This window comes from Bidens hawaiensis, unplaced genomic scaffold, assembly GCF_021521415.1.
Source record: "Bidens hawaiensis isolate Kalapana, Puna unplaced genomic scaffold, B.hawaiensis_p1.1 tig00009621_1, whole genome shotgun sequence".
NCBI classification, from domain to species: Eukaryota; Viridiplantae; Streptophyta; class Magnoliopsida; order Asterales; family Asteraceae; genus Bidens; species Bidens hawaiensis.
The window spans coordinates 239,300-311,388 of NW_027491721.1; the positions used below are offsets into that span (position 1 = coordinate 239,300).

The window sequence follows — 72,089 nt, forward strand, 5'->3', positions numbered from 1 at the left end:
TCCGTAGGGTTATGTGGACCTTTTTCAAAAGGTCTAATAAGATTGTGATCGATAATCTTGAGAGTTCCAAAATCTCCACTTAAACTCATCAAAATCACAGTCCCATTTCATCAACTTTGGAGGCTTAGAGGTGGTTTCGGCCTCGTAATCAAACATCACATATTGAACAGCTTCAGCACTAGCAACGGTGGAAATTGGGTTTGCCATTTCTTAAAATCAGCTCAAAAACTAAGTCTGATGTAATCTAATGAAAATTGTAAGCTAATCAAGGTTGATTAGATTACAATTTACTTAGAAAATTTTTGAACACAATCAGAAATTGTAAGCGAGTTTGGTGTAAGCGAGTTTGATGTAAGCGAGTTGGGATGTAAGCGAGTTTGGGTTGTAAGCGAGTTAGGATGTAAGCGAGTTTAATGTAAGCGAGTTGGGTGTAAGCGAGTTTGATGTAAGCGAGTTTGGTTGTAAGCGACTTTGATTGTAAGCGACTTAGATTGTAAGCGAATTTTATGACCCAAAAAGGTAAGTCACCAACTTACTTTCCCACACCTTTATCAAACACACCTATTTGCATGATTAACACAACTTTTGAAGTATTCTTTCACATACACCCATACAAACACCAATCTTGAGAATCACAACACCAAAACCAACAACTTTAACACATCTTGAACATGAACACACTTAAATATCTTAAGAACATCAAGAACAAAAGAACCCGAAAATCACTTATTTTCTCGAAAAATCCGTCTTTTCGCACACAAGACCAAATTCCAAGGTTGTGACCCAAGATCTACAACTAGTCGAGCCCGAACACTCTGATACCAATTGTAGGTCCCGAAACCAGATCAAACAACAAAACAAACTAAGATACTAGTTGTTCTTGGATCAACCTCACAACTAGTTGGACCGAGATCTCGGATCTTGTGTGAGGGTGAGGGAAGGCCGAAAGTTGAAGGTGGGGTGAAGGGTTAGGGAGAGTCTTGGAGTTAGAGAGAAAACTTAGATGAAATAAAAATGCAAGAGGTTTTGTGGTGTATTCCATACACACACATTATATAGTGTGGGTATGTTATACACCATTCCATTAATAACAAGCCCAATAGGCAACAAGTACAAGAGGCCTCGGGCCCATTACATATAAACGTAAACGAACATAAACGAAAATTAAAATAATACAAATACGAAAGACATAATTAAACAAAACCGGGCCATACATATTGTTTAAAGGACTATTTTTCAGTCCCCAAAATTAAACATTAGGGATTGAAATATATAGTATCCGAGACTGATTTGCAGTCACTAAATAAATGTTTCAGGGACTAAAAGACATGGTACCAAGGGACACATTGAGGCCTGGATTTTTACGTATCGGTGACCGGCTATTACTCTCCATTGGTGCTATACGATAGGGATTGATTTTTAGTTACTAAAAGCACTATTTAGGACTAGATATCTGTTACTGGCTAGGGACCAGCAAATCAGTCCTGGATAACCAAAAAGTACTGATTACGGAGTATCCGAGACTATCTTTTCAGTCCTTGATACCAATATTTTTTGTATATAGTACGGTCTAATAATACCGTAATATACGGGAGATTTGTAGAATTGCTCGATATATCCTCGATCGGTGTAGAAACTAATCACACCCCCAAATATTGCACGATAAGAGAATTTCTTGTGCTTGATGAATCTCAGGTTGTGCTTGTTGATCCAATGGTACACTAGCCTGCTCTTGTGTAGCCATTTCTGTAAAAACGAGCATGTTTGGACATTAAGAAATATATGTATAATGACCTAAATGCCCTCATTCGTTAAAAACAGAAAGTTTTAACGAATGGATTAAACTCATTCACTAAAGTTAATTAACGAATGTTAGTACAAACCTGCCAAACAACCACCACTACCACTTATTACTAACCACCACCCACCGTTGCCGTCACCCGCCTCCATTAACTCAGCAAAACCTAAAAACTTGCAAACCCTACAAAACTTGAGGTGGCCGACCACTCCATTTCCGGCGGCCTCGTCTCCATCGGTTCCTCCGGCGAAGCAGCCTTGTTTCCTCCACCTACTACATGCCATCACCCACCCCCACCCCAACCACCTGTCACAGTCAAATCAATCACCATCAATTTCATATGGTGAACTCTTGAATACTTCCAAACTTTCATCGAATTAGAGTAATACCTTGATGCTAAGGAACTTAAGAACCTAGTAACAACTTGGTAGCACGTTTAATAATTCTGGGAAGATTTGAACAGGGCCTCCTCACACTTTCTTGGTCGCTAAATTGATCTTCAACCACCAAGAACTTTAAATTGTTAGGAACAAAGGGGTATGTGGGAGTGTTTGAAGAAGTTGAGAATGATTTTGAATGTTTGTATGCATGGATAACCTAGAAGTCGTAGATAACCATCAAAGTGCATCTGACACATTATGGCGTGTGCTGTCAAATTCTTTGTTAAATTAGCTTTGTGACAGATAGGGCTATTCTTCAGGTTAGTTTTATGCGTTTCGGGTTTTTTGGGTCGTGTTCTTCGGGTTTCAACTATTTAAATCCAGACTCGATACATAACCCAAATCTCTCACGGTTTATTTGGGTTTGGGTTTTTCGGGTTGGGTTAATCGGATTTCGAGTATCAAAGGGAAAAAAACCACATTGCTAAATATAAATTTAACATATTCTTCTTTACTCGTAATGTAAAGAAACCAATAAAAAAACAAAAATTAACCGATAAACATCCTATAATGAGCCAAATTTAACAAAGTTCAGCCATAATAAACAAGACTAACATAATCATCTTCAGTATGCTATGATTAGTTATAGTTGTTTTTAGTCATAAATTGAAACACTAATAAACAATAAATAATCGGTTCATAATAGGTGGAATGAGAAGAGTCGATATATACTAATTTATAATAACGTCAGTGGCTAAGGCTTAGCCTATAATACCTAAATTAAATATGGTTTTAAAACTAAGATATTATCTGGGTTGACCCAAAACCTAGAATTCGAACCCAAGAGCCAACCTGAATTACTTCAGTTCGGGTTCGGGTTCGAGTTAGCCTTTTCTCGGGTTCTGGTTTTCTCGGGTTGGGTTTCGGGTTGCGGTTAATAGTAACAGCCCTAGTGACAGACTATCAAAGGATTACACGGCACGTCTCATCCTTTCTTCATGGATAAGACACACTTGAGACGGGGTGTCTCAATTTGTATGCGGGTTTGACGGCACGTCTTAATAAATATATTAAAAGAATAAGGCCTGCTTGATACAAACTGTCTAATGGATGAGACGATCCGTCTCATGCTAAGTTTGGTTAAAATACAGTTTAGTCCATGTACTTAAACTTTGTCAAAATTATCAAGTGGTCCCTCAACTTCTACAGTTGAAAAAAAAAGACGGAAATTTCAGGATATTACACGTTAATTCATTTTCCATTACTTTTCTTTTGTCATATCTAAATATCCTCTTATGCCATGATATATTAAATACATTGTTCTTTAATGTGTTATAAAGTTTTATAATTGTTAGAATTTGAGCCATTTTGGTTTGTGTTTCCGGATCATTAAAATGTTATATTTTACAAGGGATGCTCCAGTGCGTCGTAACACCCTCTTGATTCAAGAACATTAAATGTTAATGATGTTATTACTCTCCATTGTCGTGTACACGTTGAATTCTCCAGTAAGTCGCAACATTCATTTTAATTTGTTAAACTCTATAATCAAATCAAACTTTAACATTAAATTACAACCTTGAAACTTGATTTCATTGGTCTTTCTCGTCTTTATATCTCTCATTTACAAAGGGTTCTGCGTTGGATCCAAGATACATTTACTATCCAGCGGATTCAATGTGCTTTACCAAAATAGTATTTGACCACTTAAATTATACGCCCTAATTCATACTGTCAATTAACGACATGACAAGAGGGCAATAAAAGATTAGAGAAGACGGAAATATAGATTAGGAATATTCGCGCATGTTAAGTTAATAAATGCAACATTCATATAGTATTCTGGCATTCAATATTCTATTCAAGTAAATTATAATTTCAATACCGTTATAAATTATAATATAAGAAGCTGAATCAGTTTTGATATCTGATATTCTAAAACAATCCCAAAGCAGAGTAAGCCTAAATTGTAGAATTTTTTTCTATGATTGTTTTATAAATTCCGTTCCGGTTGCATCTCTTAAAATAAGTGCAGTATCAATTTTTATTTCATTATCTCATAGATTCCAGTTAAAGATTCGTAGAATCGAAATTCCATCGCTGCTAGATCTATAGGATTTTATTTAATATATGATGGGTAACGGGCCAGCCAAAATGATCTTTTTTTATTTGATATGAATGAATATAAATAACTGACAATTTCAAAATAATCTGGGGTAGACGCAATGTCCAAAATACCTGGATTTAATCAGATGCAATTGAAGGATGTTGTAGGTTCATTGATCAGGGTTTGGCAGATGAGCTTTCTAAGTTTTCAAAAATTGAACATACAAATCAATAAATTGACTTTGAATTATTTTTGAAAAGATATCAACTGTTAGAACCCGTGATAAAGGAAAGAGATGTTGTGTATGAATCATTCACATATTCTTCTGAGTTATATGTATCCACGAGACTCATTTGGAAGAACGATAGTCGTAAGTATATCCAAGAACAAACAATTTTGATAGGAAAGATCTTTCTAATGACTTCTTTGGGAGCTTTTGTACTAATCGAATCTATAGAATTGTGATCAATCATATATTGCAAAGTCTCGGTATTTATTACAAGTCAGAATTAAACGATAACGGAATTTTGGTCTATACCGGCACCATAATATCAAATTATGCCATGTATGAATTATACTTTGTAATTTATAGGGGATCTTGGTACTTTATTTATAGTTCTTGCATTAACCGGTCTGGAATTAGGTGTAGCTATATTAAAAGTTTATGTTTTTACGATCTTAACCTGTTTTTACTTGAATGATGTTATAAATCTCCATTAAATTGGTTATTTATTTATAATTGAACAAAAGCGAGGAGGCGAAGCCGCTTTACTAAATTATAGAGGTGAAGGAACGATTCGACTGATCAAGTCAGATAACGAGTTGCTTTTTTTAACACTATAACATGTTTAGTTGTTATTTGTATTATAAGAGCACATAAATGAATTCATGAACTTTTATTGATAACTTGCTGGAAATTTGTTACAAGTTTGGCGAATTTCGCATCCTAATTTAAATATGTTGGGAAAAAAAGAGTAAAAGTCCAGGGATATCTCATCCCGTTCTGAACATAATTTGAAAATGTTCATAGCATTTCTCATGTGTAATTTGTTTAAATACATTTAGTGAAACTAGAAAGCTTTAGGGTTTGCCCTCTGTTAAACTTTATATTTCTCTATAAATGCGTCCGTTTTTATTTTATTTGTGATCTTTGGATATGACTTCGTTACTCTGCTCGTTCGTATTCAAGCACTTGTACTAGTTGACAAGGATTTAAATATACTTATATTTCGCCTTGATTCGTTTATGTTTAGTTTGATTCTATAGATTAGTGTTTCATTCATTTTCTCTTCATCTCGGTTACATATTGATGCAGTGGTGAACGATAACGAAGATCGATTCACGTTGATTCTAAGAATACCCGTGAAGAACTCCCCAAAACTCCCAAATCCCACTCAAAGGTCAAGGGGAAAATGAAGTGAAAAATCTTTATTATCAAAATTGAAGTCTGATATTTCACATTACATGTACTGAATATAAATAGAGTTTCTAATACGAAATGGCCCAAAAAGGGTCATGGGCCAAACACAAACCCAAAAAGAAAAATGCAAAAACCGACAAAAAAAACATAAAAAGGTACATAACTTTATTTAGGAGGCGTTTTTGGGCTTCGGACTTGGGCCAAACCGCCGTGTGCTGTTTGTCACAATGTGCTCCTCGTTTCAAGCTTCGATTTGACTGGTAATGGGCTTGAAACGGAGCTTCGCGGGCCAAGTTATGCCCATTTTCACGGGCCACCTTTGAAAGCACGATTATGGGCCTCCAAATACAACATTACACGTTCTTCAATACTTGGGCCTCCATCACATATCGAGGGTTTCAAACAACATATCTGACTGTTGTTTGAACTCTAAGTTGTGTAAACTTTAGATATCACTGATATCGATTGTTTGGAACCTATATTGATAAGTTTGTTCCATCTCAAGTGTTGGTCTTCTAAACTCTCATAAGTCTATAATAAAAGAAAACGAAGATCAAAGCTATAGATGTCTAGGAAAAAACTTCCTAGAATCTATATATGTCTTTTGTGTTTGTGTTTAATAATTTATGACTACTTAGGTGTTTTCTATCTATATCACCCCTTTGTAATTTAGTATAAACATTTAAAAATGGGTGAGCTTAGTCGGGTTAAAACATGTTTTTAATAAATGTGTCTTGAAAAAACACGTTGTATGAAAGAAATTTATATAATAATATTAATATTTATGATGTACAATCAATATGAAATGCATATAGTGGATACGTTTATCACTCTTTTATTATACTCATTCAAATATTATAAGTTTAGAAAGTGAAATTAAACATTTTATTACATGACTTCATATGGTTTCATCCATCAATAAGTAACAACACTCATGAACTCTTCATCCGATTCAAAAGCCTTCATATTTTTCGAAAGCATGCAGATTTCCAAATCCATGCTCCCCCCACTCTCCCGTCCAGGATAAACCGTCACCTTCCCATCAAACTTATTAGCATACCCACTTAGAACCGCCAATCCATTACCCAAGTTGAATTTGTTTCCATACATATCAAATCTCGGTGAGCTCCCGATATGTACACAACTGGCATCAAAATATCTCGACATTGTATAAACTAAGGGTTTTTCTAGCCAAGAATTCACAAATTCTTGTACAACTTTATCATCATGGTTCACCACCGATTGGTGCAATCGCCATGCGGCCCACGCATTACTATGATGTAGTAACTTTCCCGCCGTTGTTGTTGCTTTCACCGAATGAAGAGAAGTACCTGATTCATATCATATAAAGTTATAGTAATATTTAAAGTTAAAACAATCTCAAACCTTATAACAGCATTCTCATACAATCTATCATCACTAAATCTAAAAAAACTATATTTTCTCTCTCTTTCTCAGTTAAATAATATTTTTATACTTTTATTATTATCATTTCTATCTGTTTCACTCACAATCACTTTTTAAAAATATTAAAAAATTATATGAGATGAACAGTAGTTTTTTTAATATACAAAAAAATTATTGCATTTTCTCTATTATCTACTCCCGAGTCCCGACACCCAAACTACTCCCTAAATTATAAAAACCCCACTCACTAAATTTGATCGTATAAATGTGAATGCTCTGAAATTATAACGTATTAAAATATTATGTTTTTGACTAAACCACATCCTAAGAAAACGCATGCTCGTCTAGTCATCTGGAACCTCATTGTTACCCATATATCTCATTTGGAGGAAATCATAAAAAAAAATCATGTAATTACAATTCTACATCAGGAACCCATCTCAATTACAATTCTAATATTGTGTTCCTGAGTTTCATTATAGGAATGAAAGGAAAAGAAACAAGGAAATGTGTGTTTCCGAGTTTCATTAACACCTTGTTCTTGAGTTTTTTAACTAAGGAAAGAAAAGAAAAGGAGAGGGAAGGATAAGAAAGAGAAGGGAAGGGAAGGGAAGGAAAAAAATTTTAATTAGGTGTGTTCTTGAGTTGGAAGGAAATTAGAGGAAATGAAATGATAACTATGTTAAAAAATAGTTATCCTTAGTAATTATCCCATTTTTGGGAGGATAACTTATTGAAAAAATACATTAATTTAATCCTTCCTAACTCCTCATATTCTTTTCCTTTCCATCCTAAAAAAAAACTCAAAAACACCCATTTTTTTACTATCCTTAGTTTTCCTTTTATTTCCCTCATTTAAAAAAACTCAAAAACAAAGTGTAAAGGAAAGAAAAGGAAAGAAAAAAACAAGGCAAATGAAAAGCAAATTGAATAGATTTATTTTCTTTTCAAATTGGAAAGAATTGAACGAAAATAAAAGAAAAGGAAAAGAGGAAAGAAAGTGAAAATGAAAAAAATATGAAAGGAATCAATTCATTTTCTTTCTCTCCTTAAATCAACTCAGAAACACAACACAGTAGAGCATTTGTATTCTACTTTTTAGTTTTAAATTTAAACTTACATTAATAATTATTTCATTTTTTTTTCTTTTTAAATTTAAATATATTTATCATTAAATTTTCTTTTTCATTTAATCACAACTAATTTTAAAAATTGTTAAAAAAAATTATAGAGGTGAAATTTAACTTTTCAAATATATTAATCTGACAACGTCTTATAATATAATATAGGAGATATGATTTGAATGGTTTGTATATTTTTGAGTGGGGTTTGCATAAGAGAAAAAATGATATTATATAATTGAAAACAAAGAGGGAAAAGAAAAGGATAAAATGGATAGAGAATTTAAAAGTATATTTATTTTACATATTATTATAATATACGTATATGTATAATTATGTTTTATTTTTCACGTGGTCGTTGTTGAAGGCCAAATTAGTGGCGTGCATTACCGAAGTAAGTTTCGGGTAAAGGCGGGGATAGTCTCTTCCTGTTGTCCGCAGCCATTCCGCAAGTGGTTTCTTGCTCCGGCAGTAACCGGCGGGCGCGCGTCATGCATCTCCACACAAGGGCTGCCAGCGCCTGTAACGTAGAAATCTTCGAGGTGTTGCATTCCGAATTCACTTTCGCTTTGAGCTTCGCAAGCGAATCCGACGAAAAATGGAAGATTCGCACCCGTAAGCCTAAAGGATAATTCGGTCTCTCAATGACCTCATCTCCACTAGCAAACGGGAGTGTAATGATCGGGTCGGGTCCTGGCGGTACCCATCTTTTAGTCACCGGAGGACGTGTAATGGTACCGGACCGGAACACTTCCGACCACGAGTTAAAGAAATGCCAAAAGGACGATCCGTCAGCCACCATATGGTTAACTGAACAGCCGATAAAGATTCCATCAATAAGCTCGGTCACCTGAACCGACAACAATGAGAGCTTTGTTCCGTCGTGGCTGATAGCTTTATGATGATCAAAAAACGACTGAACAGTGATTGGGACATCAGTGGGAGTAAGAATACCGGCAATTGTCAAGTTAACGGACGAATGTATGAACCGTGCTCCGGGGCTGTTGTTCGGGTCGATAAACATGGTGAAAGAAGGTGGATTTTGTTGTTTCACGGTGGATAAACGGGCGGCGAGTGGGTAGAAATGGGTAAGGGTGTCGGAAAGGGAGTGTTTGAGGTCATCCAAGAAGGCGGTTATGGAGAAATCTTGAGTTTTTGGTAACGCGTAAAGGAGACCCTTTTGGATGTAATGTGTAGACATCATAGCAAGATCCCATGGCGAAAGATAAACTGGTTTATTAGCTTCTTCTGATATAAATTTTGGTTTGATAAAGGAACTAGATATGATTTCAACACTTGGAGGAGACTCCATTGTAGAAGAAGAGGATGATGGCGAATCGTAGTAGATGGATCTCAATTTAATGTTGGATTTGATCAATTTTTTTAGTTATTGTAATCATTACCTTTATATATATAACCACTAGTATGCATACAGGTTGTTTGTTTACATCTGAATGAAATCAATAGAGGTTGTTTGTTTACATCTGAATAAAACCATTTAGATGGAAACATCTTTATTCATTCAGACTTCAAACTGCTTAGTTCCAGATAGAAAAACATCTGAATAATTAAAATTGGGTCTGAATCATTCAAACAAAGACATGTTGCTGTAACCATAACACTGTAACAAAAACATAATACCAAAATTAAACAGAAACAAATAAACCATAATATAAAATACATTCAAAATTAAACACTGTAACCATAATAGTGTAACCAAAACTAAACAGGAAACAAATAAGCCATAATATAAAATACACTCAAAATAAAGTAATGAATACGAAAACATACAAAGTATCTAAAAATTTATCAAAATGTTTAAAACAAAATTAATTTATGCTAAGAAAATCGACATTCATTTAATATTCGCTCGTCATATTTCCATTTTTCCTTTTCATTTTCTATGTTTATTGTTTCCTCAATTTTATAGAAAAATAAGAGAGAAAGTTAATACATGTTATTTAATGATATACATAATTACAAACATATATGAAATAAAAATATATGTACACACAATATATGAATATACACATATAGATCGAGAAATAACTTATTTAACTAATATATATTATTAGGTTTTGAAGATACCACTTGAAAGTTAAGTCATGAGTATTGAAAAACTAATAAAAGTCCCTATATATTCTAAACAGATATCAGTACCTGAAATACTGTACTTGTAATCTAAATTACCCATATCTATAATAAATTAAAGTACATATACCCATACCATACCCAATAAAAACGTACAGATATTTAGGAAAAAAAATCCCATCATAGTACAGAGAGGCTAACGACATTGTAAATTTTTATATATATAATAAGTTATGACATTTAACATGCCCAGAAATTGTTTATTATAATAGTACTCATGTGGGGTTTAAACTTGTACTCTCTAAAAAAATCCTAGTTTATGTAGTTTTTATTTTCTTAAATTTAATATGTGGCCTGTATATCTCACGAAACTCTTCCACCTAGGATTCATATCATTGAATTTTTATGAATAGTTTTGAAAATTTATTATTTCGTTTGAAGAAAATTAAATAACCAAACTCACAAGTTTTTTTTTTCTTCTAAATAATGCCTACTAGTATTTCAACCCCGTGTTGTGGGGGTTATGAAATCATAGTTGAAGCTCATATTTTGGTGATTGAAAATCCATCGAATCTTTTTTATTTTAATCATCATGGCTTTAAATCAATTAAGTTTTCAATGTACCAAATTAAAAGTAAAAACCGGAAACCTACACTATTTGTCTAGCACTCAAAGCTTTAAAAATGTTAACCCTACTTAAAATACAAATGAAAGAAAAACATATATAACTAAAGTATAAAAAAAATTGAGATGTAAATTAAAATTATCAAGGGTCCGCAATGATTCAAATATAAGCCGTGACCCCAAATAGCGGAGCGTCATCATAACTATAACGAAGATTTAACCATCAAAATAACAACCTAAACTAAATTGTGTAAAAACTGTGAAAGAACCGATGTTGACAAACCTAAATGGGTCGCCACGCATGGCGCCGTGTTTGTGACAAAACAAAACAAACACGTTAAAATCTTAAAATGTTAACGCTAGTGAAAATGCAAATACAACAAAGAAATATATAAGCCAAACTTTGAAAATTGAATTGCAATTTAAGAGGCTCGGATACATAGTTCGTCATTGCCATTACTAACAAAGCATGACTCATTTCTGCTACGGCTGTAACCGAAATTGCCATGCCAAGTAGCGAGCCATCATGATCGCTGGGTAAAACTGGTCGTCATAAGGTCTTACACAACCAATGATATCATCATTAGCATTGCAAAACAGAAACATTCAAATGCGCAAATGTTTATTCCCATCGCCAACAAAGCATGACCCACCCACTCTAACATTTTACAATCTATACCAAAATTTACCCTTTTTATTGTTTCGAATTTTGGGTCAATCCGTTCTTACCATTTTTAACCCATACAACATATTATCGTTTGGCCCGTTTTGAATTTTCAGTCAACCCTGGTTACTTTTTCAGCAACTTGAAGCTGCACGATTCCAAATATACATGATCTGGATGTGAATAAGGTGTTGTTTGTCCTTTCAGAGGTAAAATATCTGCAGTGTGTAGACCGCATCAGCAAACATCTGTAAAAGAAGAAGAGGTGGACTAAACGTCTACAGTCTGCAAAAAGAAAACTGTTTGTTTTTTAATGTTTGTAATCTGATAAAAATAAACTGATAGTAGTGCAGGAACTATGGTAATGGGTGGCGGTGATGTTGGATGATGGGGCTGGATGACGGCGGTGGTTACTTTTCTTTCTTTTAAGAGTTTGGGTGTTTTTGTTAAGTATTTTGTTAGGTAACAAAGCATTTAAAATCACACAAGTATGTTTGATATTTTGTTACCTAACAAATCGTTAAAAATAATAAGTCAACAAAAGTTTTACGATTTAAAATATATTTGAAAAAATATGAAGACATGCACTCATGAATGCACCTCGAACATTTAAGGAACTTTAGACCATGTTTATCAATAACCTTGCATGAGGTTATGCCACTATTGAAGAATTAAAAAATAGATAAAATCAATTTTATTCAACAACCCACTCTTCACCACAACCTAAGTCACATCCTCATTTCATTTAAATATTATTTTTTTCTTTGTTTCTTTCAAACCATTTCTTTTTTATACAATTTGATTTTTTGTTAATAATTTATATATTTTAACTTATTTTAAATTTTTAAAAACACAGTTTTGTTTAGTTTATTTTTATGAGCATTTCGATATAAAATTTATTAAAAACGGAGCATTTTTAAAAACATATATTTTTTTAATATTATTCACGGACCTGTGACTAATACACGGAGTATTAATCTTGAGACTAATACATGGAGTATTAGTCTTGAGACTAGTACATGAGGTATTAATCTTGTTAAAACCCAACAAATATTTTTTTTAAATTTTATTAGATTTATATAATAAATTAAAACATAAATAATATATATGTATTATGTATTAAAATAATTGGGTTTAGTTGGGTTGTGAATAAAAGTGAAAAATTGGGTTAGATTAGGTTGTGTATGTGGTAGAGAGAGAAATTAGTTTTTTTTATTAAAAAGTTGGGTTGTTGATAAACATAGTCTTAATAAAAGTAAAATTAATTAAAAGTTTTTATTATTTTATAAAAAAATAATTAACGTAATATTCGACTTTTAAAATAATAAATAAAAGAATTTTATTTATTTAATTATCAGTTATCATGTAATTAGGTTAATTAATAATAATAAGTTGGGTGGTGAACTTGGGAAATAAAAGATAGCTTAGAGAATGATTATAGGTCTAGGGTCCATGGGTTTGAGGGTATTTAAACACCCTAAACCTCCCTAAAACTCAAAACCCTCATTCCATAATCTCGCCTCACACTAAAAACATGCACAAATATTATGTTATCATTTCAGTCTTAGATATGTGCTTGGATCAAGGCGAGTTGTACTAGATCTTTGATAAAAAACAAGAAACATAACCCGATTCACGTGTTGGGTCCAACCTGAAGTAAAATCGGTTCCAAGGAGGTACGTTTTTTATTAAATGGTTGAGTGTTTGAGGTCGGTTTTCCATGAAGCTTGCTAGGATAGTAAATCGGACCCGAGCATGTAAGAAGAACATAAGCTTGGTGAAAACCGAGTTAACAGGTGTGATTTAGGACGAACGAGTATGTCCGTACCATGTAAAATCAAGTAGATGAGGTTGTTATAACCCAAAACCTGTTATAACAGTAAAACGGGTCATAAGGAAAGGTTAAATGACAAAAAATCGTTGAAAGAACGATGTTAAGATCATAGATCTATAATCTAAGCTACTTGAACACAATTCACTACCAATGGAAGCCAGATATTTTTACATGTCGTGTTGTTGCCAAACCCTAGCTTTTGCGATCATAATCCAATCGGCTTCTTCATGATTAGTCGCCAATCTGATTATGTTATCTGAAGCTATTGCTGAACCAAAATAAAATGGAATATGTAAGGCTATTTTCTAGTTAAACCAAATAGAACCAATGTGACATCTGCCCGATCCGACCCGACCCAGGTACCCGTTTCTCTGACCCGATCTCTTTCTTTTATGATTTAATATTTATTTATACTTATATTTTACTTTCAATAATAATAATATACTTTTCCCTCCCGCCTCTTTCTCTCTCTTTCTTTCCGCCGTTCCGTCCCTCTCCTTTTCTCTCTTTCCGCCTTCTTTTCCCTCTTGTCGCCGTCCCGCCCTTAAGCCTTGTTTCCCTCTTTTTCTTCAACTCTTTTGTTCCTTCCCGCCTAAGGTTGTCTGCGCAGACTCCTTACAAGGAATCCTGCGTGAAGACCATCTGTTTCAGCGATACGCGAGACGAACTCTTCTCGCAGCGCGCTAAGAATGCATGTTCTTCCCGCAATGCGCTAAGAATGTATGTTCTTCCCGCGATGCGCTTAGAATTCCAGGTTCTTCACGCAGCGCGCTAAGGAATTGTGATTCTTCCCGCAGCACGCTAAGGTTTGTTGTGCCAGCCTTCGCGCTCGCGCACTCAGCCTTCTCGTGCTTGACCCTTTAGTCTAGTCTTCTGTTTATTCTAGCCGTTTGCTTTTGTAATGTCTTTTCTTCTGAGCTGTTGACCTAACCTATCTAATGTCTGAAAAGTTACTTTCGGCGCAGCATGCGCACCAACCCCATTGGTTGGCAGATAAAGTGACTGACATTATCTTTTGAGATCTGCTTTTGCCATGCTTGACCAGTACCTTTATCTGACCCGCCCATGCTTTTTACTGTTCCCTGACAGCTTTTCCTTTGCCCCCTGCAGCTGCCATATCTTTCTATATCTTTTGCTTTTGTTTTCTTATGCTTTTGATATCTTTTGCTTGATCCTGTTAAAGATCTTTTCCCCTTTTTCTGATTTATGTCTCCTAGGGTTTCTCTATAAATAATAATAATATTTTCATAACACTACACACACAAAACACTTAATCTCTCCTGTTCTCTTGCTCCTTGCTCTCTCTGCCGCCTCCTCTCTGCCTCCGTCTTCCTCTCCGTTCTGCCCTGCTTTTCCGGTAATATATATATTATATATAATAATTTACTTATTAATTATGCTAACTTATAATCAAGACTTAAAACAGATCGTTAAAACAATAATCTTATTTATAGGTTAACTTGTGCTTGTTTAAAGTTGGTTCTTGCTTTATCTTACACCGCACCGTTTATCAAGTGAGTAATCTCGTACCTAATCCCTTTTTGCTTTTAATGTTTTGGGATGTTCATGTGTTCATACAAACTTAGAGTCTTAAACTTGTTTATGAGCTTTAGTCGCGCAGTATCCCATGTGTTGAGGACGTTTACTTGGCTGTTTATTTGTATGTGTGTATCATTAACCGCTTTGTTCGGCCTATTCCGCAGTTTTCATGGATCCATTAGATGAACACGGGAGACCTATCGTTTACGGTTTTCTTTGTTTACACTTGCACAGATGTTTTCTCGTTTTTGTGCTCAATTGGGAGCACGGATTGAACTATGAACTATGAGCTATGATCTATCTAGGCTTGATCACAATCTGATTGCACCCTTGTTAAACACCAGACATACACGTGTTGCGCGCAGATTTATTGTTATCTATGTATTGTATTAAACTTGATTTCTCACCAACACGCAAGTGTTTGACGTTTATTTTAACACATGTTCAGGTTTGCAGTAGCTGTTTTGGAGCTTGTGGACACGTAGGACGTTTTTACTTTTGGACCTAGAATTAAAATGTATCAAGACAAGTTAATGTTGTTTGAATGTTATAATTTATAATATATTGATTTATGTTTGATTTATGTTCTTTATTTTCCCCGCTGCGCGTGCGCGATAAAATGTGTATTAATAAATATTGACACCAATAGTGTCGCGAGTAATGAAGCAATATGTGGCGCCCCGATGTATAATCCGCCTTTGGTCGGGGTGTTACAGATTGGTATCAGAGCTCGTTGACTTTAGGATAGGTGGTTAGACGTAACGGCCTAGAATACCTAAGAGTCCCTTCTCGCGCATGAGAGAAATCTCATGTTTGCGCGCTTATTGTTAATTACTCGTTATTTATGAATATGCTCGCGCTTGCGCAGTATATGATTTTATGTTTTATTCCGCGATATTTCGATTTTTGCTGAATTTCGATTTTTATTGATTTTTCTTGCCTATTCGTTTGTTGGGATTTGAAGATCCGAAAAGTCATGGTGATACATGAATAGTTGATTTTCAATTTCCATTTACGATTATGTTCTGAGGTTGGAAACTTGAAAAGTCATGGTGATACATGAATTGTCAACCTCCAATACTCATTTTCTTGTATATTTTATATTGAGGATTGAAAAGTCATGGTGATACGTGAATCGTCAACCTCCAATGCTCGTTTGCTCGTATATTTTAAATTGGGAATTCAGAAAGTCATGGTGATACATGAATTGTCGATTCTTGATTCGAATTTGTTACCTTTATTAAGTCTGCATTTAGGATCATTTATTTTACTTTAACTTTTGATAGCATCTAACTCCGTGAAACCAAGCTTTATAAGATTAAAACTTTGCGATAAAAACCAAGATATTAACTAAAATTAAAATTTTTATAGAATGCCTCCGCTATCTCGCCGATTTCAGAGAAGAGAAGCCTCGCGTATGCGTAGACAGCAACGTTCCCAGGAAATGGCCGCCGCGATAGCCCAAGCCTTGAGCCAAAACAATACCTCGAGTTATAACATTAAGTCCTTTAACGCGGGTAACCCTCCAAAGTTCACAGGTCTTGAAGGAGCCACCGTGATGCTCCAATGGCTCGAAAAGATTGAAAACACTTTCCTCCATACCCAATGCCCCTCAGACAGACGAACCCTATATGCTTCCAGTGTCCTGGAATCCAGAGCGCTTACATGGTGGAATGGAGTAGCTCATGCGCGTGGCGCAGAGGCTGCTTCTAGCATGACATGGGAGGAATTCAAGGAAATTCTTACGCGAGAATTCTGCCCTCCCAACGAAGTTAAGCGCCTGGAGGAGGAATTTTGGAATCTTAAGCAGTACAGTGGTGAAGCGCGCGAGTACGCGACGCGCTTCCACGAGCTAAGCTTACTGGTCCCTCACCTTGTTACCCCTTCCCGCCGAGCCATAGAGAAATTCCTTGGGGGTCTCCCCATGGAAATTCAAGATTCTGTATGGGCCAGAAACCCAGTTACCCTCTCTGACGCCATTGAGTTGACCGCTGTGCTCAGCGACAACCATGTCAGAGCAGGAACCCTGTTCCTGCGGGGAACTGAGAAGACCAAACCCACCAAGACTGCCCCTGGACCAACAGAAACCAAACCTGAACCCTCAAACCGTAACAACCTCAAGCGCAGGCGCAAGGCCTATGCGCTTACCAACCCGCCCATTGCCCAGCAACCCATTTATCAACCTCCAGTTTACGCGCCTAACCCTCTGTCAACCTACCCAACACCTCCTGTAGTCCACAACTATGCCTTAACCAATCCCGCACTCCCTGCCCCGCCACCTAAGAAACCTTACACAGGAAACCATCCCTTTTGCCCAACCTGTAGATTTCACCACCCAACCCAAACCCCGTGTCGACTTTGTACCCGATGTGGCCGTACTGGTCACACTGCTGAGAACTGTAGAGTCCTTCCCGCCAATCCAATTGCGCCAACACCACCAGTCTACCCGCAGAACCCACAACCAACCTACCAAAACCCACGACCCAGATCGTGCTTTAACTGCGGTGATCCCAGTCATTTCCGGAACGCGTGCCCGAGACTACAAGTGCAAATCACACAAGCGAATCCGGTGAACCAGATTTCAAACCAAGTGACGCGTGGACGAGCTTTTAACATAACCGCGCACCAAGCGCAAGCGAATAATGACGTAGTTAATGGTACATTTTTGCTTAACGGATTTTATGCCTCTATACTTTTTGATACTGGCGCCGATCGAAGTTTTATCTCTCGCGCCTTCGAGCAGAAGCTTGCGCGACCGCGCAACAATTTAAAAGAAGATTTTTCAGTTGAATTGGCTAACGGTGAAACTGTTTTAATAAACTCAGTGATTAAAGATTGTACGCTTAACCTTAACGAAAACGATTTTCTGATTGACCTCATCCCCATGCCTCTTGGAAGCTTTGATGTTATCATTGGTATGGACTGGCTTACGCATAATCGCGCCGAAGTTATTTGCGCCAAGAAGATGATTCGCATACCTCGAGAAAATGGTGATCTTCATATCTGCGGCGAAAAACCCTCCAGTGGTCTTAAACTTATGTCTTGCGCCGAAGCCCGAAGACTCATGCGGAAGAAGTGTATTGCATTTTTAGCCCATGTGGTTAAACCTGCTGAAGAAAAGAAGCTTCGCGATATCCCTGTCGTGCGTGATTTCCCTGAAGTTTTTCCTGATGATCTTCCTGGTATCCCTCCCGCTCGTGAAGTTGAGTTCCGTATTGATCTTATCCCTGGTGCTTCCCCCGTAGCTAAATCTCCTTATCGTCTTGCACCCGCTGAGATGCAAGAATTGGCCAGCCAACTTCAGGAGTTGACCGCTAAAGGATTCATTCGCCCTAGCTCTTCGCCCTGGGGTGCTCCGGTGTTGTTCGTTAAAAAGAAAGATGGATCGTTTCGCATGTGTATTGATTACCGCGAGTTGAACAAACTCACCATTAAAAACCGGTATCCCTTACCGCGTATTGACGACCTCTTTGATCAACTCCAAGGTGCCTCCTGCTTCTCGAAGATCGATCTCCGCTCTGGCTATCACCAGTTGCGCATCCGCGATGAAGATGTTCCGAAGACTGCTTTTCGAACTCGTTATGGCCATTTTGAATTCTTGGTCATGTCCTTCGGTTTAACCAACGCACCCGCCGTTTTCATGGATCTAATGAATCGGGTGTGTAGGCCTTTCTTGGATAAATTCGTGATTGTGTTTATCGATGATGTTCTGGTGTATTCTAAGACCAAGGCCGAGCATGAGCAACATCTCCGATTGGTATTGCAAAAGCTCCGAACCGAGCAGCTCTATGCTAAGCTTTCCAAGTGTGAATTCTGGTCTGATGAAGTACAGTTTCTTGGTCACGTTGTAAACGAGATGGGTATACATGTCGACCCATCCAAGATTGAAGCAATCAAGAACTGGATTACGCCATCCTCTCCTTCTGAGATCCGTTCCTTTCTGGGCTTAGCTGGTTACTACCGGCGATTCATTTCGAACTTCTCGAAGATCGCTTTGCCTTTAACAGCTCTAACGCACAAAGGTAAACCGTATATTTGGGGCTCGAAGCAAGAAGAAGCCTTTCTAACGCTCAAGCGTTTGTTGTGTGAAGCTCCTGTTCTTGCGCTACCTGAGGGTAATGATGATTTTGTCGTGTATTGCGATGCATCCAACCAAGGTCTCGGTTGTGTTCTTATGCAACGAGGCAAGGTTATCGCTTACGCATCAAGGCAACTCAAGGTTCATGAAAAGAATTATACAACTCACGACCTCGAACTAGGTGCAGTTGTTTTTGCCTTGAAGATCTGGAGACACTACCTTTATGGTACTAAGTGTATCCTCTACACTGACCATAAAAGCCTTCAGCATATCTTTGATCAAAAGGAACTTAACATGAGGCAACGCCGATGGAACGAACTCATCAGCGATTACGATTGTGAGATCCGGTATCATCCTGGTAAGGCTAATATGGTAGCCGATGCGCTCAGCCGAAAACCCTGCCAGCTTAACTGTATCTTGCCGCGCACCCAGCTTCACTTCGCGCCGATTCAAAGCAACCTTGAATCGCGTATTCGTGACGCGCAGCGCGCATCCATCAGTAATGGTAACCTTCGCGCCGAGTTAGCGTGTGGCGCGGAAGCGCACTTTGTCCCTAATCTGAGTGGAATTCTCTGTTATCTTAATCGCATCTGGATTCCCTTTGATGAGAATCTTCGCGCTGATATCCTGAGTGAAGCGCACAAATCTCGGTATTCTATTCATCCTGGCGCTGATAAGATGTACAAGGATTTGCGCATAACTTATTGGTGGCCCGGTATGAAGAAGGATATTGCTGTGTTCGTAGCTAGATGTCTGACTTGTTCTAAAGTGAAAGCTGAACACCAACGCCCATCTGGTTTGCTCGAACAACCAGAAATTCCTACGTGGAAATGGGAATGTGTAGCGATGGACTTTATTACCAAGTTACCTTTGACAGCAAGCAAACATGATAGCATTTGGGTAATATTGGATCGTTTGACTAAGTCTGCTCACTTCCTGCCCATTCGTGAAAACTACCGTGTTGAGCAACTCGCGCAGCTTTATGTCAAGGAAATTGTCTGCCGCCATGGTACTCCTTTGAGCATCATATCCGATCGCGATGGCCGTTTTATATCTCGCTTTTGGAAATCTCTCCAATCTGCGCTAGGAACTCGCTTGGACATGAGTACGGCATATCATCCTCAGACTGACGGTCAGTCTGAGCGAACTATTCAAACTCTTGAGGATATGCTCCGATCTTGTGTTCTTGATTTTGGAGGTAATTGGGATTCGCACCTGCCTTTGATCGAGTTCTCTTATAATAACAGCTATCATTCCAGTATTGGTATGGCCCCATTTGAAGCACTTTACGGTCGTAAGTGCCGCTCCCCGATTTGTTGGAGCGAAGTGGGTGAAACTCAAATCACAGGACCCGAACTTGTTCAAGAGACAACTGATAAAATCGCCAAGATCCGTGATCATCTGCTGACTGCCAGGAGCCGACAGAAGAGTTACGCAGATCGTAGGCGAAAGCCTCTCGAATTTCAAGTTGGTGATCTTGTTCTCCTCAAAGTGTCGCCTTGGAAAGGTGTTGTCCGCTTTGGGAAGAAAGGTAAGCTTGCTCCTCGTTATGTTGGTCCATTCAAGATTCTCGCGCGTGTGGGAAAAGTTGCCTACAGACTTGACCTGCCGCCCGCGCTCAGTAATGTGCATCCAACGTTCCATGTATCCAATCTCAAGAAGTGTTTAGCTGACGAGAACCTTCACATTCCACTTGATGAAGTTCAAGTTGATGAAACTATGCATTTCGTTGAGAAGCCTGTTGAGATTATGGATCGCGAGGTTAAGCAAACCAAGCGCAGTCGTATCCCTATCGTGAAAGTTCGTTGGGAGTCCAAGCGCGGAGCCGAGTTTACATGGGAAAGGGAAGATCAAATGAAGATCAAGTACCCGCACCTGTTCTCTGCGCAACCTACTTCGAGATAAATTTCGGGACGAAATTTCTTAAAGTAGGGGAGACTGTGACATCTGCCCGATCCGACCCGACCCAGGTACCCGTTTCTCTGACCCGATCTCTTTCTTTTATGATTTAATATTTATTTATACTTATATTTTACTTTCAATAATAATAATATACTTTTCCCTCCCGCCTCTTTCTCTCTCTTTCTTTCCGCCGTTCCGTCCCTCTCCTTTTCTCTCTTTCCGCCTTCTTTTCCCTCTTGTCGCCGTCCCGCCCTTAAGCCTTGTTTCCCTCTTTTTCTTCAACTCTTTTGTTCCTTCCCGCCTAAGGTTGTCTGCGCAGACTCCTTACAAGGAATCCTGCGTGAAGACCATCTGTTTCAGCGATACGCGAGACGAACTCTTCTCGCAGCGCGCTAAGAATGCATGTTCTTCCCGCAATGCGCTAAGAATGTATGTTCTTCCCGCGATGCGCTTAGAATTCCAGGTTCTTCACGCAGCGCGCTAAGGAATTGTGATTCTTCCCGCAGCACGCTAAGGTTTGTTGTGCCAGCCTTCGCGCTCGCGCACTCAGCCTTCTCGTGCTTGACCCTTTAGTCTAGTCTTCTGTTTATTCTAGCCGTTTGCTTTTGTAATGTCTTTTCTTCTGAGCTGTTGACCTAACCTATCTAATGTCTGAAAAGTTACTTTCGGCGCAGCATGCGCACCAACCCCATTGGTTGGCAGATAAAGTGACTGACATTATCTTTTGAGATCTGCTTTTGCCATGCTTGACCAGTACCTTTATCTGACCCGCCCATGCTTTTTACTGTTCCCTGACAGCTTTTCCTTTGCCCCCTGCAGCTGCCATATCTTTCTATATCTTTTGCTTTTGTTTTCTTATGCTTTTGATATCTTTTGCTTGATCCTGTTAAAGATCTTTTCCCCTTTTTCTGGATTTATGTCTCCTAGGGTTTCTCTATAAATAATAATAATATTTTCATAACACTACACACACAAAACACTTAATCTCTCCTGTTCTCTTGCTCCTTGCTCTCTCTGCCGCCTCCTCTCTGCCTCCGTCTTCCTCTCCGTTCTGCCCTGCTTTTCCGGTAATATATATATTATATATAATAATTTACTTATTAATTATGCTAACTTATAATCAAGACTTAAAACAGATCGTTAAAACAATAATCTTATTTATAGGTTAACTTGTGCTTGTTTAAAGTTGGTTCTTGCTTTATCTTACACCGCACCGTTTATCAAGTGAGTAATCTCGTACCTAATCCCTTTTTGCTTTTAATGTTTTGGGATGTTCATGTGTTCATACAAACTTAGAGTTTTAAACTTGTTTATGAGCTTTAGTCGCGCAGTATCCCATGTGTTGAGGACGTTTACTTGGCTGTTTATTTGTATGTGTGTATCATTAACCGCTTTGTTCGGCCTATTCCGCAGTTTTCATGGATCCATTAGATGAACACGGGAGACCTATCGTTTACGGTTTTCTTTGTTTACACTTGCACAGATGTTTTCTCGTTTTTGTGCTCAATTGGGAGCACGGATTGAACTATGAACTATGAGCTATGATCTATCTAGGCTTGATCACAATCTGATTGCACCCTTGTTAAACACCAGACATACACGTGTTGCGCGCAGATTTATTGTTATCTATGTATTGTATTAAACTTGATTTCTCACCAACACGCAAGTGTTTGACGTTTATTTTAACACATGTTCAGGTTTGCAGTAGCTGTTTTGGAGCTTGTGGACACGTAGGACGTTTTTACTTTTGGACCTAGAATTAAAATGTATCAAGACAAGTTAATGTTGTTTGAATGTTATAATTTATAATATATTGATTTATGTTTGATTTATGTTCTTTATTTTCCCCGCTGCGCGTGCGCGATAAAATGTGTATTAATAAATATTGACACCAATAGTGTCGCGAGTAATGAAGCAATATGTGGCGCCCCGATGTATAATCCGCCTTTGTCGGGGTGTTACAACCAATGGGTCACGTTCTCATCAGATTTCGAAATGTAGTTCCGTTAATCTGTCAATTGATCATTCTCCTAATTACTACTCAAATATAAGCTGATGTTTTAATTCGTTTTTGTGACCTTAAAATCAACTAATTTCCTCCAGATCTGTATTTAATCCTCGGTTTTGGGTCTGCCTGCCAGGTGTTCGATAAAATGTCTCAGTGAGTTAATCGGATTATTTTGGGTTTACAGAGGGTACAAGTTGCTCTCCTTTTTTCTCTTAGTTCGGGTTTTACTCTCATGTCACACCCCGACCAAGGCGGCGGAACATGTCGGGATGCAACGTGATTTGACAAATGCATAAGACACTATTTAAAGTGACAATATTTAATCAACTCATTTTATTTCATAAATCAATAAACAACACATTTCGTTCATACAAACAAATTGAAAACAAGTAACAATTATATTGTTCGTTTTACTAATATCCTAATAGTCTTGGTAACGTTTTTCGTCAAGTCCTCGAGTCAACAAAAGTCAAACCTGTAACATTTCATAAAATAAAGTTTGTCAACACAAAGGTTGGTGAGCAATTCATAAGTTTGAGCATATAAGTAGTGACAAAAAGCCACAAAACTTGTATACGAAATGATAAATAAAAGCAATAACTTGGATAAATAGATATCGCTAATAGAATTACGTTAGCGACACCTAGCTATAAGGGGATGCCAAATAGTCTAGGATTGAATAGTTATCGTTAATTGCAATACGTTAACGACACCTGCTATAAGGGGATGCCAAATAGTCTAGGATTTTATAGTTCCACCAACCAAAAGCGATAAACACATAGGCATATAATCATAGAACACCAAATCGAGCAATTATTTAAGTAAAGTATACAATAACGTTTGTGGATTAAGATTCAAGTATAAAGCATTTAATTGAATAAGTATGAAATGTCACCCCAAAACAAAAGATGGAAAACGGGGTATGAAAGTACTCACGTTCAAGTAATAAACTTGAAAGATGATAATTTGGAGATTTGCCAGAACGACGGGTTTAACGAATAATGCCTAAAAGGAAATAAGTCTTGGATTTAAAATGGTTGTCCTGAAGATCTTTAAATAAAATAATTGTTGTGAAAAGTAAACAATTAAAGTTCAGGGTTTAAAATGTAACTATTTAAGAATTTATAATAATAACCTCTATAAAATGTAAGTTTCCTCAAAATCGGGTTAAAGAATCTAACCTTAATATTTACTTAACCTATGTTAAGTAATAAGGTGGGAAAAATGCAAAGATGCAAATTCCTTTGGGATAAAGATACTAAAACGGGTCTCTAACGAGTGTTTCGGGTTGTTGGTTCGGGTCTTGATAATTGGTCAAACCCAAAGTCAACTTTCCAAAATAATGAATGTTATGAGATAACTCAATAAAACTTATTAAGACTTAACCAAGTATGTAGTTCTATTGTTTTATAACTAACAACGCACGTTAAGCAAATGTTCAGTTTTGTCGGTCCAAACTATGTTATGAGATCAAGTTGGATCCAACATTTCCAAGTAGTTAAGAAAATAATTAAAATCAATTTGTAAACTATTTTTAAAGAAATATACAAGTCTTGATAGCTAAAAGCACACTTGTGTGTCTTAAGCGAGTAAAAAACGGATTGGTTCGGATTCCATCTCATAATACGTTCCTTGATGGTCTCCACATGCCCAAATAACAAGTACTTGTATAATAGTTTACAAATGAAAATACTTAAGTTTTACAACTAAAAAGTTAACAACAAAGTCTTTAAACAAAAGTTCGGTTTACAGTCTAGATCTATTTACGGATAAACCGAAGCATAGACTCTTAGAACTCATAACCATGGAACTTGTAAATATAACAAATAAACTAAAATGAGAAGAAGTTAAGCAAGATTAATATGGGCAAACAAGTTATATAAGTGTATATATATCAATGACCACGAAATTCCTGCATGAAGCCTTGCCTCCCACCAAAGGTAACAAGGGGTGTGTATTATGTATATGTTGTACCACCATATTCAAGTATTAATAAGATTATATAAGCTAATTAGAATGAAAGATTAAACTCGGTTAGACTTTTGGAAGTCAAACATTCAAGAACACATAAATAAACAACCTTGGATCTTTGATGTTTGAGAGAGTTTTTGGAGATGTAGCAAGTGTAAAAATGAAGGAGATGGGTGTGTATACATAGGGTAAGGGTCAAAGCTTCTTTGCAAGGTTCTCTTTTATGTTTGCATGAAAATAGATTAGTTAAACAAATAAGCAAAATACAAAAAGCAAAAAAAAAAAACGAATCTGCATGTTTGAGGCCGCCACCCGCGACCCCCTGCCTCTTGGTGGTCGGGCGGTGCGGTGCCTCCCAGGGGTGGGGTTGGTCAGCTCGTCTTGCGTGGTTCGTTTCGCGTCCCGGAAATTTGTTTTCGATGTAGTTTGAGCGTTTTAAAGGCGTTTCGAATCCGTAAAAAGGGTTATTCAAATTGAAAATGTGGGAATGATTTAGTAACATAAAATCCAATATTTTATATATTTGAAATGTTCGGGATATAAATCGGGTCGATTTACGTAATAAACGAATACATAAACGAATAAAATTAAAACCCGAAATTGACGAATGTCACAATATCACCAACTTTTTGGAAATTTCATCCCGAAATTAAAAATAAACTCGAAGAAAAGGTAATTACTAACTAAATGTCACTTTTGATAAAACAATTGCATGAAAATATTTTTTTAAGCAAAGAAAAACGTCAAATCATTGCATGATTCGAAAAACACTACAAATGAGAAACATAATAAGGACACTTATATATAGGATGTACCGGCGGCGTATCCACCATGCCCTTATCATGATTCGCATTTTTATCGTTTTTCTGCCATCATTCTCGGGTCTGAGTTATTGCATACAACCGCACTTACTATGGCTTTCATACGAGGATTTCAATAATTAAGTGTGCACCCATAATTACTTAGATCGTTGTATGGTCCACATGGTTCGTCCCATTGTGTGGATTAAAAGGCATATTTATTTTGAAATCTTAAACATTAGAAACGTGTATAAATCTGTTGAATTTTACACATATTGATAAAATAATACCTGCGGTTGGAAATTTTGGGGTTGACTTTTTAAATAAGTAGGAAAATGGAATAAATAATTGAAGCAATTAAATCTTAAAATATAAACCAAAGTGAAAATATCAATTTGGTTTAAATAAGCAAAGACGATTGAATAATATAAAATTTAGGGCAAACAATTACGAAACGAGATTTGAAGTCAAATGCCCTCAATGTGAAAGAATAAGTAAATCATTAAAATTATACGCCCTAATTCATACTGTCAATTAACGACATGACAAGAGGGCAATAAAAGATTAGAGAAGACGGAAATATAGATTAGGAATATTCGCGCATGTTAAGTTAATAAATGCAACATTCATATAGTATTCTGGCATTCAATATTCTATTCAAGTAAATTATAATTTCAATACCGTTATAAATTATAATATAAGAAGCTGAATCAGTTTTGATATCTGATATTCTAAAACAATCCCAAAGCAGAGTAAGCCTAAATTGTAGAATTTTTTTCTATGATTGTTTTATAAATTCCGTTCCGGTTGCATCTCTTAAAATAAGTGTAGTATCAATTTTTATTTCATTATCTCATAGATTCCAGTTAAAGATTCATAGAATCGAAATTCCATCGCTGCTAGATCTATAGGATTTTATTTAATATATGATGGGTAACGGGCCAGCCAAAATGATCTTTTTTTATTTAATATGAATGAATATAAATAACTGACAATTTCAAAATAATCTGGGGTAGACGCAATGTCCAAAATACCTGGATTTAATCAGATGCAATTGAAGGATGTTGTAGGTTCATTGATCAGGGTTTGGCAGATGAGCTTTCTAAGTTTTCAAAAATTGAACATACAAATCAATAAATTGACTTTGAATTATTTTTGAAAAGATATCAATTGTTAGAACCCGTGATAAAGGAAAGAGATGTTGTGTATGAATCATTCACATATTCTTCTGAGTTATATGTATCCACGAGACTCATTTGGAAGAACGATAGTCGTAAGTATATCCAAGAACAAACAATTTTGATAGGAAAGATCCTTCTAATGACTTCTTTGGGAGCTTTTGTACTAATCGAATCTATAGAATTGTGATCAATCATATATTGCAAAGTCTCGGTATTTATTACAAGTCAGAATTAAACGATAACGGAATTTTGGTCTATACCGGCACCATAATATCAAATTATGCCATGTATGAATTATACTTTGTAATTTATAGGGGATCTTGGTACTTTATTTATAGTTCTTGCATTAACCGGTCTGGAATTAGGTGTAGCTATATTAAAAGTTTATGTTTTTACGATCTTAACCTGTTTTTACTTGAATGATGTTATAAATCTCCATTAAATTGGTTATTTATTTATAATTGAACAAAAGCGAGGAGGCGAAGCCGCTTTACTAAATTATAGAGGTGAAGGAACGATTCGACTGATCAAGTCAGATAACGAGTTGCTTTTTTTAACACTATAACATGTTTAGTTGTTATTTGTATTATAAGAGCACATAAATGAATTCATGAACTTTTATTGATAACTTGCTGGAAATTTGTTACAAGTTTGGCGAATTTCGCATCCTAATTTAAATATGTTGGGAAAAAAAGAGTAAAAGTCCAGGGATATCTCATCCCGTTCTGAACATAATTTGAAAATGTTCATAGCATTTCTCATGTGTAATTTGTTTAAATACATTTAGTGAAACTAGAAAGCTTTAGGGTTTGCCCTCTGTTAAACTTTATATTTCTCTATAAATGCGTCCGTTTTTATTTTATTTGTGATCTTTGGATATGACTTCGTTACTCTGCTCGTTCGTATTCAAGCACTTGTACTAGTTGACAAGGATTTAAATATACTTATATTTCGCCTTGATTCGTTTATGTTTAGTTTGATTCTATAGATTAGTGTTTCATTCATTTTCTCTTCATCTCGGTTACATATTGATGCAGTGGTGAACGATAACGAAGATCGATTCACGTTGATTCTAAGAATACCCGTGAAGAACTCCCCAAAACTCCCAAATCCCACTCAAAGGTCAAGGGGAAAATGAAGTGAAAAATCTTTATTATCAAAATTGAAGTCTGATATTTCACATTACATGTACTGAATATAAATAGAGTTTCTAATACGAAATGGCCCAAAAAGGGTCATGGGCCAAATACAAACCCAAAAAGAAAAATGCAAAAACCGACAAAAAAAACATAAAAAGGTACATAACTTTATTTAGGAGGCGTTTTTGGGCTTCGGACTTGGGCCAAACCGTCGTGGGCTGTTTGCCACAATGTGCTCCTCGTTTCAAGCTTCGATTTGACTGGTAATGGGCTTGAAACGGAGCTTCGCGGGCCAAGTTATGCCCATTTTCACGGGCCACCTTTGAAAGCACGATTATGGGCCTCCAAATACAACATTACACGTTCTTCAATACTTGGGCCTCCATCACATATCGAGGGTTTCAAACAACATATCTGACTGTTGTTTGAACTCTAAGTTGTGTAAACTTTAGATATCACTGATATCGATTGTTTGGAACCTATATTGATAACTTTGTTCCATCTCAAGTGTTGGTCTTCTAAACTCTCATAAGTCTATAATAAAAGAAAACGAAGATCAAAGCTATAGATGTCTAGGAAAAAACTTCCTAGAATCTATATATGTCTTTTGTGATTGTGTTTAATAATTTATGACTACTTAGGTGTTTTCTATCTATATCACCCCTTTGTAATTTAGTATAAACATTTAAAAATGGGTGAGCTTAGTCGGGTTAAAACATGTTTTTAATAAATGTGTCTTGAAAAAACACGTTGTATGAAAGAAATTTATATAATAATATTAATATTTATGATGTACAATCAATATGAAATGCATATAGTGGATACGTTTATCACTCTTTTATTATACTCATTCAAATATTATAAGTTTAGAAAGTGAAATTAAACATTTTATTACATGACTTCATATTGGTTTCATCCATCAATAAGTAACAACACTCATGAACTCTTCATCCGATTCAAAAGCCTTCATATTTTTCGAAAGCATGCAGATTTCCAAATCCATGCTCCCCCCACTCTCCCGTCCAGGATAAACCGTCACCTTCCCATCAAACTTATTAGCATACCCACTTAGAACCGCCAATCCATTACCCAAGTTGAATTTGTTTCCATACATATCAAATCTCGGTGAGCTCCCGATATGTACACAACTGGCATCAAAATATCTCGACATTGTATAAACTAAGGGTTTTTCTAGCCAAGAATTCACAAATTCTTGTACAACTTTATCATCATGGTTCACCACCGATTGGTGCAATCGCCATGCGGCCCACGCATTACTATGATGTAGTAACTTTCCCGCCGTTGTTGTTGCTTTCACCGAATGAAGAGAAGTACCTGATTCATATCATATAAAGTTATAGTAATATTTAAAGTTAAAACAATCTCAAACCTTATAAAAGCATTCTCATACAATCTATCATCACTAAATCTAAAAAAACTATATTTTCTCTCTCTTTCTCAGTTAAATAATATTTTTATACTTTTATTATTATCATTTCTATCTGTTTCACTTACAATCACTTTTTAAAAATATTAAAAATTTATATGAGATGAACAGTAGTTTTTTTAATATACAAAAAAATTATTGCATTTTCTCTATTATCTACTCCCGAGTCCCGACACCCAAACTGCTCCCTAAATTATAAAAACCCCACTCACTAAATTTGATCGTATAAATGTGAATGCTCTGAAATTATAACGTATTAAAATATTATGTTTTTGACTAAACCACATCCTAAGAAAACGCATGCTCGTCTAGTCATCTGGAACCTCATTGTTACCCATATATCTCATTTGGAGGAAATCATAAAAAAAATCATGTAATTACAATTCTACATCAGGAACCCATCTCAATTACAATTCTAATGTTGTGTTCCTGAGTTTCATTATAGGAATGAAAGGAAAAGAAACAAGGAAATGTGTGTTTCCGAGTTTCATTAACACCTTGTTCTTAAGTTTTTTAACTAAAGAAAGAAAAGAAAAGGAGAGGGAAGGATAAGAAAGGGAAGGGAAGGGAAGGAAAAAAATTTTAATTAGGTGTGTTCTTGAGTTGGAAGGAAATTAGAGGAAATGAAATGATAACTATGTTAAAAAATAGTTATCCTTAGTAATTATCTCATTTTTGGGAGGATAACTTATTGGAAAAATACATTAATTTAATCCTTCCTAACTCCTCATATTCCTTTCCTTTCCATCCTAAAAAAAAACTCAAGAACACCCATTTTTTTACTATCCTTAGTTTTCCTTTTATTTCCCTCATTTAAAAAAACTCAAAAACTAAGTGTAAAGGAAAGAAAAGGAAAGAAGAAAAACAAGGCAAATGAAAAGCAAATTGAATGGATTTATTTTCTTTTCAAATTGGAAAGAATTGAACGAAAAGAAAAGAAAAGAAAAGGAAAAGAGGAAAGAAAGTGAAAATGAAAAAAATATGAGGAATCAATTCATTTTCTTTCTCTCCTTAAATCAACTCGGAAACACAACACAGTAAAGCATTTGTATTCTACTTTTTAGTTTTAAATTTAAACTTACATTAATAATTATTTCATTTTTTTTTTCTTTTTAAATTTAAATATATTTATCATTAAATTTTCTTTTCCATTTAATCACAACTAATTTTAAAAATTGTTAAAAAAAATTATAGTGGTGAAATGTAACTTTTCAAATATATTAATCTGACAACGTCTTATAATATAATATAGGAGATATGATTTGAATGGTTTGTATATTTTTGAGTGGTGTTTGCATAAGAAAAAAAATGATATTATATAATTGAAAACAAAGAGGGAAAAGAAAAGGATAAAATGGATAGAGAATTTAAAAGTATATTTATTTTACATATTATTATAATATACGTATATGTATAATTATGTTTTATTTTTCACGTGGTCGTTGTTGAAGGCCAAATTAGTGGCGTGCATTACCGAAGTAAGTTTCGGGTAAAGGCGGGGATAGTCTCTTCCTGTTGTCCGCAGCCATTCCGCAAGTGGTTTCTTGCTCCGGCAGTAACCGGCGGGCGCGCGTCATGCATCTCCACACAAAGGCTGCCAGCGCCTGTAACGTAGAAATCTTCGAGGTGTTGTATTCCGAATTCACTTTCGCTTTGAGCTTCGCAAGCGAATCCGACGAAAAATGGAAGATTCGCACCCGTAAGCTTAAAGGATAATTCGGTCTCTCAATGACCTCATCTCCACTAGCAAACGGGAGTGTAATGATCGGGTCGATAAACATGGTGAAAGAAGGTGGATTTTGTTGTTTCACGGTGGATAAACGGGCGGCGAGTGGGTAGAAATGGGTAAGGGTGTCGGAAAGGGAGTGTTTGAGGTCATCCAAGAAGGCGGTTATGGAGAAATCTTGAGTTTTTGGTAACGCGTAAAGGAGACCCTTTTGGATGTAATGTGTAGACATCATAGCAAGATCCCATGGCGAAAGATAAACTGGTTTATTAGCTTCTTCTGATATAAATTTTGGTTTGATAAAGGAACTAGATATGATTTCAACACTTGGAGGAGACTCCATTGTAGAAGAAGAGGATGATGGCGAATCGTAGTAGATGGATCTCAATTTAATGTTGGATTTGATCAATTTTTTTAGTTATTGTAATCATTACCTTTATATATATAACCACTAGTATGCATACAGGTTGTTTGTTTACATCTGAATGAAACCAATAGAGGTTGTTTGTTTACATCTGAATAAAACCATTTAGATGGAAACATCTTTATTCATTCAGACTTCAAACTGCTTAGTTCCAGATAGAAAAACATCTGAATAATTAAAATTGGGTCTGAATCATTCAAACAAAGACATGTTGCTGTAACCATAACACTGTAACAAAAACATAATACCAAAATTAAACAGGAAACAAATAAGCCATAATATAAAATACATTCAAAATTAAACACTGTAACCATAATAGTGTAACCAAAACTAAACAGGAAACAAATAAGCCATAATATAAAATACATTCAAAATAAAGTAATGAATACGAAAACATACAAAGTATCTAAAAATTTATCAAAATGTTTAAAATAAAATTAATTTATGCTAAGAAAATCGACATTCATTTAATATTCGCTCGTCATATTTCCATTTTTCCTTTTCATTTTCTGTGTTTATTGTTTCCTCAATTTTATAGAAAAATAAGAGAGAAAGTTAATACATGTTATTTAATGATATACATAATTACAAACATATATGAAATAAAAATATATGTACACACAATATATGAATATACACATATAGATCGAGAAATAACTTATTTAACTAATATATATTATTAGGTTTTGAAGATACCACTTGAAAGTTAAGTCATGAGTATTGAAAAACTAATAAAAGTCCCTATATATTCTAAACAGATATCAGTACCTGAAATACTGTACTTGTAATCTAAATTACCCATATCTATAATAAATTAAAGTACATATACCCATACCATACCCAATAAAAACGTACAGATATTTAGGAAAAAAAAATCCCATCATAGTACAGAGAGGCTAACGACATTGTAAATTTTTATATATATAATAAGTTATGACATTTAACATGCCCAGAAATTGTTTATTATAATAGTACTCATGTGGGGTTTAAACTTGTACCCTCTAAAAAAATCCTAGTTTATGTAGTTTTTATTTTCTTAAATTTAATATGTGGCCTGTATATCTCACGAAACTCTTCCACCTAGGATTCATATCATTGAATTTTTATGAATAGTTTTGAAAATTTATTATTTCGTTTGAAGAAAATTAAATAACCAAACTCACAAGTTTTTTTTTTCTTCTAAATAATGCCTACTAGTATTTCAACCCCGTGTTGTGGGGGTTATGAAATCATAGTTGAAGCTCATATTTTGGTGATTGAAAATCCATCGAATCTTTTTTATTTTAATCATCATGGCTTTAAATCAATTAAGTTTTCAATGTACCAAATTAAAAGTAAAAACCGGAAACCTACACTATTTGTCTAGCACTCAAAGCTTTAAAAATGTTAACCCTACTTAAAATACAAATGAAAGAAAAACATATATAACTAAAGTATAAAAAAAATTGAGATGTAAATTAAAATTATCAAGGGTCCGCAATGATTCAAATATAAGCCGTGACCCCAAATAGCGGAGCGTCATCATAACTATAACGAAGATTTAACCATCAAAATAACAACCTAAACTAAATTGTGTAAAAACTGTGAAAGAACCGATGTTGACAAACCTAAATGGGTCGCCACGCATGGCGCCGTGTTTGTGACAAAACAAAACAAACACGTTAAAATCTTAAAATGTTAACGCTAGTGAAAATGCAAATACAACAAAGAAATATATAAGCCAAACTTTGAAAATTGAATTGCAATTTAAGAGGCTCGGATACATAGTTCGTCATTGCCATTACTAACAAAGCATGACTCATTTCTGCTACGGCTGTAACCGAAATTGCCATGCCAAGTAGCGAGCCATCATGATCGCTGGGTAAAACTGGTCGTCATAAGGTCTTACACAACCAATGATATCATCATTAGCATTGCAAAACAGAAACATTCAAATGCGCAAATGTTTATTCCCATCGCCAACAAAGCATGACCCACCCACTCTAACATTTTACAATCTATACCAAAATTTACCCTTTTTATTGTTTCGAATTTTGGGTCAATCCGTTCTTACCATTTTTAACCCATACAACATATTATCGTTTGGCCCGTTTTGAATTTTCAGTCAACCCTGGTTACTTTTTCAGCAACTTGAAGCTGCACGATTCCAAATATACATGATCTGGATGTGAATAAGGTGTTGTTTGTCCTTTCAGAGGTAAAATATCTGCAGTGTGTAGACCGCATCAGCAAACATCTGTAAAAGAAGAAGAGGTGGACTAAACGTCTACAGTCTGCAAAAAGAAAACTGTTTGTTTTTTAATGTTTGTAATCTGATAAAAATAAACTGATAGTAGTGCAGGAACTATGGTAATGGGTGGCGGTGATGTTGGATGATGGGGCTGGATGACGGCGGTGGTTACTTTTCTTTCTTTTAAGAGTTTGGGTGTTTTTGTTAAGTATTTTGTTAGGTAACAAAGCATTTAAAATCACACAAGTATGTTTGATATTTTGTTACCTAACAAATCGTTAAAAATAATAAGTCAACAAAAGTTTTACGATTTAAAATATATTTGAAAAAATATGAAGACATGCACTCATGAATGCACCTCGAACATTTAAGGAACTTTAGACCATGTTTATCAATAACCTTGCATGAGGTTATGCCACTATTGAAGAATTAAAAAATAGATAAAATCAATTTTATTCAACAACCCACTCTTCACCACAACCTAAGTCACATCCTCATTTCATTTAAATATTATTTTTTTCTTTGTTTCTTTCAAACCATTTCTTTTTTATACAATTTGATTTTTTGTTAATAATTTATATATTTTAACTTATTTTAAATTTTTAAAAACACAGTTTTGTTTAGTTTATTTTTATGAGCATTTCGATATAAAATTTATTAAAAACGGAGCATTTTTAAAAACATATATTTTTTTAATATTATTCACGGACCTGTGACTAATACACGGAGTATTAATCTTGAGACTAATACATGGAGTATTAGTCTTGAGACTAGTACATGAGGTATTAATCTTGTTAAAACCCAACAAATATTTTTTTTAAATTTTATTAGATTTATATAATAAATTAAAACATAAATAATATATATGTATTATGTATTAAAATAATTGAGTTTAGTTGGGTTGTGAATAAAAGTGAAAAATTGGGTTAGATTAGGTTGTGTATGTGGTAGAGAGAGAAATTAGTTTTTTTTATTAAAAAGTTGGGTTGTTGATAAACATAGTCTTAATAAAAGTAAAATTAATTAAAAGTTTTTATTATTTTATAAAAAAATAATTAACGTAATATTCGACTTTTAAAATAATAAATAAAAGAATTTTATTTATTTAATTATCAGTTATCATGTAATTAGGTTAATTAATAATAATAAGTTGGGTGGTGAACTTGGGAAATAAAAGATAGCTTAGAGAATGATTATAGGTCTAGGGTCCATGGGTTTGAGGGTATTTAAACACCCTAAACCTCCCTAAAACTCAAAACCCTCATTCCATAATCTCGCCTCACACTAAAAACATGCACAAATATTCTGTTATCATTTCAGTCTCAGATATGTGCTTGGATCAAGGCGAGTTGTACTAGATCTTCGATAAAAAACAAGAAACATAACCCGATTCACGTGTTGGGTCCAACCTGAAGTAAAATCGGTTCCAAGGAGGTACGTTTTTTATTAAATGGTTGAGTGTTTGAGGTCGGTTTTCCATGAAGCTTGCTAGGATAGTAAATCGGACCCGAGCATGTAAGAAGAACATAAGCTTGGTGAAAACCGAGTTAACAGGTGTGATTTAGGACGAACGAGTATGTCCGTACCATGTAAAATCAAGTAGATGAGGTTGTTATAACCCAAAACAAGTTATATAAGTGTATATATATCAATGACCACGAAATTCCTGCACAGGGTTTTTCTAGCCAAGAATTCACAAATTATGACAACGTCTTATAATATAATATAGGAGATATGATTTGAATGGTTTGTACATTTTTGAGTGGGGTTTGCATAAGAGAAAAAATGATATTATATAATTGAAAACAAAGAGGGAAAAGAAAAGGATAAAATGGATAGAGAATTTAAAAGTATATTTATTTTACATATTATTATAATATACGTATATGTATAATTATGTTTTATTTTTCACGTGGTCGTTGTTGAAGGCCAAATTAGTGGCGTGCATTACCGAAGTAAGTTTCGGGTAAAGGCGGGGATAGTCTCTTCCTGTTGTCCGCAGCCATTCCGCAAGTGGTTTCTTGCTCCGGCAGTAACCGGCGGGCGCGCGTCATGCATCTCCACACAAAGGCTGCCAGCGCCTGTAACGTAGAAATCTTCGAGGTGTTGTATTCCGAATTCACTTTCGCTTTGAGCTTCGCAAGCGAATCCGACGAAAAATGGAAGATTCGCACCCGTAAGCTTAAAGGATAATTCGGTCTCTCAATGACCTCATCTCCACTAGCAAACGGGAGTGTAATGATCGGGTCGATAAACATGGTGAAAGAAGGTGGATTTTGTTGTTTCACGGTGGATAAACGGGCGGCGAGTGGGTAGAAATGGGTAAGGGTGTCGGAAAGGGAGTGTTTGAGGTCATCCAAGAAGGCGGTTATGGAGAAATCTTGAGTTTTTGGTAACGCGTAAAGGAGACCCTTTTGGATGTAATGTGTAGACATCATAGCAAGATCCCATGGCGAAAGATAAACTGGTTTATTAGCTTCTTCTGATATAAATTTTGGTTTGATAAAGGAACTAGATATGATTTCAACACTTGGAGGAGACTCCATTGTAGAAGAAGAGGATGATGGCGAATCGTAGTAGATGGATCTCAATTTAATGTTGGATTTGATCAATTTTTTTAGTTATTGTAATCATTACCTTTATATATATAACCACTAGTATGCATACAGGTTGTTTGTTTACATCTGAATGAAATCAATAGAGGTTGTTTGTTTACATCTGAATAAAACCATTTAGATGGAAACATCTTTATTCATTCAGACTTCAAACTGCTTAGTTCCAGATAGAAAAACATCTGAATAATTAAAATTGGGTCTGAATCATTCAAACAAAGACATGTTGCTGTAACCTTAACACTGTAACAAAAACATAATACCAAAATTAAACAGAAACAAATAAACCATAATATAAAATACATTCAAAATTAAACACTGTAACCATAATAGTGTAACCAAAACTAAACAGGAAACAAATAAGCCATAATATAAAATACACTCAAAATAAAGTAATGAATACGAAAACATACAAAGTATCTAAAAATTTATCAAAATGTTTAAAACAAAATTAATTTATGGTAAGAAAATACTTTACTTGTAATCTAAATTACCCATATCTATAATAAATTAAAGTACATATGCCCATACCATATCCAATAAAAACGTACAGATATTTAGGAAAAAAAATCCCATCATAGTACAGAGAGGCTAACGACATTGTAAATTTTTATATATATAATAAGTTATGACATTTAACATGCCCAGAAATTGTTTATTATAATAGTACTCATGTGGGGTTTAAACTTGTACCCTCTAAAAAAATCCTAGTTTTTGTAGTTTTTATTTTCTTAAATTTAATATGTGGCTTGTATATCTCACGAAACTCTTCCACCTAGGATTCATATCATTGAATTTTTATGAATAGTTTTGAAAATTTATTATTTCGTTTGAAGAAAATTAAATAACCAAACTCACAAGTTTTTTTTTTCTTCTAAATAATGCCTACTAGTATTTCAACCCCGTGTTGTGGGGGTTATGAAATCATAGTTGAAGCTCATATTTTGGTGATTGAAAATCCATCGAATCTTTTTGATTTTAATCATCATGGCTTTAAATCAATTAGGTTTACAATGTACCAAATTAAAAGTAAAAACCGGAAACCTTCACTATTTGTCTAGCACCCAAAGCTTTAAAAATGTTAACCCTACTTAAAATACAAATGAAAGAAAAACATATATAACTAAAGTATAAAAAAAATTGAGATGTAAATTAAAATTATCAAGGGTCCGCAATGATTCAAATATAAGCCGTGACCCCAAATAGCGGAGCGTCATCATAACTATAACGAAGATTTAACCATCAAAATAACAACCTAAACTAAATTGTGTAAAAACTGTGAAAGAACCGATGTTGACAAACCAAAATGGGTCGCCACGCATGGCGCCGTGTTTGTGACAAAACAAAACAAACACGTTAAAATCTTAAAATGTTAACGCTAGTGAAAATGCAAATACAACAAAGAAATATATAAGCCAAACTTTGAAAATTGAATTGCAATATCATTGTTGTCCTTAAAATACAAATTAAGAGGCTCGGATACATAGTTCGTCATTGCCATTACTAACAAAGCATGACTCATTTCTGCTACGGCTGTAACCGAAATTGCCATGCCAAGTAGCGAGCCATCATGATCGCTGGGTAAAACTGGTCGTCATAAGGTCTCACACAACCAATGATATCATCATTAGCATTGCAAAACAGAAACATTCAAATGCGCAAATGTTTATTCCCATCGCCAACAAAGCATGACCCACCCACTCTAACATTTTACAATCTATACCAAAATTTACCCTTTTTATTGTTTCGAATTTTGGGTCAATCCGTTCTTACCATTTTTAACCCATACAACATATTATCGTTTGGCCCGTTTTGAATTTTCAGTCAACCCTGGTTACTTTTTCAGCAACTTGAAGCTGCACGATTCCAAATATATATGATCTGGATGTGAATAAGGTGTTGTTTGTCTTTTCAGAGGTAAAATATCTGCAGTGTGTAGACCGCATCAGCAAACATCTGTAAAAGAAGAAGAGGTGGACTAAACGTCTACAGTCTGCAAAAAGAAAACTGTTTGTTTTTTAATGTTTGTAATCTGATAAAAATAAACTGATAGTAGTGCAGGAACTATGGTAATGGGTGGCGGTGATGTTGGATGATGGGGCTGGATGACGGTGGTGGTTACTTTTCTTTCTTTTAAGAGTTTGGGTGTTTTTGTTAAGTATTTTGTTAGGTAACAAAGCATTTAAAATCACACAAGTATGTTTGATATTTTGTTACCTAACAAATCGTTAAAAATAATAAGTCAACAAAAGTTTTACGATTTAAAATATATTTGAAAAAAATATGAAGACATGCACTCATGAATGCACCTCGAACATTTAAGGAACTTTAGACCATGTTTATCAATAACCTTGCATGAGGTTATGCCACTATTGAAGAATTAAAAAATAGATAAAATCAATTTTATTCAACAACCCACTCTTCACCACAACCTAAGTCACATCCTCATTTCATTTAAATATTATTTTTTTCTTTGTTTCTTTCAAACCATTTCTTTTTTATACAATTTGATTTTTTGTTAATAATTTATATATTTTAACTTATTTTAAATTTTTAAAAACACAGTTTTGTTTAGTTTATTTTTATGAGCATTTCGATATAAAATTTATTAAAAACGGAGCATTTTTAAAAACATATATTTTTTTAATATTATTCACGGACATGTGACTAATACACGGAGTATTAATCTTGAGACTAATACATGGAGTATTAGTCTTGAGACTAGTATATGAGGTATTAATCTTGTTTAAACCCAACAAATATTTTTTTTAAATTTTATTAGATTTATATAATAAATTAAAACATAAATAATATATATGTATTATGTATTAAAATAATTGGGTTTAGTTGGGTTGTAAATAAAAATGAAAAATTGGGTTAGATTGGGTTGTGTATGTGGTAGGGAGAGAAATTAGTTTTTTTATTAAAAAGTTGGGTTGTTGATAAACATAGTCTTAATAAAAGTAAAATTAATTAAAAGTTTTTATTATTTTATAAAAAAATAATTAACGTAATATTCGACTTTTAAAATAATAAATAAAAGAATTTTATTTATTTAATTATCAGTTATCATGTAATTAGGTTAATTAATAATAATAAGTTGGGTGGTGAACTTGGGAAATAAAAGATAGCTTAGGGAATGATTATAGGTCTAGGGTCCATGGGCTTGAGGGTATTTAAACACCCTAAACCTCCCTAAAACTCAAAACCCTCATTCCATAATCTCGCCTCACACTAAAAACATGCACAAATACTCTCTTATCATTTCAGTCTCAGATATGTGCTTGGATCAAGGCGAGTTGTACTAGATCTTCGATAAAAAACAAGAAACATAACCCGATTCACGTGTTGGGTCCAACCTGAAGTAAAATCGGTTCCAAGGAGGTACGTTTTTTATTAAATGGTTGAGTGTTTGAGGTCGGTTTTCCATGAAGCTTGCTAGGATAGTAAATCGGACCCGAGCATGTAAGAAGAACATAAGCTTGGTGAAAACCGAGTTAACAGGTGTGATTTAGGACGAACGAGTATGTCCGTACCATGTAAAATCAAGTAGATGAGGTTGTTATAACCCGAAACTTGTTATAACAGTAAAACGGGTCATAAGGAAAGGTTAAATGACAAAAAATCGTTGAAAGAACGATGTTAAGATCATAGATCTATAATCTAAGCTACTTGAACACAATTCACTACCAATGGAAGCCAGATATTTTTACATGTCGTGTTGTTGCCAAACCCTAGCTTTTGCGATCATAATCCAATCGGCTTCTTCATGATTAGTCGCCAATCTGATTATGTTATCTGAAGCTATTGCTGAACCAAAATAAAATGGAATATGTAAGGCTATTTTCTAGTTAAACCAAATAGAACCAATGGGTCACGTTCTCATCAGATTTCGAAATGTAGTTCCGTTAATCTGTCAATTGATCATCCTCCTAATTACTACTCAAATATAAGCTGATGTTTTAATTCGTTTTTGTGACCTTAAAATCAACTAATTTCCTCCAGATCTGTATTTAATCCTCGGTTTTGGGTCTGCCTGCCGGGTGTTCGATAAAATGTCTCAGTGAGTTAATCGGATTATTTTGGGTTTACAGAGGGTACAAGTTGCTCTCCTTTTTTCTCTTAGTTCGGGTTTTACTCTCATGTCACACCCCGACCAAGGCGGCGGAACATGTCGGGATGCAACGTGATTTGACAAATGCATAAGACACTATTTAAAGTGACGATATTTAATCAACTCATTTTATTTCATAAATCAATAAACAACACATCTCGTTCATACAAACAAATTGAAAACAAGTAACAATTATATTGTTCGTTTTACTAATATCCTAATAGTCTTGGTAACGTTTTTCGTCAAGTCCTCGAGTCAACAAAAGTCAAACCTGTAACATTTCATAAAATAAAGTTTGTCAACACAAAGGTTGGTGAGCAATTCATAAGTTTGAGCATATAAGTAGTGACAAAAAGCCACAAAACTTGTATACGAAATGATAAATAAAAGCAATAACTTGGATAAATAGATATCGCTAATAGAATTACGTTAGCGACACCTAGCTATAAGGGGATGCCAAATAGTCTAGGATTGAATAGTTATCGTTAATTGCAATACGTTAACGACACATTGCTATAAGGGGATGCCAAATAGTCTAGGATTTTATAGTTCCACCAACCAAAAGCGATAAACACATAGGCATATAATCATAGAACACCAAATCGAGAAATTATTTAAGTAAAGTATACAATAACGTTTGTGGATTAAGATTCAAGTATAAAGCATTTAATTGAATAAGTATGAAATGTCACCCCAAAACAAAAGATGGAAAACGGGGTATGAAAGTACTCACGTTCAAGTAATAAGCTTGAAAGATGATAATTTGGAGATTTGCCAGAACGACGGGTTTAACGAATAATGCCTAAAAGGAAAGAAGTCTTGGATTTAAAATGGTTGTCTTGAAGATCTTTAAATAAAATAATTGTTGCGAAAAGTAAACAATTAAAGTTCAGGGTTTAAAATGTAACTATTTAAGAATTTATAATAATAACCCCTATAAAATGTAAGTTTCCTCAAAACCGGGTTAAAGAATCTAACCTTAATATTTACTTAACCTATGTTAAGTAATAAGGTGGGAAAAATGCAAAGATGCAAATTCCTTTGGGATAAAGATACTAAAACGGGTCTCTAACGAGTGTTTCGGGTTGTTGGTTCGGGTCTTGATAAATGGTCAAACCCAAAGTCAACTTTCCAAAATAATGAATGTTATGAGATAACTCAATAAAACTTATTAAGACTTAACCAAGTATGTAGTTCTATTGTTTAATAACTAACAACGCACGTTAAGCAAATGTTCGGTTTTGTCGGTTCAAACTATGTTATGAGATCAAGTTGGATCCAACATTACCAAGTACTTAAGAAAATAATTAAAATCAATTTGTAAACTATTTTTAAAGAAATATACAAGTCTTGATAGCTAAAAGCACACTTGTGTGTCTTAAGCGAGTAAAAAACGGATTGGTTCGGTTTCCATCTCATAATACGTTCCTTGATGGTCTCCACATGCCCAAATAACCAAGTACTTGTATAATAGTTTACAAATGAAAATACTTAAGTTTTACAACTAAAAAGTTAACAACAAAGTCTTTAAACAAAAGTTCGGTTTACAGTCTAGATCTATTTACGGATAAACCGAAGCATAGACTCTTAGAACTCATAACCATGGAACTTGTAAATATAACAAATAAACTAAAATGAGAAGAAGTTAAGCAAGATTAATATGTGCAAACAAGTTATATAAGTGTATATATATCAAGGACCACGAAATTCCTGCATGAAGCCTTGCCTTACGAGGTCTCGGAGAAGTAACTACCAAAGGTAACAAGGGGTGTGTATTATGTATATGTTGTACCACCATATTCAAGTATTAATAAGATTATATAAGCTAATTAGAATGAAAGATTAAACTCGGTTTGACTTTTGGAAGTCAAACCTTCAAGAACACATAAATAAACAACCTTGGATCTTTGATGTTTGAGAGAGTTTTTGGAGATGTAGCAAGTGTAAAAATGAAGGAGATGGGTGTGTATACATAGGGTAAGGGTCAAAGCTTCTTTGCAAGGTTCTCTTTTATGTTTGCATGAAAATAGATTGGTTAAACAAATAAGCAAAATACAAAAAGCCAAAAAAAAAACGAATATGCATGTTTGAGGCCGCCACCCGCGACCCCCTGCCTCTTGGTGGTCGGGCGGTGCGGTGCCTCCCAGGGGTGGGGTTGGTCAGCTCGTCTTGCGTGGTTCGTTTCGCGTCCCGGAAATTTGTTTTCGATGTAGTTTGAGCGTTTTAAAGGCGTTTCGAATCCGTAAAAAGGGTTATTCAAATTGAAAATGTGGGAATGATTTAGTAACATAAAATCCAATATTTTATATATTTGAAATGTTCGGGATATAAATCGGGTCGGTTTACGTAATAAACGAATACATAAACGAGTAAAATTAAAACCCGAAATTGACGAATGTCACAATATCACCAACTTTTTGGAAATTTCATCTCGAAATTAAAAATAAACTCGAAGAAAAGGTAATTACTAACTAAATGTCACTTTTGATAAAACAATTGCATGAAAATATTTTTTTAAGCAAAGAAAAACGTCAAATCATTGCATGATTCGAAAAACACTAAAAATGAGAAACATAATAAGGACACTTATATATAGAATGTACCGACGGCGTATCCACCATACCCTTATCATGATTCGCATTTTTATCGTTTTTCTGCCATCATTCTCGGGTCTGAGTTATTGCATACAACCGCACTTACTATGGCTTTCATACTAGGATTTCAATAATTAAGTGTGCACCCATAATTACTTAGATCGTTGTATGGTCCACATGGTTCGTCCCATTGTGTGGATTAAAAGGCATATTTATTTTGAAATCTTAAACATTAGAAACGTGTATAAATCTGTTGAATTTTACACATATTGATAAAATAATACATGCGGTTGGAAATTTTGGGGTTGACTTTTTAAATAAGTAGGAAAATGGAATAAATAATTGAAGCAATTAAATCTTAAAATATAAACCAAAGTGAAAATATCAATTTGGTTTAAATAAGTAAAGACGATTGAATAATATAAAATTTAGGGTAAACAATTACGAAATGAGATTTGAAGTCAAATGCCCTCAATGTGAAAGAATAAGTAAATCATTAAAATCCCTGGTTAAAAGTCGGGTCACTAAATTAGTATAAAATCCGATGAGTAAAATTTTAATTATGAGAACTCCGATAAAAGGAAGTGAGAAGTCCAATAAATGAAAACGAGGATCCAAATAGTGAAAATGAAAAATCCGATAGGTGAAATGAGAAGCCCAATAAGTGAGTACATGAGGTCGGGGTAAACGACGTTACAATTGATAATAGCGTACGATGAGTTTCATACGTGAACAAACTTGAGGTTATAAGTAATTGAGAATAATGTAATAACATGAGAATAATAGCGTACGATGAGTTTCATACTTGAACAAACTTGATGTATCAACATAAATAATATAGTATTTGATTAACAACCAAAACAATCGATGAAATATGATAAAAATGTAAATACGACCACTATTGTGAAACCATTTATATAATCGTCATCATAATAACGGTTTCTAATAGCGCCAAAACTTGCGGACAACAACACATAGGTCGCTTAATAGATTAGATGAAATGATGTAGAATAATGCGTAAAATCGTGTCTTGCTTGAAAAACATAGATGCTCAATATGAATAACATAGTCATGAAAATATCGTTTAAAAGATAAACAAAATTTGTAGCGAAATTGAGGCTTTAAAAGTATTACGCAAATTGTTATTGTATAATTTGAATTCGATCATGAATAATCGAAACACAAAATGTAATCTCATGTGCATAATATTACCATCGAAACATCTCATAAATTGAAAAGAAATAAAAAAAAATTAGTGAGACTCGTATAAACGATGAAATATGTAAGTCACTAATTATATACTCTTTTGAAAATAATAGAATGAAATTGAAAATGAAATCTTAAATAAAGTCATTCAATCGTTTCCAAGAAAATGTATACAATAACAAACATCGTGGTAACGCGTAGCTAGAGAAACATTTTGATCATTATCAATTGTGAATCTTGTAAGCCAAATTGTTAAAGGAATTTGTATACATAAAGCGGTTGTGATGAAAAATATTTATGAAATGATGCTTGCGATAATAAGAGGTAATAGTTCGCGTAAATCGTTATTGAACAAAATTCATGTCACAATATAAAGTATAAAGCATTTATAAATGCGTTCCAAAAAGATTTGCAAAGCCATGGTCATTAAGTTTATGCAAGATGGTGAAAGTTGTAATTTGTTATTGAATCAACCTCGCGTTCAACATTCAAAATGAAACCTCGTATTTATAAAGTATTTTTATGAGATTTATCTCCTTAGGTGACGATATTTAAAACCTTGAAATCATACATATAATTGTTTAATAACCCTTGAAAATAAATCCCCATAATAGAATTTCATTGTCATGACAATATTTTATTTTTCAAAAAATGATTTATAAAATTTGAGCATAATACGTAAGTCATTATTCTAGAAAGAGTTTATAATTTAAAAGTGATTATTTGAACACATGAGGCTGTTATAAATACACTAGTTGTATATACATACATAAAAAATTTTTTAAGGACAAATGAAGCTTGCGTGTGTATGGAGGGGTTTTAGGCTTCGAATGGTGAATGGCTTGGAAATTTGGTGAAGAGTGAGTGTGTTTCGGTTGGCTTGCGTAGTTGGATTTTATTGAGTTGGATTTGATAAGGTTTGTTGAGTTTAGGTCGTTTGAGTGGGTTAGGCCTAGATGATTTGTGTGAATAGTGGTTGGGCTAATAGGTGAGGTTTTGCTTATTTGAGCTCGGATTAAGTTGACGGGTTGGTTAATTTTATCTTGACTAGTTTGGGCTGAGATTTGGTTTATACATGTATTTTGTAAGGAGTGTTTGGGTTTCTATTTTGAGATCAAACTCTATAGTTGGATGGGAACGATGTGGAGATATGGTTTGTGACTCGACGTAGCATGGGTCGAAGGGTTTTGAGTCATAGTTGGATAAACTTTGGTTTGTATATGTTCAAAGCATTCGTGAGTGTGTTTGTCCGTGTCTTTAAAGTATTAGGATGGTGAGTTTGATAGGTTTTCGTGGCGTAGAAGTGTCGGTAGTTAGGTGTAACATCCTAAAATTTTAATGATGAATAAAGGAAGTTATGTTTAGTGATTTCGCGTAATTAATTAATATCGGGTAAGGAGCGGGTCTTGGACTTGGATTAATTGAGATGGGTTAAATGAGAATGGGATTTCAGGGATATAAATACCCCCAAAACCCCAAAATACCTTCATTTCCATCATTTTCCTAAAAAAAAACTCCATAACATACACACCACCTACAACCGCCGGCGGCAGCCGAGGAGAGGGAGAGCGAGGTCCGAGAAAGAGAGAGCGGTTGGTTGTGATTAAGCAAGTAAACGAGATCCAAACAAGCCCAAAAAGGTATGGTTCTTGATCTTTGAAGTTTAAAGATCCAAGCTTTTTAGTGTATAAACGACCGAAAATGGCCGGGTAGCGTAGTGGGTGATATTGAACCATAGCAAGGGTGTTAAAATCGCTCGAAATGCCGATCAGAAGCTAAAACAGCGGCTGTCTGGGCAACTTCGCCTTCATCTGGGCAACTTCGCCTTCAAAGCAACGAACTTCGCCTGCAAGCTAAGTTCGCCTGATGAACTTCGCCTGCAAGCTAAGTTCGCCTGATGGCAACTTCGCTGTAAAGTTAAGTTCGCCTAACTGGTAACTTCGCCTGAGGCCAAGTTCGCCTGATGAACTTCGCCTGCAAGCTAAGTTCGCCTGATGGCAACTTCGCTGTAAAGTTAAGTTCGCCTAAGGTTTAACTTCGCCTAAAGCTAAGTTCGCCTAAGGTTTAACTTCGCCTAAAGCCAAGTTCGATTAGAAAATAAATTAAAAACCTAATGAAAAATGTGTTAAGACAGTTAATGGAAATAAAATTTTTCCAAGCTGACCTGGCAGCTCGACCCCAGCCAGGGGCTCTGCCCCTTGGACCCTGCTAGGGGCTGCCACCCCTAGACCCCGCTGCCAGGGGCGCTGCCCCCGGACCCCCGTTCGTTGTGGGTCATATAAAGATAGAAATACATTATGAGAAGTGATAGTTAATTGATACGTATACTTGTTATACAGTCAGCCGTGCATAACTGAAGAAAGGGATTACGATTAACGGTGAACGTAACCGTGTTCAGGTGAGTTTCTAGCCCCATTCCTTGTTATGTTTTCGGGGCTGTGTGCATACTTGATGTGTTGTTAATACATTTATCCTAAGTGATAAGTGTATGCCCTATGTGATATATGTGTTTTGTAAGAATGATTGCTTGATGGTACGTGAACGATCTTCGGATATTGCACGTACTGTCAGGTTGTAACGCTATGTGTAAGTTAAGTATGATATGTATGCTTATGTGTATGAACGTGATAAAGTTAATAAAAGAAGGAAATGACGGTTGCATGGTTGTATGGTTACGAAAAGGGTACCGAGCCCTAATAATACTCGAGGTATGATGTATGGTTGTATGGTAACGAAGAGGGAATCGAACCCTACTAATATTCGAGAACTAGGGAACCGAACCCTACTAATATTCGAGGAAAGAGGGAAACCGAGCCCTAATAATACTCGTGGAAAGAGGGAAACCGAGCCCTAATAATACTCGAGGAAGGAGGGTACCGAGCCCTAATAATACTCGAGGAAGGAGGGTACCGAGCCCTAATAATACTCGAGGAATGTAGGGCGTAATGCTCTTTATAACGTAAGATATGAAGGTAAGTTAATACAAAAGAAAGAATGAAAGTATGAAAGAATGAAAGTATGATAGTATGAAAGAATGAAAGTATGATAGTATGAAAGAATGAAAGTATGAAAGTATGAAAGTATGAATGAAAGAATATAAGTTTATGTGTATTGTATAGTGTATGATTAACTAGAACTCACTCAGCGTAGCTGGCTTTTAGTATGCACGCAGGTGAGTAGGATGAGGCAGCTCGCTTGAGGAGACACGTGGCATTGAATAAGAGCCTGGCATCTGAAGACTTATGATGTTTTAATTTTAATGCTTTAATGTTGAAAGACAAAGGATGTTTTGAGACAAGTTATGAATTATGTAATGTTTTATGAAAGTTTTATATTCCGCGTAAACGTTTTAATTAACTCTGATATTTAGAACTGTGTTTATGAGTAAATCCAACACGAAAGTAGGGCTACCGGTAACGGGGCCTTACATTAGGGCCTTTTGTTGGGTTGATAATTGTTAATTATATATCTTGGAATTGCATGGGGTTTGAGTAAGTGAGGATATAGCGTTGATGTGTTAGGTTTTGTTCATATTGAGGAAAGATTTGAGTGCGCGGGAAACTTTTGAAGTGTAAGGATGGTTGGTTTAAGATGGTAGGTTGAGTTGGAATACGAGTGTTTGGAAACTTGGGGTTGTGCTTAGGGGAGTTTTAACTAATAATACGTTTTAAATTGAAAATTCATAAATTATAAATAACGTTTGAAACATTCACGAAACTTTTGATGATAAAATCACAAATTAATATTTTTTTTGCGCGAAAACGGAACTTTCGCGCACCATCATGGATTGTTCGCGTTTAGCAAACTCATGTTTGCGAAAAGGTTGTTATAATAGTTAGAGAAAGTCATTTAGGAGATTCCCACAAATTGTTTGGAACGTAAAGTTTTATAAAAAAATATTAAGATTCAATTTTATATAATAAAAAAATATTGAAAAATTATTTAAATTTTCTTACACTAAAACGAGAGTTGTTACGATCAGTCAGGTCGGCCTAAGTTGTCAGATAATTTTTTTGAGAAAATTTGAAATAAACCAATCCGCGTAACGTAATTTGTTCTCGAAATGCTTAAAATCAAGTTGTGGGAAATATCAAGAGAAACTATAATCATAAGGTTTGCTAAATTTGAAGTTTATTGTAAAATAAAAGCAGATTGTCATGAGGAAACAAAAAAATAAATTTTTTTTATAAAGATTAAAATAAATCTGCTTATGAGGAAATTTAAAATAATGAATTGAATGTCAGAATTTGTTATGAGGTATCAACATCGAATGACGAGTGTCGTTTTGGGAATATAAAGTTGCGAAATGAAAATTTTTAACAAGTTCGTTATTTAATATCGTATAACGAAGAATATCATGGTAAGTTAAAATGATCGTCATTGTAAATCGAGAAATCACAAGTAAACGATTTTTGTCTTTAAAGTAGAATTTCTATGAAGTTTTGCATGAAAATTTCAAGAAAATTACATGCTATAAGTTTGTGAATTTGTTGAAAAATCATGGCAAAACTATCATAAGAATTTTAAAATGTGGAAAATTGTATGATGTAAATTTTTATTTGTGAAAATTTATAATGAACCAAAGATTGCATTATGAAAGTTGTTATGAAAATAAATTCGGGTAACGAAAATTCTACCATGTGTACTATATAATATGGTGTAATTTAAAATGTCGTGAGAATTTAAATAATCGATATTGTAAAATGATAGTTCCAAAATGAATGGGATTGTTAAGAAAATGAAATTTTGTGAAATCTTGTATGAAAACTTTAAAGACAATTTAAGATTTATATAATGGGAATTTACTTGAAAATTTATGGTAAAATTTATCATAAAACCCTTTTTAATTTGATGAAATTCATAAAATGAGAATTTTGTTTATAAATAGTCTTAATGAACAAAGGATGACATAATAAAAATCATTATGAATAGTTCAACATATATATATATATATAACTTATATTGAATAGATGACAATACACGAAATTATGATAAAATCATGGTGTGAAATTAATATGAGAAAATTCATATAAAAACTTTACCATGTGAAATCAAAACATATTAGAATGAATCATAACGATCATGTAGAATTTTATAAATGAGAATTTTGTGATGAGAATTTATATGACAAATTAACAAGGAAAAATTGTTTAAATCTTTGAAATTTGTAAATAATGTCTTAAGATTTAAAGGTCGAAAAATCGTGCATGAACCACCATGACTTGATATTCTGACACTGAAACCTTTTTACAAAAATTCCTTGTTGGAGTTTAAACATGTACACGTACCACCGCGTCTTTTACATGTTTTCGACTCAAATAACAGTTGTAACAAATATAATAAATCTGAATACAACGTCATGTCAAAACACTAGTCCACGAACCATCGTGGTTCTATTGTTTTTACACCGAAAATTAGGATGGCGACCGGAGCGCTCGCATTTGACTACTTAAAGTGGCCATCTCATATAAGACCATCTTTAAGGAGATTTGAAACAACGGGACCCAAGTTAAGCTCGTGATCAGTAAAACATAATAGAATCTAATGCTTTGCGGTAGGGTAAGGATACCTTAAATTATGATGAAAGTGCATGTATGTGTAAATATAAAAGTTAACAAAAGTAAGGTAAGGATACCTTAGAATGTCTTGAGTGTTTGTATATACTTACGAGTAATGAGATAAATGAGTATATAAGTAAATAAGTGTAATGAACAATCAAGTAAGGTAAACACGTATAGGCAACACGTATAAAGACCCTAAAGCAAAGACTATACTATGTCGTTACGTCTAACCACCTATCCTATAGTCTTGTGGCTCTAATACCAATCTGTCACACCCCGACCAAAGGCGGCGGAACATGTCGGGATGCAACGTGATTTGACAAATACACAAGACACTATTTAAAGTGACAATATTTAATCAACTCATTTTATTTCATAAATCAATAAACAACACATCTCGTTCATACTAACAAATTGAAAACAAGTAACAATTATATTGTTCGTTTTACTAATATCCTAATAGTCTTGGTAACGTTTTTCGTCAAGTCCTCGAGTCAACAAAAGTCAAACCTATAACATTTCATAAAATAAAGTTTGTCAACACAAAGGTTGGTGAGTAATTCATAAGTTTGAGCATATAAGTATATAGTGACAAAACGCCACAAAACTTGTATACGAAACGATAAATAAAAGCAATAACTTGGATAAATAGATATCGCTATTAGAATTACGTTAGCGACACCTAGCTATAAGGGGATGCCAAATAGTCTAGGATTTAATAGTTATCGTTAATTGCATTACGTTAACGACACCTTGCTATAAGGGGATTCCAAATAGTCTAGGATTTTATAGTTCCACCAACCAAAAGCGATAAACACATAGGCATATAATCATAGAACACCAAATCGAGCAATTATTTAAGTAAAGTATACAATAACGTTTGTGGTTAACTGTTAAGATTCAAGTATAAAGCATTTAGTTGAATAAGTATGAAATGTCACCCCAAAAAAAGATGGAAAACGGGGTATGAAAGTACTCACATTCAAGTAATAAACTTGAAAGATGATAATGAAGGAGATTTGCCTAAAAGGAAAGAAGTCTTGGATTTAGAATGGTTGTCTTGAAGATCTTTAAATAAAATAAGTGTTGCGAAAAGTAAACAATTAAATTTCAAGGTTTAAAATGTAACTATTTAAGAATTTATAATAATAACCCCTATAAAATGTAAGTTTGCTCGAAACCGGGTTAAATTATTTAAGCTTAATATTTGCTTAACCTATGTTAAGTATTAAGGTGGGAAAAATGCAAAGATGCAAGTTCCTTTGGGATAAAGATACTAAAACTAGCGAGTGTTTCGGGTTGTTGGTTCGGGTCTTGATAATTGGTCAAACCCAAAGTCAACTTTCCAAAATAATGAATGTTATGAGGTAACTCAATAAAACTTATTAAGACTTAACCAAGTATGTAGTTCTATTGTTTTATAACTAACAACGCATGTTAAGCGAGTGTTCGGTTTTGTCGGTTCAAACTATGTTATGAGATCAAGTTGGATCCAACATTTCCAAGTACTTAAGAAAATAATTCAAATCAGTTTGTAAACTATTTTTAAAGAAATATACAAGTCTTGATAGCTAAAAGCACACTTGTGTGTCTTAAACAAGTAAAAATCGGATTGGTTCGGTTTCCATCTCACGATACGTTCCTTGATGGTCTCCACATGCCCAAATAACCAAGAACTTGTATAATAGTTTACAAATGAAAATACTTAAGTTTTACAACTAAAAAGTTAACAACAAAGTCTTTAAACAAAAGTTCGGTTTACAGTCTAGATCTATTTACGGATAAACCGAAGCATAGACTCTTAGAACTCATAACCATGGAACTTGTAAATATAACAAATAAACTAAAATGAGAAGAAGTTAAGCAAGATTAATATGTGCAAACAAGTTATATAAGTGTATATATATCAAGGACCACGAAAGTCCTACATGAAGCCTTGCCTTACGAGGTCCGAAACTTAACCAACCGGAGTCGGAGAAGTAACTACCAAAGGTAACAAGGGGTGTGTATTATGTATATGTTGTACCACCATATTCAAGTATTAATAAGATCATATAAGCTAATTAGAATGAAATATTAAACTCGGTTTGACTTTTGGAATTCAAACCTTCAAGAACACATAAATAAACAACGTTGGATATTTGATGTTTGAGAGAGTTTTTGGAGATGTTGCAAGTGTAAAAATGAAGGAGATGGGTGTGTATACATAGGGTAAGGGTCAAAGCTTCTTTGCAAGGTTCTCTTTTATGTTTGCATGAAAATAGATTGGTTAAACAAACAAGCAAAATACAAAAAGCCAAAAAAAAACGAATCTGCAGGTCTGAGGCCGCCACCCGCGACCCCCTGCAACTTGATGGCCGGGCGGCGTGGCGCCCCCTAGGGGTGGGGTTGGTCAGCTCGTCTTGCGTGGTTCGTTTCGCGTCCCGGAAATTTGTTTTCGATGTAGTTTGAGCGTTTTAAAGGCGTTTCGAATCCGTAAAAAGGGTTATTCAAATTGAACATGTGGGAATGATTTAGTAAAGTAAAATCCAATTATTTATATATTGAAATGTTCGGGATATAAATCGGGTCGGTTTACGTGATAAACGAACACACAAACGAATACAAATAGAACCCGAAATTGATGATGTCACATCTCAAAACTAAGCTCGAATTTGTTTATTAGCATTTTTGTCATGTGGATTTATGACTAGGGCTCGAATTGCCAGCGGAGCCCCATAGAGGGAGCTGGGCACGGGCTATTTAGAAGGTTTTTGGCAGTGTCCGTTTAGAGGAGTCCATTGCTGCCTGGATGAATTGGTTGGGTCCAAAGGGATTCAAAGGTTGGTGGCACATATATAGCGGCTACACTTATGTTCAGATGAGAATAAATGTGTTATGCGGGATGCGGTAGCCGGGGATTGTGATCTTTTTGTTGCGTTGGTAAGTGCTCTAAAGATTTCCAAACAATGGTTGTGTGGTGAGTGCATGTCTTCGCATGCCCTCAATTAGAATTGTCATCATGTAGACAAGTTTATCACGTTCAAGGTTGATACAAGATGGGTGGAAGACTTCCTTGTGGGGATTCCTAAGCCACAACTTGCAATAATTGTTTTTACTTTAGGCGGGATAGTTTTAGACCGCATTTTCGCACTTCCATTAAAGACAGTAAAAAACATCCCTCCTAGCTGTTGCATGGCATTTGCTCAACTCTTATCCGTATCATTGTGCAAGGTGGTGTCTAGGACAGAGTCCATTGAAGCGTGGGTTAGACTTTTGATATTACCCTGTTGCACATTACAAGTTGTCAAGCCTTCCAACCGACAAGAGCGTATTTCGGGGAATAGGAAATTCTTACAATGACATTCTATTCGGCAGACCCTAGAAAATTAGGGTGATGGTAGTGGATGTGTTGATCTTATCCAATCGCTCTTTTACCAACTGATGGATATGGGTTCAAGAGCCGACGAGGCCTTCTTCGGGGTGATCAGTCGAGGGAGGGCCTCAATGCTAAGCAGTGTATTCAAAAAGTTGTTGACGTGTACTTCACGGCCGCGGTTAAAGTTTTGTATTCCCCGGGTGTTGCTCCTCTTGGTGACGCTACTATGAAAGCGTTGTTTGATAAGCATCCCATCTTGCCCCTGTCCCCTTTTCTGGGGCCTTACTCTTGGAGGCCCCTTTGGTTGTGGATGCTGAAAGTGTTCTAGGGTGAATCTTTTTCTAAAGAGACTTCTTGTGGGAAAGATGGGCTTAGGGCCCAACATATTTTGGATGCCCTATGTGGAAAAGGATCTGAGATTCCCGTGGGGTTACATAAATCTATCATTGTGGTAGTTAACTTGTGGTTAAGTTTGAGATGCCCTGTTACTTTGGTGGAGTTTGTGGCTTCTGCCCCCCTAATGCCACTGCTTAAGCCCGACAATGGGGTTAGGCCTATTGCCTTTGGCAACAACGAGAGCTTTGTTCCATCAATAAGCTCCGTCACCTGAACCGGCAACAACGAGAGCTTTGTTCCGTCGTGATTGATAGCTTTATGATGATCAAAAAACGACTGAACATTTATTGGGACATCAGTGGGAGTAAGAATATCGGCAATTGTCAAGTTAACGGATGAATGTATGAACCGTGCTATGGGGCTGTTGTTCGGGTCGATAAACACAGTGAGTGAAGGTGGAATTTGTTAATTCACGGTGGCTAAACGGGCAGCGAGTGGGTAGAAATGGGTGAGGGTGTCGGAAAGGGAGTCTTTGAGGTCATCCAAGAAGGCGGTTATGGAGAAATCTTGATTTTTTGGTAACGCGTAAATGAGACCCTTTTGGATGTAATATGTAGACATCATAGCAAGATCCCATGGCGAAAGATAAACTGATTTATTGGCTTCTTCTGATATAAATTTTGGTTTGATAAAGGAATTAGACATGATTTCAACACTTGGAGACTCCATTGTAGAAGAAGAGGATGATGGCGAATCGTAGAATATGGAGCTAAATTTAATGTTGGATTTGATCAATTTTTTATTGTAATCATTACCTTTATAAATATAGCCAGCAGTATGCATAACTAATAAAATTTATTTGGGAATGAACAGTAAAGTATAGAGTAGGGATAAGATCGTGACCGTTTTTGTACCTATACCCGAACATGCATCCGAAAGTACACCTACCTAAAATCAGTACATCTTGTTACTCATACGATACCCGGATTTTATGGTACGAGTACCAGTACCGGTACGGGTACAAGTACTTTAGGTGCAGTACTCGTTTTGGTACCACTTTATTCTTTTTTTTTTAAAAAATTTCCACTAAACTAATTATTGGTAATGGCACGGTACCCGCTAATCAATTATCTATGATATCAAAATCGTAATACCACAACAAAAGCCATAATACCGTAACCAATAATACCAAAATTAAACAGGAAACAAAAAAGCCATAATATAAAATACATTCAAAATAAAGTAATGAATACGAAAACATACAAAGTATCTAAAAAAATTATCAAAATGTTTAAAACAAAATTAATTTATGCTAAGAAAGTCAACATTCATTTAATATTGGCTAGTCATATTTCCATTTTCCATTTTTATTTTCTATATTTATTGCGTCCTCAATTTTATAGAAAAATAAGAGAGAAAGTTAAGAAATGTTATTTAATTATAAGCACAATTACACATATACATGAAATAAAAATACATAAAACACTATAGTAGAAAAATCGAACAATGGGACTAATTAAAAGGGTTTATTTTTTGTAGTTTATATTGTTGTTGTGTATGATGGAATTTTTGCATTAGTTGTTAAAACGTGTATTTGAATTTGAATATGATGTTTAGTTGGGTTTGTAATTTATGTTTGAATTTTGTAGTCGACTATTACGGTTAAAACTCGTATCACATGTGTATGAATGCAAGTGATACATATACACAATTTATTCATATATCACATATAATAGAAGCATACAACTATATAATACAAACATATAATATTGAACACATGTTGTATATTATGGTCTATGCAATGGTAATAGAATGTTTAAAATGCATTTATTACAAACATCCGGTACATTTATGCAATATATATATATGTGATACAAACATATATTACATATATGTACGTAGTACATACATATATTGTTGAACAAATGCTGTATATTAAGAAATGCATGTATACAGTGTTTGAACTGCCGGTAAACAATTGATATACATACGTAATACAAACATAAAATACATGTTTGTAATACAAAGATAATGACCAAAACATTCATAATCCAATGTATCAGTCTATTACAAATACTTAAACATGCAAAAGTAGTCAACGGCGACAAATTAACTACGTCTATATCTTGCTTATTTCGTCAAGTTAATATGTTTTTTTTCTTCAGTGTTTGATTTCTGGGTACGTTTGTCTCAGAATGAATTATCCTCCACTTTGTACCTCTAAATATTTCCTTATGCTTATGTGCTTTTCTTTGTTAGATGTATCACCCTCTGTTTTGAATGTTTTATACTTGCACTGGTTGCATGACGTGTAATACCACGTCTTGTTTCCAGCGGCGCTTACTTCTGGTTTGTATCTTGTTTCGATGCAGGTGACATGTTGTCTCTATTCAGTTAAACCATGGGTGTTATTTTTTTTTCAAATAACATCCACAAACGAAAAACACACATGCATTTTGATTTTACTAAAAACTAACCTAAAATTAAGTATCTATCAATGCTAAAGTTATACTATATATTAATTATTAATAAAATGCTCAAATATCAAATGCTTTTTTCGTCTATCTGATTAAACAATTAAATTAATACTTACGGTTGCGGATTCCGACCCATTACCAACGAATAGTTAGACATGGTTGGTGGTATATCTTAAATAGGTACATTAGAAATCGAACCTAAAAGGAGATGGTCAGACGGATTGAAAGTTGCACAAAGTTATATGTTAATACATACTACAATCTAAACTAATTTATTAAAATATTTATATTATATACAACCATACGCTTAAACACATCTCTTTCCAGCACATCAATAAACTAAAAGTAACACCTTGAAAATTGACTCACTTAATAACAGTTAAAAACTACAGATAACAAAATGTTGATAATAACGATCATAAATCAAGAACAATTGACAGTGTTGCCATAAATAAAAATGGAAGTGTGTTACTTCGGTTGGCTATGCTTCTAAACATAATTGTTTTATTGTATTAGCTTGGTTTTGTATGTTTCATATAGTCGGCTTATTGTGTCTTTCATATTTCTTTAAAAGCACGAGTAGTCATGAAAATTTTGATTCTATGAATACTCCAAAGACTACTATCATTTTAACAAATCATATAAAACACAGAGTGATTTAAAGTAACAGTTAAGAATGAAAATTCATTTGATGATTCAATTTAAAAGTTGATTTTACTGATAACATTATTCACCGGTGGGTTATATTTGATTTAACTTGAATAAAAAAAGATACAACCCAAATCAACACTCTATATAAAAAATGCATTTCAATGGGTGGAAACGGGTCAGGTACATCACATGTCAAGTTGGTTATTTGTCTAATGCGAATCCAAAGTGGTTCACTTAGATTGTTATAATTCTTATTAACGGATTTTTGTGAATATAATTAAGTGTCGTGTGCATACCATGGTTTGGTTGTTGATCAACTTCATTACTTTAGCTATGGACAACTCAGGTTCTTTTGCCAAGAGCATTTTTGGACGATGCAGAGACTTAGAGGGGTTATGTACCCTAGCTCCTTATATCTGCAAGTGATTTAGGCGAATGCAATTTTTAGTAGAATGGGCAGTAGTATATAAGATTTGTTCAATTGTCTATTAATGCTAAAGAAGCCTAGAAACTTACCTATCTAACCAAGTATGCAATTGAAGCACCAAAACTCTGTTTCAACGTTTCAACAACCATAGGTGGCACCTATGGCCCAACCATTTCTTGGTAAATGCCTAAAACATTATCCAAATATGTTAAGCTCAAACAAACAACTAACAAGTAACTGACAAACAAACCTTATATCCTAACAAAACAACAAAAGTGATTTGTGGCACTAAACACTCTCATTTATACTAATTAGAAAATATGCAATACTTTGTATGATCCATTATTACCCATTTGTAATAGTTAGTTATCTTCTAATAGCCTATTAACTTATTATTAATTAATTAACCTTTCAAATCAATATATGATAACAAATTATGTTTTTTATCCACGAGTAATAACCGTTTTTGACCTAGAATCTGCAAATTATGTCCATTTTTGACCTGGAATCACCAAATTCTGGAATTAGATCGAGTATAGTAATTGAAATTGATTGTAGAACTTGCAAATACATCAATATCTAATCAATTCAATAGGAAACCGATGAAAATCAGTTAATACACACATTATTAAGGAAGATACAAGTCTGAAATCAAAGACTCCTTCAATTGTAATGTTTAATGGTTGAAATCAAGGCTGGAGATATGGTTAACGAATGAAATTGCGTAACTACGCAGATGCAGAGTATCGATATATAATATATACAATGATTTAGGGTTCAAGTTGAGTTAATTGATATGTAGGTGTACGTGTTTGGGGGAAGTCCATCAAGAAGGGAAAGGTTGTAAAGGGGAAGGCAACACAAATTGTTATCTATTTCAATAATTTACAAAAATAACCCTCTACTTAAGAGTTCTCTAATTCTGTCCCTAATAAGTAGTTATCTCTTGATCCTTTCCCTATGTATATATATGCATATATGTTGTATCTCTATTCATATGACTGTGACTCGTCTTACAAAGATAAAAATGAAAAATGTACACAATGCTAAGCTAAGAAAGAACTATGAAGTGGGTCAATAGTTTTGGTTGTATAACTCGGGACTAAAGCTAATCTAGGGAAAACTTAAGAGCAAGTATACAGGCTCATATTCAATTACACAAATAGGAAAGTTTGGTGAGAATGTGAGATCAAGATCAAGGAACTTGATTACCATTTAAGGCATGGGGTATGAATGATATCTATTAAGTAGAAAATGAATTAGTGAGTTTTATCGTTGCCTCACCAGTTTATGAGTTAATTGGTCAATATCTAGGCAATGTCGAATTGTAGACATCCAATTCAGCTCTAACCGAGAGGCAACCCGAATTTAATGTTGTGTTTGATTTTTGTGTGTGTTGTTTAATCGTTTGTTTTAAGCGTGCAGCCATAGTACAAGTGAAGTGTGGGGATGTCAAATGTAAATCCTATGATTTGCGGTGTTTTGATGAGAAAATTCATCACAAAATAATGTAACAGTGACGTTGACACTATATTTTAGTTTTACTTGGCCAAATTTTTGTTCTCAAATTCTCTTTCAACCCCAACACATAAAAAAACATGCCAACATAATATTTTTGGTTTTGTTATGCTTTTCCAACATGTAATATGTTTGGTTTTTTATATTTTCTTGCAACGTCTCCTTTTTTCATCATCATCATCAAATAACCTCTATGGCTAGTGTCAAAACCTCTATAAACACATTAAACAAATTCAATTTTCTTTCACATGTTAGATCCCCTCTTATAACGAGCTCTATAGTGAAAATATTCCGTGTTCATTTGTTAAAATAGTCCAAATGCTGAAAATTTTAACTATATTAATTTTTTTATTAATATTTTAATATTGCGAATATAAATGAATTAAATTAATTATTAATTTTTTTTGCGTATTATTCAAATATTAAAGATGGTGATAATTTTGAAATGTAAGTATTGGTATAAAACAAAAAAAAGAAGTTTGAAGGGTTAGAGAAAAATGAGTGTTATTTTCATAAGAATATGATAAGACAACTAACTGGACACGTATGTGAGTGCCTTTAACTTTTTGCGTTGGTGACGATCATAAAAAATAGGGAATTAATTGGTACCATACAACAATAGCTTGTACACCTATGGATTTATTGAAAATTATGAAAGAACGCAAGTAAGACAATGAACAATACACCATACTTGGTTTTGCACTTGAGTGACATGACAAACAAAAGATAAAATGTTGCGTTAGAGGTGAAGATGTTTTTGAGGCGTGCACGTTAGTACGTGCGTTTAAAAGCAAAGGTCGATGGGTCCTACTTCTAATACATATTGTTTTCGTTTTGGTTATGCTTTCCTAACACATAATATTTTTGGTTTTTCTATTTTCTTGAGACGACTACTTTGATGATTATCATTAATTTTATTTTTATTGATATATGCATAAGATAAAAATTGGTTGGTCGGTGCCACAATGTTTTAAGCAGGACACATTTTTGAGTTTTTTAATTAAATATTTTGTTTGTTCAACGTTATGTTGGGTTGCTCCGATGGTCGGTGTTGAAGTTTTAAAGATGGTTCCTTGCGTGCAATGAAGGCTCGAAACCCCACTGTATCCGGATTTGTTTTTGCTGTTAATTTATTATCACCAAATCCTCATCTGAATTTGTGTTAGTCTTAAACTCTTAGTAACGATTTAATATACATCATACAGTTTTTAAAGCAAATTATATGTAGCTAGTTAGCATTTGCTTTGACAAACGAATTTATTTAGTTATTTTTCTTTACTTCTGATACGTAACAAAATTAACTGATATTGACCAAATTCACGTGGTGTTTTTTGTTTTAACGATGTTTTTTTAACTATGTTAGTCTTTGTATTTGGGCCAACGTACGTTGGCGAATTTATGTTTTGGGTTTCACTTTCATTAATGTAACGAACGTAACCGATACTAATTTAATTTGTGTTGCTTTAATAATGAGTTGCACACATTTCGATACTGTTTTTACTGTTTACAAATTTTTTTTGATTTATTCATGTTGTCGTAGCTATGCGCGTTACCATTCTGACATTTAGTAATTTATTTTTAGTATCGGTACGTATAACAATCGCTTTGATCATAAGTTATACGCGTGTTGTCGATCATCCATTGGGTGTCTACGGATTTTTTTTTATTGTTCGCGAATCGGTTCCGTAATAAATCAAGCTGATACTGACCGAATTCACATTGCTGCAAGCGGGTTCTAACTATTATTATTATTATTATTATTATTATTATTATTATTATTATTATTATTATTATTATTACCACCACTATTTTTGTTGTCGTAGTTAAATAACCTGTCTTGGCTATTTCAATACCCCTATAAATACAGTAAACAAATCTAATTTCTTCTAGACCTTAAATCCCCATCTAAAATGAGTTCTAGTGATAGTGAAAGCATTTCGAGTTCATTTACTTAAATAACCCAAATGCTTAAATATCTATTTTGTTATCTTTAACTTTATTTAAACTATTTAAGTATATAGAAAAGGGTTTAAATAAAAATAAATTGTTTTGTAGGAATGATAAGAACCAATATATAGTTGACATGTGACATTTCTTTAATTTAAATAAAAGGGTATGAAAGTAATTTTAGTGTTTTATTTTATTTTTGGAAAATAAAAAGACAGTTAGTTTTACCCTAAAATCATGGATCTATTATAATATAACGTATGTATGAGTCGATTAGGTGTACGTGTTGGCGTATGTACGAGTGGGTCTAGCGGCTCGCTAGAGTTTAATTAAATATAATAGTTTTTGTTGGTCGTTCAAAAAAAAAAATTATACATAATATAACCAACGAGCACTCCACCATTCGGAACATGGACGAACTACACCTTCGCCGCCGCCTCCGGAGCCGTCTGTCCTCCGGCTCTAATAATTCTACCAGAATTTTTGTTGTAGTCAACTGGTGAGGACTCCTTCGAGTTTACAAATTAAAACAAGTAATATGTATAATGAATTCAGAAACTTGATCGGAGTATTTAATGGTTGGTTACCGGTGGTGGTTCTCCTTGGTATATATCCAATTGTGGTGGCTTGAAGACAACGTAAAAGTGGTCTAATTTGTTGAAAATTAAAAAGTTTGGAAACAAATTGTTCTTTCTCCGTGGTCTACCATGGTGGGAGACTATTTCACATTTCATTTATTTAGTATGATGTTTTATTCAAGATTTGTATGTATAATGTTCATCACAAAGCGTTTGTTGGTTATTCACTAATGTTATAGGGTATGTTTGACAAAGAGCTTTTAGGAGCTTTTAGGAGTTTAAGCTACAAGCTTTTAAGAAAAAACTCATAATCTATAAAAAACCTTGTTTGGTTGTATGGGCTTGAAGCTTTTGGGTTATAAAAAAAAGCTCCTAATTAGAACGCTCCTACTACTAGCGTTTAATAAAAGCTACAAGCTTTTATGGTTTATATTACATAATTAACCTTCCTCTCAACAAAAATATGTTGTCGTCATCCTCAACAAATTAAACTTGGTGTCAACAACCACTACAATAATCTAACAATTCCACTAATAAGAGGTAATTTTTATTCATGCATATACTGCATATACTATGTTGTGTTTTTAACTTCCACTACCATGATAACCAGATGCCACGATCATAGTTTTGTTAATTTTAGTGGTGTTAAAGTTTGGTTATTTTGATTATTTTTAACTTCCACTACCATGATATCACGATCATACTTTGACCCCCTGATAATTAGTTATAGAACACTTCTATTTCAATACATATATATGGTTCGATGTGTAGTTTTTCTTATACGATCATATTATTTGTTCATAATAGGGGTGTTCACGGTATGGTTTCAAACCATGAAACCACCGAAACCGGTCTTTGGTTTGGTTTCGCGGTCACTTTTCTTCTTTGAATATCGGTTGGTCAGTTCGAAAATTTTCAAACCGTAGTGAATGGTTCGGTTTACAGTTCGTACCAAAAACCGGCTAAATAGTAAGGGTGTTCACGGTTTGGTTTCAAACCATGAAACCGCCCAAACCGGTCATTGGTTTGGTTTCACGGTTGGTTTTTTTACCTAACTTTTGGCCGGTTGGTTTCAATAATTTCAAACCGTAGCGAACGGTTTGGTTTACGGTTTGTACCGAAAACCAACCCTATGAAATCGGACCGGACCGGACCATAAGAATTTTATATATTAAAGTTTGAGATATTTCATATAGATATACGTTGACATAATTAGAATTAAAAACTATAAGTTTAAACAAATCAAATTATCAAAAGTAAACTAACCTGTTTATTTCGTTCACAATTCAGTAGCTTTAGTTTGTTTTTAAAATTGTGGCTTCCAAACATAGTAATTCTCATAACTCATTTTATTAAATCATTATATATGGTTGTTTATAAGTGCCCATGGATTTTGTGTCATGTGACTGATGTTGAAATTAATTATGTTCCTCTTGAAGTTGCGTATGTATCAAGATTCTTTTAATTGTTTTGTAAAAATCGTTTATTTTGAACATCTTTTATAAACGCCCAATGAGCCCAAATCGTGAAATCAAACCGGAACCAAACCGTTACTAACGGTTTAGTTTGGTTCGGTTTAAGAATTCCACAGTTTGGTTTTGGTTTACGAAAATAAAAACCGTTACTAATGGTTTGGTTTACGGTTTAACCTAAAAACCGCGAAAACCGGACCGTGAACACCCCTACTAATGGTTTGACTTGATACTACGTTTGAGTATTTGATAAAATATAGAGGTTGAAACATGGGTGTATTAATTATTTTGTGTTTCAATTATTAGAGGGGAAAAATGTGTTTCAATTATTGATGTCGGCCTTAGCTTATAGGATGGATAGATAGCTACTAGTCTAGTTAACTAATTTTGCAATTATATATATATATATATATATATATATATATATATATATATGTATGTATGCACGGTTGGTAGATGGATTCAAAAAAAGAGAAAGGAAAAAGAGAAAATTGGACAAAAGAAATGGTATTAGAATTATGTCGGTACCTAAACAAATATATCACGAAGCATGGTCGAACTTCCTCATTCAAATGGGTTTCTCTTCAGCCAGAGTTTGAAAAAGTTATATCATAAATTCATCAGTGACAAAGCTATGAAGAACAAGTATGACGGAATGAGAAAAGAGTACAACCTTTGGAAGTCACTTAAGAATGGAGAGACTGGTCTAGGTTGGAATGCTAGTACTAGGCAACTTAATTGTTCTGATGAATGGTGGAAAATAAAAATCCAGGTGACATAATATAACTTATTTATAAATTTAAATACATTATTGTTTCTATTTATTTGAACTTTATTGCTCTTGGATTGATTTATTGTTTTTTTTACCTTGATGTTTTATTGCCGTGACTATGGAAGTTATTTGATATCTTTTATTTTAATTTGTATTTATGCAAGAATATTATTTACGTCTTTATATGTTAATCTATTTATGAGTTTATCTTTTAGCTATTTATGTGTTTATATGTTAAGATGATATTGATTTATTACTAGGTTTGTTATGGATAATGAAACAAGCAAGAAAAAGCACAAATTGCATTGTTATAACTTTTTGTTGGATTCAACCTATACAAGTGATCTAGTTGCTGCATACTTTTATAAGTATATATACAAGGAACCATGCATGACATCATCACAAACGGGACAGGCTTGGATAATGGAAGTTTTAAATGGCAATCCTATACGATGTGTAAATGCATTCAGAATGCATCCAAACGTGTTTATGAAATTATGTAGAGAGCTTGAATCAAACTATGTATTGCAATCGAGTGATAGAATGCCAACTTTTGAGAAGGTGGGGATAATTATGTATACATTGGCATTGGGTTTATCTAACAGGGATGTTGGGGAGCGTTTTCAACGTTCTGGGGAGAGTATTAGTAGAGCATTTCATGAAGTTTTAGAGGCTATAACTGGTAGAGATAAAGGTTTTCAAGGTCTAGCACGCAACATTATAAGACCAAAAGATACAACTTTTCAATTTGTACCACCTCAAATATTGAATGACAACAGATACATGCCGTATTTCAAGGTATTAAATTGATTAATGTCATTCATGCTTGTGTACTTTTTTACTTAACTAATTTCAAATTATATTTAGGATTGTATTGGATGTATTGATGGTACACATTTATGGGCCTGCATCCCAGAGAGTCAACAACTACCTTATATTGGTAGAAAAGGGGTGACAACTTTCAACGTAATGGCAACATGTGATTTCGATATGTGTTTCACATTCGTATCAATCGGGTGGGAGGGATCAGCACATGACACACGTGTTTTTATTAACGCGAACCAAAATAGTAAATTCAACTTCCCACACCCACACCCACCTGAAGGTAATATTTGAAACTGTTTACATATACATATTTGGAATTGTTTCATTTTACTCTTTAATAAATTTCTAACGCCTTTTGTTTTTTAACTCCTTTATCAGGTAGATATTATTTGGTTGATAAAGGATATCCAGGCAGAAATGGATACCTTGTTCCATATTCGAAGACAAGATATCATCAATCTCAATTTCAAAGAGAGCCCCCGAATAATATGCAAGAAGCTTTCAACCGTTCACATTCATCTTTACGCAGTTATATTGAGAGGTCCTTTGGAATTTTGAAGAAACGATTTAAGATACTTGGTACAATGCTCAAGTATAGCGTGCACACACAAATTAATGTTATCATGGCTACATTTGCACTGCATAACTATATACGTAATTGTCAAGAAGATATCTTGTTTACTACAATGGAGCAACATCCAAACTACATACCACGAGATGAACTGGATGATATTAGTAACCATGAAACAAACGCGAATGGTCTATTTGAAGGAACAACGAATGAGATGAAACAGGTTCGCAACAATATTGCTACTTTGATATGGAATGCACGACATTAATGAGTTAATAGTAGTATATTATGGTGTTGACTGTTTGTTAGTGACTATGTTTTATTTAATTGAAAATGACCATGTTTTATTTATTTGTCAGAACTTATATATATATATATATATATATATATATATATATATCTGTGTGTGTGTGTGCGCGTGTGAGATTACATTTAGTATTATGTTGTTTAGTTATGTCCATTTTGGTCATTTTATACATTTTACTTAAAGCTCCAGCTACTCTGCCAAACACCTAAATAATCTAAAAGGCTACAGCTACCAGCTTCCAGCTACCAGCCACCAACTTCCAGCTAGTTTTGCCAAACATACCCATAGTGTTTTAGTTTATAGAAGATTAAAATCAGGTAGTGTTTTAGTTCTTATAGATCATAAAAGTTCATTGTTATGATATATTGTGTTTTAATTTACGCATGCTGTTTTAGTTTTAGGAAATAAATAATTTGTTATTATATTCTATAATCAAGGAATTTTTTTAAAAACAATAACACACTATGGACGAAAATGCCCTTGAAACACTAAGACACATAACTAAATTTAAAACACTATTTGGCTTTTTCGTAAGTTTTAATCCTAGCCCTTGGATGCCTTAATCTAATGGTCTATAATTATTCTTAGGCTTCTTAGGAAACAATCTATTTTTACCATAACCTCTCCCGAGCATCGGTGAGGCTTAATTGAAATTCCGTGAAAATGTAATAGTGTAGGGGTGTGTAGCAGTGTAGTGCATCACCAAGAATTCGTAACTTGAAACTGAAATTCATTGACACATGAAATGACGTCGTGTTTGGAATCAAATTTTCATTAATCACCATGTATGTTGTTTCCAATAAATCATTAAAATGAAAAAAATGTGCATTGATTAGTTGAAATATCCATGAATCACCATGGGTATTCATATATCAACCCCATTACATAATGAAATAAAGTAAATAGGTTGTCGAATATCTATAAATCACCATGGATTTTTCATATTTCAACCAAGTCTAAAATGAAATATCATCGAAAGAGATAGTTAAAATATTCATGAATCACCATGGATGTTCATACTTCAACTAAAAATTTAAAATGGCGCCTTTGATGTTGGACAACTTGTTTGTATTGTTTATCCATGAAGATTTTATGAGTACAAAAGGAATGCCTGATGTCCTTGATGTCCATGATACTCAAGGCGATAGCTTTCTTATAGTGTTTCAAGACCTTAAGCATCGTCTCTTTTTCATTTGTGGCAAGATCAGGAGAAATGGCTATAGGAAGTTGAGAGTTGCTTTCGAAAAAAGGTGTACTCTACGTGATTCTTATAAATATAAAGCTGGTGGTTCATTATTAGAAGGTTTTTCCATTGATTTAAGTATCATAACTTCATAGACTCCTTATGTTGGAGATGCTTTTTGGTTGATATCTTTCTTAACGATATGATCTTCTCGAATGGGCTCAAGAAGATCTTCTCGAATGGGCTCAAGAACACATTCATTGATGATTTGTGTATCGGGTGCGTTTGAAATGACGGACTCTCTCTCCTGACAACTTACTATGGAATCAGCGATATCGATACAATAAAAAGTGTCCTCGTGGTGATGTGGTTATTGCATAGACTTGCCTATATCGAAAGTGACTGCCTCATCATTTACCCTAAGAGTGACTGCCCGTGCAAACATCAATGAGGGCCTTTGCGGAGGCCAAAAAGGGTGCTCCTAAAATTAGAGGTACATATTTGTCAATTTTAACAAACATGTTTCCAATAATGTCCCGAGGATATTTAAAGCATTGGTCAGCTAACTGTATGCACATGCGGGTGGGCTTTGGTTCACCTATCCCTAGTTTTGCAAAAACCAGGTTAAATTAATGCTAGCTCTTAGGTCGGCCAGGGTATTGTTAACTGAAAAATTTTCTATATAACATGGAATAGTAAAACTCTCTAGATCAATCATCTTTTTTGTAAGCTTGTTTTGAAGGATTTCCGAGCATTCTTCGTTCAAGGTAGCATCCGAGATCTCCTCTAGCTTTCTTTTATTGGTGAGTACTTCTTTCATAAACTTAGCATAATTTGGCATTTGAGCGAGATCCTCAACGAAAGGGATATTTGTCACAACCCAACCTACGACGGACATGTCGGGGCGCAATTGATTGCGTAGTAGCTCGCAAACACTATTAATATTAACATGACAACTAATTATTTAAATTCATATTATTGAAATACATCACAAAATCCATAACAAACATTATTCAAATAAATTGTTTATTTCTTCAACAACCTAAAGTCCAATTACATGTCTTCTCAAACTTCAAATTCTTCACTAGCAAACCTCTAACACACGTAAAAATAGAGCTTGATCCACATAAAGTTGAGTGAGCAATACACAAATTTAGAGATATAGTTATATTGTAAAACAAACAATTCGTATGTGATGTTAAACAAATACAATGTTAATGATATATAACAATTATCAAATAAAATTGGTGTGGACCCTTTCGGTCTAGCACAAAGCCAGCTTACCGGGGTAATGTATGCATACTAGATGAGGATGTGGTGGCCCGACCGTCAAATAAAAAAATAAACACTTAAGCATATAGCATATCATCAATGAACAATAAATTCATAAACACGCAACATCGAATTGTGGTTGATGAAATGTAGATGTAATTAAATAAACTTTTATATGTATGGTACACATGTTATCCCAAAAAGTAAAAGATGAAGAGAGGTGTAAATTACTCACCTTGAATTTGGTGTGTTGAAAAGTTAATTAAGATCTTTGTTAAGCATGGGTGAGTCCTAACGAGTAATACCCAAATCCAAGTAAACATAACTTCTTTGGCATGTGTTTGATAAATTAAGGTCAAAGAAAAAATATATTTACTAGAATAACATAACTAGAAGTTAAAAAAAGAAAAAAGAAAACGAAATCAGTTTTGGTCAGATTTCTGTCACCGATTGCATAAATGTTAAAAATATCAATAAATTTTCAAAAATTACACAAATCTCCGACCAACTAAATTAGCAAGTAAGGAGAAAATTTTCTTTCAAAAGTTTGCCTAGATTTGGACCGAGATAGGCTAAAACTTCCGATTATCACAAAGGGTATGGATATGCACACTAATTTCGAAATAAATATTGTAAAGTCATAGTGAAGAATAAAAATATAATAAATAGTCATTAGAACCGTATCTCAATAAAGTTAATGATAGGCTTTGGGCTTGCATCATTCCAGTTTGTTATGACCGTGATATGGCTCGATCTTTGAAGAGCATTCTTGCTGTCAAATCTAAAACATTGAAAATAAGAATGTTTTTGATGTTTTAGAATAGTTTTTTATGAGAAAAATTATATACCACTCGCATTATATTGAATACAATATGCTTGATCATTTATCATTAAAATCTTTATGGTTCTTGAATCAAAATAAATTAAACAAAACAAAAACTTCAAGAATTTAAGAACTTGTTAAAGTGTGACCAATAAAACAAAAAGAAAGTATGAAGAACATAAATTAAAATTTACTTGAAATAATGTTTAGGGAGATAATTAGAGATCAATGAGCAAGGGATGATGTATTTATATTTGAGTTAGGATTAAAACCTTAGTTTAGGAGAAATCTTGGAGAAAAAATTTGAGTTAATAAAATGAAATGATAAATAAATAAAAAAAAAAGAAAAAGAATGGAATGTGGAGGCTAAGTGCCGTCCACATTAATTTCTTATTTTATATATATTATTTTCTTATTTTATATATTCAATTTTTATGAATTGCATAAAGCACCCTATAGTTATAATAATGAAACAAATTGATCTTTCAAGAAGTACATAATATAGTAAAGTATTTTTGTTGAAAATAATATAAAATAACTTTGGCTTTTAAACGGGTTTTCGGATTCAAAAATTGACGAATGTTACAAATTTATATGGAGTTGTTTGAATAATTTGAGGAACTTCCTATATTAAGCTTCCATTCTTGTTTTGCATAATGCGGGTATGGAATTGGTGGCATATAGGTTTGAACTGACTCCTTTTTTGTGGTACTTGATGGGTCTAGCCTTCTTACACCTTTTTAGGAGTTGCAGCGCCTGTTTCCATGGTCGGTTTTGGAGTTGTTGTTGCATTAAGGTTGTTGACTGTGTTGCTCAGAAGGCTTCCTATTGTCTCTCGGACATTTTGCTAGCGAGTTTCCCTAGCTGATTCACCAGATTTTGTAGAGTTGCCTTCTGGTTTTTGATATCATCATTATGCAAGATTGGTATTCCATTGAACTCCAGTGCCCTTAAGTTGGCACGCTTTTATACTTTGGTAGTTCCGGCGATGAATTGTGTCAATATGTTTTCAAATCTTGAGTTATCCCTTTGAACCTCGCTGCTACTAGAGCTTCGTCCTTGGAACTAAGTTTTAGGCTGATATGTTTGATGGATGGGTTATTTGTCGAATCCTGGAGGGGCTTGATTGTTATCTCAATTCTTCCAACTGATGTTTGGATGGTTTCTCCAACCTGGATTGTATGTTTTGCTGAAGGCATTGCTATATCGATTTACGAAATCGACTTCCTCTATCGCCATCATGATTTGTGTGAATCACTAGTTTTGTGCGATCCTCCACAGGTGTCACAACTGACTTTTGTCTTGGTTATCTCGGCTTGCAGCTTCTCGAATTTCTTGGAGAGTTCTTCGAGTTGTGTAGTGACAAAGGTGTTGGAATCAACATGGTGCATTCCTTTATAAGGTGGATTGTAAGTTAAACTCTTATTTGCTGCCTTTTCCAGAATTTCAAATGCTTTATTAGGAGATTTAGTTCAAAGATCACCACCGAAAATTTAGCCAATTGCTTGTTTGTTCTGGCTGGATTGAGAGTCAAAGAATGTTTGTAATTTGAGCCATACATTTAATGGCGTGTTCATCTTCTCAGCAGACTCTTATATCTCTCCTAAGTTGGATGCAGGGATTCGTCTACATCGGTCTCGAATCCAGTGATGCTAGCTCTGTATTTTGAAGTCTTAACATGCGGAAAAATATTAAGAAGAAACTGTACATCCATCTTGTACTAAGTGGTGAAGGTTCCAAATGGAAGGGATTCTAGCCATTCCAAGTCCTGGCCTCAGAGAGAGAAGGGGAAAAGTTTAACTCTGGATTGATCCTCCAAACAATTCTGGATCTTAAAGGGGCTACATCTTTGTAAGAATCGAGCAATATGAGAAAGAGGGTCTTCACTGAGAAGCCCATGGAAATGATCTTTGGTTGACAAAATCAATATATTAAAGTTTCCATCTTAATCAAGAATTTACTTAACTCTTGAAAATAATCAATAATAAGAATATGTGATAAACTTGCTTTAAGAATATAATATATAATCTCTCATTTTCAAGTGAATTACCCTATGACAATTAAGAAAATATCATGCATAACTTCATATCTATCACAAAAAGGTTAATTTAAGTAAGCAAGTAGTTTTCGTAAAATATATAAAAATTAGGATTAGCATCGATTTCTCAAATACTAATTCTAACAACCTTTAGGTGCACTATAATTTATTCACACAATCCCCTTTGGTTGATTTAAGTAGATTATAATTACATATTTCTTTAACATATAATTTCTTTAACTTGCATGACAACCTAATCAATCGTACTTAACAATTTTATTTTAGAACTACCAAAACTTGAGAAATTGATCATAAATAGTATTGCATATTTCAAATTTCATACAAGGACACATGTTTTGGATTAAGTAACTAGATTTTCTTTATACCGTTTCTAGTTTTCAAGAACATGAATGGATCATGAATGATTATAAAAGTTTGTTTTAAAGATTTTAATCATCAACCTTGAATTAACGGATTATGGTGACAATACATGTTTCATCAAAAGATAATTTCAAAATAACAATTATTTTTTAAAAACTAAATCACATATTCAATATAATTATAAGCTGGAGTTAAATCATAGATTAAGATGGTAAATGGAAGTTTAGCTCATGATGAGTAGTGGCAATTACAAATGAAGATGAATATACATGATTCATGATCAAATTTTAACAATCTAACCAAAGTTGATGATTATCTTCTCTTCTTTGAAGATATTGGTAGCTTCCATGTCTTCAAATACCTTGATTGATCTTCAAATTGATTGTAAAGTGGGTGTTTTAGTGAAAGAAACCCGCCCAAAACTTGTCCCAATCTCTCCTATAGAAATGAGACGTGCACAATATTTATAGGAAGTCAGAACCATCTGCAATGACTCGTGCTTTGTGAAGCACGGCCTCGTGTATCATTTTGCATGTGTAACTAATGCGTGTCAGATCTTACGTGCAAGGACTAAGCACGAGGGCATGGTTGTTGGGGGCACTGGGTCGTGTTTTAAGTGTCTATTTCTTATATTTTTATCTCATGTGATAAAGGTGACAATGAAGGCATGTTTGGATAAGCATGGCTCTGTGGTTTCTTCATCATATTTTGTCTTTACTTGAAAAGGTGACCATGGGGGCGTGCTTTGTGAAGCACAGGGGCACGATTTTCCTTCCGATACACAATTCTTCAGTTTTTCTTTGTTTTACTTCATTTATCCACCCGTTTCGTAATTTGAAACTTAGATAATCATTATCATCATCATGGCACTCAGTATATCCCACCAATAGCAAAGCTATGGTAGGGTCTGAGGAGGGTAAGATGTAGACAGCCACACCTCTACCCCATTGGGATAGAGAGACTGCTTCCGGTGAGACCCCCGGCTCAATAGTAGTTTTGTATCAAGCCTTGGACATAAGACATATAACACTCAACCATCGGAACACTGATCGATTGGTGCATGTACCCTTTTCTTTCGGCTATTAACGCTACCACATGATGCCTGATTAACCTTCTGCCACTTTTAACGTTATTTTCACGAGATTAGTAAAATAACGTCAAAATTAGTGCAATTT

The 72,089-nt window shown here is 34.3% G+C and overlaps 1 protein-coding gene and 1 pseudogene across 1 annotated transcript; both read right to left on the reverse strand.

The window, feature by feature from the left end:
- Positions 1-6,500: 6,500 nt before the first annotated feature.
- On the reverse strand, positions 6,501-9,578 carry LOC143533162 (putative acetyltransferase At3g50280). Its single transcript, XM_077028017.1, has 2 exons — positions 8,624-9,578; positions 6,501-7,036 (listed from the first exon to the last, which is right to left on the reverse strand). The coding sequence occupies exons 1-2, from the start codon at positions 9,543-9,545 to the stop codon at positions 6,621-6,623; spliced, it is 1,338 nt and encodes a 445-aa protein (XP_076884132.1). The 5' UTR covers positions 9,546-9,578; the 3' UTR covers positions 6,501-6,620.
- A 19,405-nt stretch (positions 9,579-28,983) lies between these two features.
- On the reverse strand, positions 28,984-54,401 carry LOC143533152 (putative acetyltransferase At3g50280; annotated as a pseudogene).
- Between the last annotated feature and the right edge of the window lie 17,688 nt (positions 54,402-72,089).

What these genes read in the sequence shown, in the direction of transcription:
- LOC143533162 (XM_077028017.1), bottom strand. Translation starts at nt 9,545, where the DNA reads ATGGAGTCTCCTCCAAGTGTTGAAATCATATCTAGTTCCTTTATCAAA. An exon ending in TTTACCCGAAACTTACTTCG is followed by an intron (nt 7,037 to 8,623) that starts GTAATGCACGCC and finishes GATATGAATCAG; the next exon opens with GTACTTCTCTTCATTCGGTG.